The sequence below is a fragment of the Lissotriton vulgaris genome, chromosome 5 (genome assembly GCF_964263255.1).
Source record: "Lissotriton vulgaris chromosome 5, aLisVul1.2, whole genome shotgun sequence".
NCBI lineage: Eukaryota > Metazoa > Chordata > Amphibia > Caudata > Salamandridae > Lissotriton > Lissotriton vulgaris.
This window is the reverse complement of record NC_141693.1, coordinates 951,316,779-951,388,867: the sequence shown is the minus strand read 5'-3', so window position 1 is coordinate 951,388,867 and position 72,089 is coordinate 951,316,779.

Here is a 72,089-nt window from a genome sequence, read left to right as displayed (position 1 = left end):
TGTAAAAATTCCTGTGTCTTTAGGTTAGGATCAAATTCATACACTACGTTTGTTGCAGCAAGAGAATTAACCCATTGGATCCATCTTGGATGCAGAGCTTTAGCATTTGGAATGCTCGCTTTAGTTACTGCTTCTAAAGCAGGTATAGGTGTAACGATTATTATTCGTTTACCTTGTGCTAGGGCCCTTTCTTATGCTACAGCAGTCTGAACCGCAGTTAGAATTTTTTCCGTTGAACTGAATTTTATTTCAGCTTTTGTGTACAAGTGAGATTTGTAAGCTATTGGTACCGTTTCTCCCTCATTAGAGGTCAGGTACGTGAATCCGCATTTTCCTGGGATGACTCGGATTACAAGGTTGCGTGTATTGTCACGTGTTTCTAATTTTGTTTTTGCTAACATGTCTGTTTGCAATGATCTCAACATTTCTGTGTGTTTTTGAGTCCAAGTGATTGGTTTAAAATCAGGTTTAATTAGTTCGTAGAGAGGTTTAACCCTCTCTGCATAATTTAGGATGTAAGTTCTTCCGAAGTTCTTCAGCGTTTTTGGTGCTTGGAGTACAGCGCACTTCTCTAAGAAGCTGTCCGCTAGGCTTTTCCCTTCACTTGATAATTCGTATCCTAAAAATAATACTGTCAGATGGGCAATTCGGGACTTTTTAAAGTTGAATTTGTAACCCTCTGCTGCGAACCCAAGTATTATGGTGTTCACTCTTTTCAAGTGAGTCTCCAAGTCGTCGTCTGTGAGATAGATATCATCTACATAAGATAATGCCTCATCATCATATATTTGTAGTAACTCTGTTACTCTGGCTGAAAATAGTCCTGGGCTATTCTTGAATCCCTGTGGGAGCCTACAGACATTTTTCTGTGACCCCATTACTGAGAAAGTGGTCAAGTATCTGATTTTGTGGTGCAATATTTTGACAAAAGAAACCATTTGATATGTCTAATGTTGTTTTATATTTTTTCCTAACTATGTTATTCATTAGTGCAGCACTAAGCAAATTCTGTACTGCAAATGTTTTGCAACATGCGTTAAGGTGTCTGTAATCCAAAACTAGACGATATGAATTGTCTGGTTTGGAGACAGGAAACAAAGGATTGTTCATTTGAGAGGTGCATGTTTCAATCACCCCCTGGTATTCAAGTTGATCTAAAATCTCCCTGACTTGTTTTTTAGCTTCTTGCTTAATGGGATACTGCCTTTGTGCAGTCAGTTGACTTTTTAACTGGATTTTGTGAGGAGGAGAGTCCTCATCCCATCCTACATGATTTTTATATAATGCTGGTGCCTGGGCCACTGCCCATTTCCTTGCATATGTATATTTAGTGTGAATCGGAATGTGATTCGAGAAGGCAGGCATAATCATTTCTTCGCCACGAGGGCACTCCCTGACAAACTCCGGGGGCCAATCCTTTTCAGCTAACAGAATGTCATAGCCTTTTGAGAGTTTATCCCAAAATAGACCCCTTATTTTCCTAGTCTTATCACCCTCTATATGCAGTGTTATTTCGTATATCTTATGGGGCTCGCTAACTCTGGTGTCGGCAGTTTCTACTTGAATGTATTCATTCGTGTCCACTGTCTCCAGATGACTCATCACGATCTTGTGAGCTATGGTGATTTCTGCTGCACTGTCTAGCATTGTCTGTGCCCACTCCCCGTTTTTCAACTGTGTCCTCAGTATTCTCAGCATGTTCAATTACTCTAATACTGGCTACCTTCTTTCTTGGAAATTGAGATTTTTTACTCTGAGCAGGTTCCTTGTCTTTGGACTTGGTGTGCTCTCCTGGGTCTGCCCCTCCTCTTCTTTCCGATTTCTGCGAAAAAGATCGAGAGGGACGTGTTTCAATACTTTGATATCTATCAGGCTTCTTCAAATTATCCCTATTTCTAAAGGTATATCTTTTCTCAGAGGGCTCCCTCGGGGGAGACTGATGTTCTCGAGTCAGAGTTCTTTCCCTCCGTCGAGGAGACCTTCCTCTGGACTGGAAAACTTTTTCTTTGGGAGTGGATTGTTTATTTCCATCCCAGGTCTTTTTAGGAGTGTTTGAATTATTTTTAATAAATAATTTTTCAGGATTTTCGAGCAGTTGGGGCTTTACTGGTTTTCCACCCAAGCTGTCTCTACCTAGTTCTTCATAACATGTTTCGATAATTCTGGCATCCTCAATTGGTTGATCTATTATATCTGTTTCCTTCAACTTCTGGCGGATCACTACAGATGCTGCTTCTCCTTTTATGTTGGCTAGTAATATAGCCGAGACCTGCTTGAAGTCTTTCAGTAATTTCATACCAAGAGTTAAAGCAGGTTCTGGACCGTATTCATTCTGAATCTTTTTTAGCACTTCTGGTATTACCGCCATTGACGGAACACCATGTGTTTTCGTTTAAAATGGAAGCAAAGACTGTACCCCAAGTGTCACAGTCCTCCACGTGTGGTGCGACCCCCATTGGAAGGCAGATAGTCAGAATCCGGTGTTTCTCAATAGGGGTAGTATTCAGAAATACTGCCTCTATTTGAGTAATTTTCTGCGCTAACCAGAAAGGAATTTGTTCCCGTTTTATGGGTGTTTTACCAAGACATGATTGTATGTTCTGTGGTGTAATTTTATTGGTGTTCCCCTGATGAGGGGTCAGCTGTGGTATATTAACAGCTGTTTGGACTGTAGCAGTCCACATTACATATTGGAATAATTGTCTATGTATTTTAATTAATGTTTTTAGCTGTGCTAAAAGTTCTTCTCTAGACATTTTTGCAATGTCCGGATGTGGTGTGTAGCTGGCTAGAACCGGCCACGTTGCTCCTGGTCTACCTAGTGGACCGAGCCTGGTAATATGATCATTGTGTTTTAGGGCGCCTTAAACCAGAGCAGATGCTCTTGGAATTTTAATGGGATTTCAATCTCCTTGAAAGGAGCGTACTCTTCCGGTGGATCCCCTATTTTGTAATAGTGGAACTCGTGTGTTGCGGTGTTTGCCGCTGGAAATTTTATCCAAGAATAGAATACCTCTGTCTGCCGATATTCGTGTGCCTCTATCACGAAGACGACTGTGCCACCTTGTGTGGTCAGTCCATTGTCTATAAGTTTTAACGTTATAGATTTTCTTAAATGTACCGGAATTATTATTGCACCCGGTTCATTAATTTCATCGGGACCCTGCTGAGTCGCATTTACTGCACCCCCATTGGTTCCGTTCTCAGTGTCTGACATTTTATTGTCAGAAATGTTTTTGCAGAGCAGGTCTCCAAGGAGACAAAGATTAGGTGCACAATATTTTGGAACACTGTATCCTTCAACGTTAAATAAACCAGAGCTTTACATAGGAATCTCTTCCTACTAAGTTCGGGCGGATTTTAACCTTTCACCCACTCCAGACGTCTATTGGAGTATTTACGGTAGAAAGGTGTCTGTGTGAAAAATGCACGACTAAGTTACTCTAACGTCTTGCGTTAGTTTTATCGCCTTACCAAATGTTGGGCGCCATGTAGTGTAGTTCCTATTTTCCCAATAGGCCCTGCGCGTTGGAATAACATAAACAGCAGCATAGACGTAGAAGTGCAGACTTCCAGGTCTCTACTGACTAACTTAATTGGGTTTGTTACCAACTAGCTCAGAGGTCACTTGAAACTTTCTTGACTGAATAGGAAGTGATCAGCTTCCCTGGTACAGACAAGAAGGGATTCAGTTTTCCAACAACCGCATAAACATGACAACGTTGCTCCTTAGAATAAGAGTCAATCTCTAGAGTCGTGTGAAAGAATAGACAGTTATTTTACTCAGTCAGTTGTGCAGATTACTTTCACCAAGATGCAGAGAAATAGAGAGACGGGCGTTTTCAATAAAAAGGTATTATTTATTGAACAGTTTTTCTTCTTGTGCAAGAGAAATGAATTGCCACAATTGCAAGACTAGTTATTATAAAAAGTGCGTACAGTAAAATGAGGATTGCGAAATAGTACTGTAAAAGCATTGATATGGTTTCTTAGCCATACAATGGTTAAAATTAATAAAATATATACATTCATATATACATTTGACTAACGTACTCAACTGGTGCTTCTAACTACGCCTACCCCAGTGTACCTGACCTAAGCCTAATACTTGGGAGGGAGTAAGTAACTAGCTTTAGTTAAGTTGGTTTTGCCAAGGTTTGCTTCTAGAATTCTCTCTAAGGGTTTAGTCAACACCATACCTCTGAAATAGAATGTTGGAGGTCTTGTATCTCCTTCCAGGACTCGATATCCCAGTCACTCGCAAGAGTAGGCTGGAAACGCCGGAGCTGGATTTTCTCGGCAGGAGAAAAGACAGCGTCTCTCTCAACGCGTCGAGGAGGAGGAGGGGCAGCGTCCGTGGGCAGCTTGCATCTGCTGGGCTCTGTAAGGGACAGCTGAGCTGTTCTGCTCCTGTATTCACCACACCATCGCTATCATCAATGTCATTGAGGCAGCCTTTGCTTAAGGCAACGTTGGTAATATTTATACCTGAAAGTTGCCTTGTTTGACGTAAGTTTTTGGACATAAGACGTCAATAAAGATGTCACTAGGAAGTGATTGTCTCTCAGTGCTCATTAGAGTTCTATTACTAATCAAAACATAGCAAGCAGGGCTTTCCCAGGTTGCTGAGTTTTTATCTTGTTGAAGAACTCGGAGTGTAATCTAGGAATCTTAGATAGTGGCTTCTGCTGTGTCATTTGCTCTAATGAGCTGCAGAGGAAGCGATTCTGAAATGTGGCTCTGATCTTGTTAGGCCAGAGACGAGTTTCTGAAATATCACTCTTGATCGTTTATGCCATTATAGGGGTACAAATGGATTATAGCTGTATAGGGGCATAAGGTCACAGTATTGATCGGTGTCCTAGATTAGAACACAACAAATTATCCTTCTTTCTTAAGTCTGTTCAGAGTTATACTTTAATGATGTCACATATTTGTTGATAGAATGGTCAGGATGTAGCTCAAAAGTAAACAGTCACATATTACCCTTGCAGGCATGTTGTACTTATCTACGTAACTAGATAATATGTAATGACTGATCTATGTGTTCAGATTGTATTTATACCATTATATGTATGCTTAATGAACTATTGAGAGGTGCCTGACCAATTAGAGGTGTGCAAAGGTAGTGACTAGGTGATTTTAAAGCTACTTGAGTAATGATTGACTGATTCCATATTGTGAAATCACCTAGTTAGTTTCCAAGCACTCATGAAATCACTCCGCCACTACCTAAACAGTTATGAAATCGCCAGGCACTACCAATACCCCATTGTGTGCGCGTGACGGCCGGGAGCCGTCAGTCGTCACCCCGCTCACCCATTAAAATCCCAGCACTGCGGCGGAATTTGCGCAGCGGTCAAGGGGATACACTCTCCCAATTAGTCAAGCACTATCCATGTAGTCATGCAGTAAACCAAGCATTTATACATTCACCATGCACTCTCCTTGAAGTAGTCTAATCATTCAGTCAGTACCCATGTACTCATGTAATGACCAAGACACTAAGACATACACTGCTACAATCCCCTGTGCACTACCCATGCAGTCCTCTGATCCCCTACACACTACTCATTCTGTCCTTAAATTCTCCAGGTAGTACCCATGCAGTCCAGAAATCACCCTGTCACTCCCCATGCACTCTTCAAATCACCCAGCCAGTTCAATGTACTTTTGTATAGTCTGTGAGCAGGTTTTTTAGTGTTCAGAAATTTGGCACTCAACTTCTCACGGTAAAGTTTCAGAGTATCATGGCTTTAAGGTAGGTGTTTCTTGGCCAGAGGAAAACCTTAACCTCTGTAAGGAAAAGAGGTTCAGGGACCTCCCTCTTATTGTGATTGAGCAGGGATCCAGAGCACACTATGCGTATCAAATGAAATTTCAATCTTCAAGTATTCATACATATGGGATAGATCAGACCAAACGTAAATTTTCAAACGTTTTATTAATCAACAGTGTTCTCCTCTCGGGAATCACTGTACCTGTCACTCTAGCCTACACGTGTTTCATCACAGCATGTGGCTGTGACTCTTCAGAGCTATAAAGGATATATAAAAAAACAAATGATAACAAAAAAATAATAAACAAAATGATAATTTAAAACCATACACGAGGTATGTGTGGAGAGAAGGGACACCAGTGATGTGGAAACCAACAAGGACAGGTGGGAGAAAGAAAAAAGTGACTTTTGCAATGTTGTTCACATAAGCGTTCTTATTTTTGTATATTCTTAAATCTAAATCTGTGCAATAGATTTGTGTTTAGTGACATACAGCGTATATGCGGTTGGATGATCCTACAGTGAGTGAACCTTTGTTCCAATCCTGAGTAACCAAACAAGTGTGTTGTGGGGTGACTTGCCATTATTAAGTATTTCACTTTAGGTAGTCCTGACTTCAAAAAACGTAATTTCATCTTGCCTGACACTCAAAGTTTAAATAACCTTATCATGCGAAGTTGGCAGTATATTAGATACCAATTAATAAGGATGGCCCAAAATAGCAAAAGTAAATAAGTTAGCGTTAAAATATAAAACCATCCTCCATTAGTTTAGTCCTTAATAAACCATAATCTCTACTTCTCATTACATTAACTTTTTCAATATGTAAATTATTCATGCATTGCGAACCAGCATAGTAACCATTGTATGTTTTAAGATCAATACCGCATATTTACTTCTTTATACACAACTTGTTCGATTAAGTCCAATAGCATAATAATAACTAGCACAGTCACTAAGCAATTGTCGGTTCAAAGCCTGAATTCACAACATTATTCTCTGCATCTCCCCTAACTTGTAAGTGAAGGATTACCGTTTTTTTCAAAGCATACGAACAGTCAATGCCGTGTCACTTAGTTATGTCAATACGGGTAACTGTAATTCAAACTTGATCGTTACAGTCTATGCAAAGATATGGTAGTAGAAGGGGCTTGGGTAGGCAGCTGCGAAAGAAAGCGTAAAAAAAAGGGGCTAGTTTACCTGATCTTAATGATCGAGGCGCGTTGTCTGGAAGTAAGAGAAATAAACTACAATCAGACAGAGAAAACGGGGATTGTTGGTACAATAAAACGAGCGTGAGCTGACATGAGAACATATCCTGATTCCATAGAAAATTGGACTCACCGGGTGACCGGTGATAATTCCGACCCGGTCCTTATCGGGTAGTTTCTGTTGAAACGAGAACGGCACTGATGGTTTTCGGTTGCCGTCAGCCAAAAAGTTGGGTGTAGGGTTTCACAGCGTAAATAATCAAATATCTGTATATTTGGGCTGGAAATTAAAAGAAAAGATTGTGTTGCAGGAGTGGGTTTCTTAAATTATCTAAGCGTGCAATAAGGGGCATTGATCTCCGCGGAGATCGTTTAGAATCTTACCCATTTGTTGCCCGTGGTCAAGCTTGGTGTAGCTTCGGTTTCCGAATGCGGGAACACACAAACAACGGATCCCGCCCATTTACAAAGCGCAGTTTACAAAAAAAACTAGACTGCTCAGTTTCTGGAATTGCTGGCAAGAAATGGAAGAGTTACTTCCACGACAACCATAACCCTGATCTTAAGCGGATTCACTGTGAAAGCCCAAAAAGGTGAAAAAATGAAATATAAGTTATAATACATCTAGAGTCAGCACAGTGATAAGTTTATCCAAAGAGACTAAAAGTTGGATTATTTGTGTTTTAGGTCAAGATTAGTCTCATTTGTATTGGATGCAAAAGAGATTGGTAAAGTAACGTCTAGTTGGAACACTCCGGGTTCCAAAAGAGAGAGATGTCAAAAGGGTTCTAATTTTTTTTTTTAAATGGTTTTATAATTGGTGGAGTCACCAGAATTGCCAAAATTTTGTTTTAGGAGACTAAGTAGAGGGGTCATATAAATAATTTATTTCGCAGCTGACTAAGGGTATGAAAAATCGGTAAGAGTGACCCATATAAGGGATTGGACTACTGTTAGAGTCCAACATGATAAAGTGAGACAGTGATTTAACTTGGTATGGATGAAAATCGGCAGAAAATTGAAGAACAACTCCCAGCTGGGAGGAAAAGAATATAGGATCCTCAAAATCTCGGATATCTAGCAAGGATGTGATTCCCTTCGGTAAGATATATCGGCATCATTTGCATAGTCATTACTTTGACATTAATTCACATATTTGACCTCCACTAGCAGTTTATACATGTCCTTTCATAAGGAAAATCAAACGAATTCGGTTCAAGAATATCAAAATATAATTTCTCATTGAAGATTCAGCTGAACATTTTTTATATACAATATAGATACTTAATGTCTGATGAGGGATCATCCTAGTTGTCTGATCCCAAGAAGAAATGCAGTTCATCATCAGTGTTCTGGCCTCTGTTGGTTGTATCTAGACGCATAATCCATATTGCCTCTTGTCTTCTAAGGCGTAGTTCCCTGTTCCCACCTCTTACTGAAGGTTGTACAACATCAATGCCATAGAAGGTAAATGATTTGATATTTCCTTGTGAAGGACATGAGGCCATATGTATAGCCATGGGATATCTTGGATCCTTGGTGGCATATGCTCTTGCATGTTCTCTAATGCGTTCTTTAAGTGCCCTAATCGAGCTTCCCACATATCTGCTTTTACAGGCACATTCAATGATGTACACAGTAAAGTTCGTGTCACAGTTAATGTTTGTTTTGATTGTATACAGTTTGGATCTGTGATCTGAGAATGTCTTGGTTCCATGGTTTGCCCATCTGCACATTGAGCACATACCGCATTTGAAGAAACCTTTAGATTTTTGGGTCAGCCAATCACAAGTCCTTGTAACTTTGGGCACAGTTGGGCTTAGTCTGTTCTTTAGATTCCTCCCTCTGCGAAAGGTTATTTGAGGATGATTTCCTATAGCGCTGGTTAGCGTTCTGTCTGCACTAAGGATCCCCTAATGTTTATGAAAACTTTTTCGTACCACAGGACTCAATTCATTGAAGTCTGTGATGAGTCTCACCGGTTGTTGACTGTTATCAGTTCTTGGGTGTCTGGCTGTTAATGTTGATTCCCGGCTTGTTTTTTTAATCTTTTTGTCTGCTTTAGAAATGATTTGAGGCTTATAACCTCTTTTTGAAAACCTGGACTGCATATCTTGTATGCAGGTTTAAAATTCTTTTTCCTCGCTACAGTTCCGTCTTGCTCGCATGAACTCTCCATAAGGAATTCCGTTTATTTGATGAATAGGATGACAGCTGTTACTATGAAGAATTGAATTACATGCTGTTTTTTTGCGGAATAATCTACTATGCAGAGTCCCATTCTTAATGTATAGTTCTAAGTCTAGAAAGGACACATTAGAAGTGCTGATATGTGTGGTGAATCGCATGTTCATCTCATTGTCATTCAGATATATACAGAATTCCTTGAGTGTAGTTTCAGTTCCTGACCATATTAAAAGGCAATCGTCTATGTAGCGACCCCAGTACAATATATAGTCAATCCATTTGCTGCCCTTAATGCTCCAGATCATCTCAGCTTCAAGAGCTCCCATGTAGATGTTAGCAAAAGATGGGGAAAACCTCGAGCTCATGGCTACTCCCCTTATTTGTCTGTACCATTTTTTATCAAATACAAAGAAATTTTGATTTAAAATGATGTCCATCATTGTTACCAGCATTTTGGTATGTTCAAGCAGTGTGATTGGTCTGGTGTTTAATGCTTTGGTTACAGCCGTTAATCCTAGGTCTGGTTCAATGGAGGTATAAAGCGAAACCACGTCAAGGGTCGCCATTATCAATCCAGGTTGCCATGTGTTGTCTGTTAAGATACTCAAGATGTGTTTAGAATCCTGTATATAGGATGGCAAATTCTTCACCAGTGGATTTAGGAATTTGTCAACGTATTGTGAGAGTCTCTCTGTTGGACCCCCAATCCCCGATACAATTGGTCTCCCTGGAGGAAAAGAAGCAGGTTTATGGATTTTGGGCAGGGTATATAGCCACGGATAAGATGGACGTGTGACTTTTAGGTACATGTATTCCGCATCATTTATCAGACATGCCTCCTTCCAATCTCTCAGATGGTTATTGATTAGTATTGTTAAAGGACCCATGGGATTGCTGGGAATAGCTTCATAACAAGAATTGTCAGAAAGTTGAGAGAACATTTCTGCATTGTAGTCTATTCTATTCATGACCACTATATTTCCCCCTTTATCCGCTTCACGGATGACAATGTCCTGGTTATCACTCAGAGTTTTTAATGCTATTCTCTCTTCTCTGGTTAGATTATCTTTGTTTTTGTGTCCCTGTTTAGAGACTTTATTCTCATACTTGTTAATGTCTTCCAATACTAGTTTGTAAAAAGTGTCAATAGTGTTGCCACTGGGCAAGGTGGGTGTCCATTTGGATTTGTTCTTTAGGCCACTATCTATGGTGCTATTGGTCTTCAGTTCCAAGTCGGTTAGTAAGTCGTTGAACGAATTTGGAGGATCATCAACATCCGTGATTGACAATAGTAGGTGTGATGCCAGGACTTCTTGAATACTTATAGGGTGGGTGGAAACCTCTTCTAGATCTTTAGTGGAAGTGGCACTTTCTGTTGGTGTACCCCAGAAATGCTTCTTTAATTTTAGTCCTCTAATATATTTAAACAAATCAATCTTCATCCTACATGGATCACCTTGATCCGTAGGATTGAAACTGAGACCTTTGCTCAATAAAGAAATCATATGTCTGTCCAGGTTTGCGGATGAGAGGTTAATCACCTGTACATCCTGATCAAGTGTATCTCTCACTTCTTGTTGCCGGACCTCAGTCTCTCTCTGTAATCGTCTTTGTCCTCCTCTCTGGCCTCTGCGGGTTTTGTGTAGGTTTGGTTTACTCTTGTGCGATTTGTTATTTTCATTGTCCTGATTTCCCGAGAAAAAGTATTGCTGGCTCCGGAGGTTGTTGGCATGGTTCTTGAATCCTGATTGGCGGTAGTGTTGTCTTCTGGCTCACTCTCAGTTTCAGGAACACTACTGAGAGAAGTGTTGCTCGAGGAGATATTGGACGCACCAGCTCTGGCAGTTTGTTGGTTACTAGCTGGTTTTTGGAATTGTTGGTCATATTTTTTGGCGAAGGTGAATACTCTGCCTTCACGATAATCAGCTTCATCTCTGCGTATTTGTCTTGCCTTGCGGTCCTTGATGTCATTTTGATGCTTAATCAGGATCTCTTCCAGAATCTTGTAGTTTTTTTCGGTTGCATCCTTAAGATTGAGGGCTTCTATCTCCTTCTCTAGTTCCACAATTTCTGCCTGTAATTTCGTTACTTTTCGGTCTGCGTTTTCTATTAAAATTCTCATCAAGTTGGTGGAATTAATGGTTACTGATTCCTCCCATTTGTTTAGGAGGTCGTCATCAAGGTCATCAAAGGTAGGAAAAGTCTGTGATCGAAGACCTCTCGGAATTCTTTGTACCCTTAGATTCTGTTTCAATGTTGCGCCATCCCACCAGCGTGAGTTTTCTGTTTTTTTGAGCCTTTCTAGTTTAAGAAATTTTTGTTTTAAGCTGGTTCCTTTTTGTTGATTTCCACTTGTATTGGTAGTAGTTGGATGTGTACCTTTAGAGAGATTTTCAAACATTTCAGAGGCGATCTTATCCCTATCCATTTTGAATCTGGTAGTAGGTAAATCGAAGACCGTAGTGGCTGCCTTTCTGAGTCAAGAATTTTTGTATAGTCTGTGAACAGGTTTTTTAGTGTTCAGAAATTTGGCGCTCAACTTCTCATGGTAAAGTTTCAGAGTATCGTGGCTTTAAGGTAGGTGCTTCTTGGCCAGAGGAAAACCTTAACCTCTGTAAGGAGAAGAGGTTCAGGGACCTCCCTCTTATTGTGATTGAGCAGGGATCCAGAGCACACTATGCGTATCAAATGAAATTTCAATCTTCAAGTATTCATACATATGGGATAGATCATACCAAACGTTAATTTTCAAACGTTTTATTAATCAACAGTGTTCTCCTCTCGGGAATCACTGTACCTGTCACTCTAACCTACACATGTTTCATCACAGCATGTGGCTGTGACTCTTCAGGGCTATAAAGGATATATAAAAAAAAAATGATAACAAAAAAATAATAAACAAAATGATAATTTAAAACAATACACGAGGTATGTGTGGAGAGAAGGGACACCAGTGATGTGGAAACCAACAAGGACAGGTGGGAGAAAGAAAAAAGTGACTTTTGCAATGTTGTTCACATAAGCGTTCTTATTTTTGTATATTCTTAACTCTAAATCTGTGCAATAGATTTGTGTTTAGTGACATACGGCGTATATGCGGTTGGATGATCCTACAGTGAGTGAACCTTTGTTCCAATCCTGAGTAACCAAACAAGTGTGTTGTGGGGTGACTTGCCATTATTAAGTATTTCACTTTAGGTAGTCCTGACTTCAAAAAACATAATTTCATCTTGCCTGACACTCAAAGTTTAAATAGATGAACATGCGATTCACCACACATATCAGCACTTCTAATGTGTCCTTTCTAGACTTAGAACTATACATTAAGAATGGGACTCTGCATAGTAGATTATTCCGCAAAAAAACAGCATGTAATTAAATTCTTCAGGTATTTATAGTTAGGACCCAGTTTCCATAGGAAATCCGCAAAATTCTATTTAGAATAACTTTGGCCCCGGATGACAAATCTTCGCGAAATTCTCAAAGAAGATGAGGTGCTCAGCTTCGCTCCTTCCCTGAAAGTTTTGGGGTGTTTCGTGAAGCTGGGGCTGAGAAAAAAGGGGGGTCTCAAACTGTGTTTTCCCCATGCAATTTTCCGTAGGGACCTTTATGTGAGGCTACAGCCCGAACTGCTGAGCGGAATTACCCCAAATTTGGCAAAAAGGTAGAGTTTGGTTTGTAGTTTACACTTTTTGTTAAATGTTGTAAATTCATTCAGTAGTTCCTGAGAAATCATAGATATATCTATAGACGGAATACCATAAGCTTACTGACCGAGGATAGTATGCGTAACATTTCGAGCACGAGCTGCATGCTAATTGGCTGTTGACTGTCTGTCAACACCCCCAACCACGAAGTGTTGACAGCCATCTTCTGCCTCGACCGAGGCACAAGAGAGCAGCGAAAGAAATGCAAAAAACACGCAAAGGGGGCAGGGTAGAAACACCCTGAGCCCCTAGGCCTGCTCAGGGGGTCCCCCAAGGCAAACATTTTTTTATTTTTTTTTAAAGTCGCGGTATACTCATAGGGTACGCGTATGCCATGAAAAAGAAAAAAACGAAGCCTGCTTTATTGTTAATTAGTCCCTGGGGGGGCTAAATCCCAAGAGAAATGTTTTTATTTATAATAATGAAGGGCCCAGAGGGGGCCCACTCTTCTGACCAGGCCTTCTCTGAAATCCTCTGTATTCACATAACCAGTGAAGATGCACACCGTTCTCGTACATGATGGCCAAGACCTGGAAAGAACTCCCCCTTAGTATCAGTTGAACCCCCACACTGAAAGCATTTAGGAAGTCATAACACCAGCCTTTTGGAATGACAGAAGCTGCACAAATACCCCCCACATACTCTCCCAGCACCTGGAAACTCTCACAGTTGAATAGTGAGCTCTATGCATCCCTAATTGATTAATTCATACGCCACCACAGTTTGTGTTTGAGTGTTATGAACAGGCCCTGTCATGGCTGTCTGTAACTATTAAAGGTAGTGAAATTAGTATTACTAAGGACCATATCATCAAGAAGGGGCGTTACATTATCACCACTTTTATCGGCAGGAAACTGCCTCTAAAGCGGCGATAATGGGTTTGATATTATGCCCTTGTGAATTCCCTTTGAAGCCCAGTTTCTGGTGTTAACCTGGGTTCTATGGGAATTCACAAGGGATATTATCAAGCCTATTATCGCCGCTTTAGCGGCAGTTTCCTGCCGGTAAAAGCGGCGATAATGTATAATGTATAGCTGAGCTACTAGTTGGAGACCCCTGGTATATATAGTGTGGGGAATTGTAGTCCTCAAGCATAAATGTAAAGGTCATTACACCACTACATGCATAATACATAGCACTTTGAATCACTGCATTTCCTAAAGCCTGCCTACTGCATGAGTACATGCTTACTAAGTGAATTATTACATTAATATATGGTAATAGAGAGAAATAAAAAAAGTTAAAAAAGGGAAGTTACTAGAATAAAAAGTTGAAAAAATGGGAATTAATGTTAATACTCCTATTAAAAAAGACCTATAGAAATGCTTTAATAATAAAAACGAGTTTAAATAAAGCATTTAAGAAATTATACTAAAGTTAAATAGTATGGAAAGAGGCACATTTACATAAACACGTGACACACTAAAACAGTGGAAATGAGAACACCTGTCAACTGAAAAACGTGATTTAATAGTGGGAGGAGCAATAAATTGATCCCATAGACTGTTATGTAACCAAAAAGTATATAAACAACACCCGTGGAATGATTAGTTTTGTTTCAGAGAATCAATACGGGCAAAGAAACTACGAGCAAAGGAAGGATTCGGAACTGCGGAAACATCTTCACATTATCTTAAATTTCCTCAGAGAGTACATATTGTTAATGTATATTTAAAAATACATAAAACCGTATGTACTTTCCAGAGGAGTTGGATGAATTTCTACAGAGGAAGGAAAGAATATCAAAGAGAGGTAAATTATCTGAATGGAAATATAGGTTATTTAACAAATTAGTACGTGCAAAGTATTGATTAGGAGCGATGTCATAATCTTTAATTTATCTTTCATTTCCACAGAGGGATCATATTGTTAATGTATATTTTAATTTATAGATAACTTTATGATCCTTCAACTGGATTTGGATGACTTTCAACGAAGATATTTTAATAGTATGCAAGTATTTCATTATGATTGAAAATCGTACTAAAAACAAGACTCTATCTTCTAGAGTGAAATTGGACTAAAAGTATTTATATTAAGTAGTGCTTTTTCCAATTATCACTCAAGAAGAATAGGAGGATTATCTTGGGAAGTACTTTTTTGAAAAAAAGTAATATAATTGTGGTTTAAAATTTTGTGATTGTTAAATGTAATTATGACATGAAATGTACTTAAAAAAAGAAAGATGAAGTAGTGAGGCAGTGTTTGCCGTAGCACTTCTAAAAAAAGCCCAAACATTTATAAAAAGATGATGGGGTAATATAATGTAAACATAAGGAATGAGTGCTTATGATAAAATAAAATAAATGTGGTCTAACACGTGATACCAATGAATGTAAAATAATTTTTGCATTTCACCTATATGATGAATATAAAAGACTCAATAAACATATTTTGAAAACATGAGCATTTTTCCTTCAAGGATGTTCTGAACAATTATACATTTTATAAAAGAACATAGTACTCCACGCTAAAGGAGAAAAGTCAGCTCAATTATGATAGAATAGAAAATATAATAATATTTTTAAATACTTTTACAGTCAACAAATTCGTAAGTAGAGTACACAGTTTAGGTTAAAAACACTCTACCACAACTAGTTTTTGAAACGCATAGTAAAATAAAGTGCGTCACAAACTGGGCTACAAACATGGTGAGTGTATCGTAACGTCACATACAATAAAGAAAGCCAATCAAAATTAGCATCAGGAAGGTAGACGTAAGTACACAACAGCCAATGAATTTTTTTTCAAAATCTGTGCAAGGAAAGGGATTGGTCGCTAATACGTCTTTTTACAATGCTTCACAACCAATCGAAAATAGGTGTTGAAAGTTTCTGTTTTTAACATATGAGCAAAACAGATATCTTTGAAGACCCTAAAAGACTTCTTCCAGAATAAGTACGCACTTCACTGCAAAACCCCATTTAATGATTATCCAGGCTCTGAAGCTTAAACACGTCAGAAATCATCTCTCATCTCTTTCTCTTCTTTTTTAGTGTATTTTGTTATTGCAGACTGCGTGACTCTATGCCCAGAGCCCTCGAAGGCCCTGGAGACTGCCACGCCCCAGGACCGGCTCCTGCAATGTCCCGGAGCTGCGCGGTCCCCCTCCCAACATTTAAAAGCCCCGGGGGAAGGTGGTAAATTAATTGAGACTGAATACATTAGTACAGCCCACTCTGCTTACACTACCTGGAAAAAACAACAACACTACATGGCCCAGATTTCCATTGCAGTGATTTCTTAGTTCCATGTCCAGTTGTCAGAACGGCACGCACACTCCCTCATGACTGGTATTCACTCACACCACACCCATCCAGCGCATATGTCACAACACACCTGACCCTACCAATAAAAAAGAAGGAGCGTACAATGCCCCCACGGTCCCAGCGACTCCTCGTGTCCTTCTGGAGCCTGCATTGCTTTTACACATGGGGAGATGCTAAGTTGCATGTGGAAATGCAATCTTGTTTGGATTTTGAAAGTGAGAACAGATTTCACTGCTGTGCCTTTCAAAGTTCAAACTAAGTTTGCTATGGGAGGGCGGGAGCCACAAGACTTCTGCCCTCTCATAGCATATTTCAGTGTTCCGGGGGAAGGCACCCTGGGACACTGCAGGAACCAGTTCTGGGCCTGGCGGTCTCCAGGGCTCTCGAGGGCACCAGGCGGAGGTCCACCGAGCCCCTGTCAAACAATACAGAAATCTCCGGGGGGGTAGAATGTTCCCGGGGCTTGAGGGGTGTCATTGAGGTCCACACACTTTTAATTTTGTAGGGGGGGGTCGTGGACGCAAAAGTGGAGCAAGGGGGTTAGAAATATGGTACACAGTGTTTTGATTTACTTTGCTTTCCTTTCTGTCTTGTAGAGGATCCAAGGTAAATATAATGGTTTTTGTACAGCCAGTACCTTTCAAAGCTACTCTCAAACGGCTTTCTGCCTGTTACCATAGTAACAGTTCATGGAACACTTACGTGAGCACAAAGGTTAGAAGTTTACCACAATATGTTGCTAATTGAAATAGTTACTGTGTTGGAGATTTATATTTTTTTACATAGGAACCGTTAGTCGTGGAAAAGTGTTGTTAGCGATTCCTTCCTATTCGGGAGTATTAGGGTAACGTGCTTACGAAGCGTAATGTTCATTGGCTGTGAAGTATTAAAAGTATAAGTTTTGGCAGTCATTCCTTCCTCCTGTGCGGAACAACATGGACATTTTATTGGCTAAAGTGTTCCGAGCACAAGTTTGCTCCTTATTGGGTGGAAACGGTTGACTGTTGTCAGTGATATTGTGACACACTTCCAAAGGAGTATGGGAAAAGAAAGTAGTAGAGGGCAGGTTAGGATCACTATTAACTCTGTACAGTGCCCATAAGATAGTGGAGAGGGACTATGAGGGAAAAAATTGTTTTTATATGTTTCAAGGGCCATTTATATAATTGACGTGTGGTGTATAAATCACGGCGGAAGAATGACAGTGGGCCCGATTCACAGAATGAACTTAAGACTTAATCCTAAACTTACTACTGTTTTGGTATTCACAGATTGCACTTACTACTTTTGGTATTCACAGAATGAACTTACTACTTTTGGCATTCACAGAATGCACTTACTACTTTTGGTATTCACAGAATGAACTCACTCATTTCGGTATTCACAGAAGTTAGGACTACTAACTTTAGGACGCCTAAATGCCTTCTGTGAATACCAAAAGTCTTAAAATTAGGATTTTTCTCAATTTAGTAGTAGTAAAGGTAGGAGTCCTAACTTTACTACTACTAAATTGAGAAAAATCCTAATTTTAAGACTTTCGGTATTCACAGAAGGCATTTAGGAGTCCTAAAGTTAGTAGTCCTAACTTTACTACTACTAAATTGAGAAAAATCGTAATTTTAGGACTTTCGGTATTCACAGGAGGCATTTAGGAGTCCTAAAGTTAGGAGTCCTAACTTTACTACTACTAAATTGAGAAAAATCGTAATTTTAGGACTTTCAGTATTCACAGAAGGCATTTAGGAGTCCTAAAGTTAGGAGTTCTAACTTTAATACTACTAAACTGAGAAAAATCCTAATTTTAAGAGAAAGTACTTTTAATAAAAACACAAAGGCTCCGCTGTTGGTGTGCGGCTTACTTTCTTTCTTTGTGGAAGATGTTGGGGAATATGTAACGGCGTGGTTCTGCCGTAAAGCGACGCACCTCCAGCAAAGAGCGCCATGCCTGCCCGAAGGGAACCGCAGGTGGAGTCACAGAAATGTCAAGGGCAGTGCGGTGAACGCCAAAGACCGACTTTGGTAATGGACCACAGGGAGCTTTGAAAATGGGTTCACAGTGGCACAACGGACTCTTTGTGTAAAAATTGAAACTGAAAAACATTTCCTTTCAGCCTGGGAACCATTACAGACTACAAAGACCAGGAGTCTCAGCAGCCATTGGGGGTGTGTCAAAACGGAAAAAGTATGAGAGCATGGTTTCCATCAGCTGAAAGGACAAGGACTCACAGCGCACCTTTGAAAAAGCTCGAAGGTCGAGCGAAACATGTCAGGACTGCCGGGTGAGAGAAAGTACTTTTAATAAAAACACAAAGGCTCCGCTGTTGGTGTGCGGCTTACTTTCTTTCTTTGCGGAAGAAGTTGGGGAATATGTAACGGCGTGGTTCTGCCGTAAAGCGACGCACCTCCAGCAAAGAGCGCCATGCCTGCCTGAAGGGAACCGCAGGTGGAGTCACAGAAATGTCAAGGGCAGTGCGGTGAACGCCAAAGACCGACTTTGGTAATGGACCACAGGGAGCTTTGAAAATGGGCTCACAGTGGCACAACGGACTCTTTGTGTAAAAATTGAAACTGAAAAACATTTCCTTTCAGCCTGGGAACCATTACAGACTACAAAGACCAGGAGTCTCAGCAGCCATTGGGGGCGTGTCAAAACGGAAAAAGTATGAGAGCATGGTTTCCATCAGCTGAAAGGACAAGGACTCACGGCGCACCTTTGAAAAAGCTCGAAGGTCGAGCGAAACATGTCAGGACTGCCGGGTGAGAGAAAGTACTTTTAATAAAAACACAAAGGCTCCGCTGTTGGTGTGCGGCTTACTTTCTTTCTTTGTGGAAGATGTTGGAGAATATGTAACGGCGTGGTTCTGCCGTAAAGCGACGCACCTCCAGCAAAGAGCGCCATGCCTGCCCGAAGGGAACCGCAGGTGGAGTCACAGAAATGTCAAGGGCAGTGCGGTGAACGCCAAAGACCGACTTTGGTAATGGACCACAGGGAGCTTTGAAAATGGGCTCACAGTGGCACAACGGACTCTTTGTGTAAAAATTGAAACTGAAAAACATTTCCCTTCAGCCTGGGAACCATTACAGACTACAAAGACCAGGAGTCTCAGCAGCCATTGGGGGCGTGTCAAAACGGAAAAAGTATGAGAGCATGGTTTCCATCAGCTGAAAGGACAAGGACTCACGGCGCACCTTTGAAAAAGCTCGAAGGTCGAGCGAAACATGTCAGGATTGCCGGGTGAGAGAAAGTACTTTAAATAAAAACACAAAGGCTCCGCTGTTGGTGTGCGGCTTACTTTCTTTCTTTGTGGAAGATGTTGGGGAATATGTAACGGCGTGGTTCTGCCGTAAAGCGACGCACCTCCAGAAAAGAGCGCCATCCTGCCCGAAGGGAACCGCAGGTGGAGTCACAGAAATGTCAAGGGCAGTGCGGTGAACGCCAAAGACCGACTTTGGTAATGGACCACAGGGAGCTTTGAAAATGGGCTCACAGTGGCACAACGGACTCTTTGTGTAAAAATTGAAACTGAAAAACATTTCCTTTCAGTCTGGGAACCATTACAGACTACAAAGACCAGGAGTCTCAGCAGCCATTGGGGGCGTGTCAAAACGGAAAAAGTATGAGAGCATAGTTTCCATCAGCTGAAAGGACAAGGACTCACGGCGCACCTTTGAAAAAGCTTGAAGGTCGAGCGAAACATGTCAGGACTGCCGTGTGAGAGAAAGTACTTTTAATAAAAACACAAAGGCTCCGCTGTTGGTGTGCGGCTTACTTTCTTTCTTTGTGGAAGATGTTGGGGAATATGTAACGGCGTGGTTCTGCAGTAAAGCGACGCACCTCCAGCAAAGAGCGCCATGCCTGCCCGAAGGGAACCGCAGGTGGAGTCACAGACACGTCAAGGGCAGTGCGGTGAACGCCAAAGACCGACTTTGGTAATGGACCACAGGGAGCTTTGAAAATGGGCTCACAGTGGCACAACGGACTCTTTGTGTAAAAATTGAAACTGAAAAACATTTCCTTTCAGCCTGGGAACCATTACAGACTACAAAGACCAGGAGTCTCAGCAGCCATTGGGGGCGTGTCAAAACGGAAAAAGTATGAGAGCATGGTTTCCATCAGCTGAAAGGACAAGGACTCACGGCGCTCCTTTGAAAAAGCTCGAAGGTCGAGCGAAACATGTCAGGACTGCCGGGTGAGAGAAAGTACTTTTAATAAAAACACAAAGGCTCCGCTGTTGGTGTGCGGCTTACTTTCTTTCTTTGTGGAAGATGTTGGGGAATATGTAACGGCGTGGTTCTGCCGTAAAGCGACGCACCTCCAGCAAAGAGCGCCATGCCTGCCCGAAGGGAACCGCAGGTGGAGTCACAGAAATGTCAAGGGCAGTGCGGTGAACGCCAAAGACCGACTTTGGTAATGGACCACAGGGAGCTTTGAAAATGGGCTCACAGTGGCACAACGGACTCTTTGTGTAAAAATTGAAACTGAAAAACATTTCCTTTCAGCCTGGGAACCATTACAGACTACAAAGACCAGGAGTCTCAGCAGCCATTGGGGGCGTGTCAAAACGGAAAAAGTATGAGAGCATGGTTTCCATCAGCTGAAAGGACAAGGACTCACGGCGCACCTTTGAAAAAGCTCGAAGGTCGAGCGAAACATGTCAGGACTGCCGGGTGAGAGAAAGTACTTTAAATAAAAATCACAAAGGCTCCGCTGTTGGTGTGCGGCTTACTTTCTTTCTTTGTGGAAGATGTTGGGGAATATGTAACGGCGTGGTTCTGCCGTAAAGCGACGCACCTCCAGCAAAGAGCGCCATGCCTGCCCAAAGGGAACCGCAGGTGGAGTCACAGAAATGTCAAGGGCAGTGCGGTGAACGCCAAAGACCGACTTTGGTAATGGACCACAGGGAGCTTTGAAAATGGGCTCACAGTGGCACAACGGACTCTTTGTGTAAAAATTGAAACTGAAAAACATTTCCTTTCAGCCTGGGAACCATTACAGACTACAAAGACCAGGAGTCTCAGCAGCCATTGGGGGCGTGTCAAAACGGAAAAAGTATGAGAGCATGGTTTCCATCAGCTGAAAGGACAAGGACTCACGGCGCACCTTTGAAAAAGCTCGAAGGTCGAGCGAAACATGTCAGGACTGCCGGGTGAGAGAAAGTACTTTTAATAAAAAACACAAAGGCTCCGCTGTTGGTGTGCGGCTTACTTTCTTTCTTTGTGGAAGATGTTGGGGAATATGTAACGGCGTGGTTCTGCCGTAAAGCGACGCACCTCCAGCAAAGAGCGCCATGCCTGCCCGAAGGGAACCGCAGGTGGAGTCACAGAAATGTCAAGGGCAGTGCGGTGAACGCCAAAGACCGACTTTGGTAATGGACCACAGGGAGCTTTGAAAATGGGCTCACAGTGGCACAACGGACTCTTTGTGTAAAAATTGAAACTGAAAAACATTTCCTTTCAGCCTGGGAACCATTACAAACTACAAAGACCAGGAATCTCAGCAGCCATTGGGGGCGTGTCAAAACGGAAAAAGTATGAGAGCATGGTTTCCATCAGCTGAAAGGACAAGGACTCACAGCGCACCTTTGAAAAAGCTTGAAGGTCGAGCAAAACATGTCAGGACTGCCGGGTGAGAGAAAGTACTTTTAATAAAAACACAAAGGCTCCGCTGTTGGTGTGCGGCTTACTTTCTTTCTTTGTGGAAGATGTTGGGGAATATGTAACGGTGTGGTTCTGCCGTAAAGCGACGCACCTCCAGCAAAGAGCGCCGTGCCTGCCCGAAGGGAACCGCAGGTGGAGTCACAGAAATGTCAAGGGCAGTGCGGTGAATGCCAAAGACCGACTTTGGTAATGGACCACAGGGAGCTTTGAAAATGGGCTCACAGTGGCACAACGGACTCTTTGTGTAAAAATTGAAACTGAAAAACATTTCCTTTCAGCCTGGGAACCATTACAGACTACAAAGACCAGGAGTCTCAGCAGCCATTGGGGGAGTGTCAAAACGGAAAAAGTATGAGAGCATGGTTTCCATCAGCTGAAAGGACAAGGACTCACAGCGCACCTTTGAAAAAGCTCGAAGGTCGAGCGAAACATGTCAGGACTGCCGGGTGAGAGAAAGTACTTTTAATAAAAACACAAAGGCTCCGCTGCTGGTGTGCGGCTTACTTTCTTTCTTTGTGGAAGATGTTGGGGAATATGTAACGGCGTGGTTCTGCCGTAAAGCGACGCACCTCCAGCAAAGAGCGCCATGCCTGCCCGAAGGGAACCGCAGGTGGAGTCACAGAAATGACAAGGGCAGTGCGGTGAACGCCAAAGACCGACTTTGGTAATGGACCACAGGGAGCTTTGAAAATGGGCTCACAGTGGCACAACGGACTCTTTGTGTAAAAATTGAAACTGTAAACATTTCCTTTCAGCCTGGGAACCATTACAGACTACAAAGACCAGGAGTCTCAGCAGCCATTGTGGGCGTGTCAAAACGGAAAAAGTATGAGAGCATGGTTTCCATCAGCTGAAAGGACAAGGACTCACGGCTCACCTTTGAAAAAGCTCGAAGGTCGAGCGAAACATGTCAGGACTGCCGGGTGAGAGAAAGTACTTTTAATAAAAACACAAAGGCTCCGCTGTTGGTGTGCGGCTTACTTTCTTTCTTTGTGGAAGATGTTGGGGAATATGTAACGGCGTGGTTCTGCCGTAAAGCGACGCACCTCCAGCAAAGAGTGCCATGCCTGTCCGAAGGGAACCGCAGGTGGGGTCACAGAAATGTCAAGGGCAGTGCGGTGAACGCCAAAGACCGACTTTGGTAATGGACCACAGGGAGCTTTGAAAATGGGCTCACAGTGGCACAACGGACTCTTTGTGTAAAAATTGAAACTGAAAAACATTTCCTTTCAGCCTGGGAACCATTACAGACTACAAAGACCAGGAGTCTCAGCAGCCATTGGGGGCGTGTCAAAACGGAAAAAGTATGAGAGCATGGTTTCCATCAGCTGAAAGGACAAGGACTCACGGCGCACCTTTCAAAAAGCTCGAAGGTCGAGCGAAACATGTCAGGTCTGCCGGGTGAGAGAAAGTACTTTTAATAAAAACACAAAGGCTCCGCTGTTGGTGTGCGGCTTACTTTCTTTCTTTGTGGAAGATGTTGGGGAATATGTAACGGCGTGGTTCTGCCGTAAAGCGACGCACCTCCAGCAAAGAGCGCCATGCCTGCCCGAAGGGAACCGCAGGTGGAGTCACAGAAATGTCAAGGGCAGTGCGGTGAACGCCAACGACCGACTTTGGTAATGGACCACAGGGAGCTTTGAAAATGGGCTCACAGTGGCACAACGGACTCTTTGTGTAAAAATTGAAACTGAAAAAACATTTCCTTTCAGCCTGGGAACCATTACAGACTACAAAGACCAGGAGTCTCAGCAGCCATTGGGGGCGTGTCAAAACGGAAAAAGTATGAGAGCATGGTTTCCATCAGCTGAAAGGACAAGGACTCACGGCGCACCTTTGAAAAAGCTCGAAGGTCCAGCGAAACATGTCAGGACTGCCGGGTGAGAGAAAGTACTTTTAATAATAACACAAAGGCTCCGCTGTTGGTGTGCTGCTTACTTTCTTTCTTTGTGGAAGATGTTGGGGAATATGTAACGGCGTGGTTCTGCCGTAAAGCGACGCACCTCCAGCAAAGAGCGCCATGCCTGCCCGAAGGGAACCGCAGGTGGAGTCACAGAAATGTCAAGGGCAGTGCGGTGAACGCCAAAGACCGACTTTGGTAATGGACCACAGGGAGCTTTGACAAATGGGCTCACAGTGGCACAACGGACTCTTTGGGTAAAAATTGAAACTGAAAAACATTTCCTTTCAGCCTGGGAACAATTACAGACTACAAAGACCAGGAGTCTCAGCAGCCATTGGAGGCGTGTCAAAACGGAAAATGTATGAGAGCATGGTTTCCATCAGCTGAAAGGACAAGGACTCACGGCGCACCTTTGAAAAAGCTCGAAGGTCGATCGAAACATGTCAGGACTGCCGGGTGAGAGAAAGTACTTTTAATAAAAACACAAAGGCTCCGCTGTTGGTGTGCGGCTTACTTTCTTTCTTTGTGGAAGATGTTGGGGAATATGTAACGGCGTGGTTCTGCCGTAAAGCGACGCACCTCCAGCAAAGAGCGCCATGCCTGCCCGAAGGGAACCGCAGGTGGAGTCACAGAAATGTCAAGGGCAGTGCAGTGAACGCCAAAGACCGACTTTGGTAATGGACCACAGGGAGCTTTGACAAATGGGCTCACAGTGGCACAACGGACTCTTTGGGTAAAAATTGAAACTGAAAAACATATCCTTTCAGCCTGGGAACCATTACAGACTACAAAGACCAGGAGTCTCAGCAGCCATTGGGGGCGTGTCAAAACGGAAAAAGTATGAGAGCATGGTTTCCATCAGCTGAAAGGACAAGGACTCACGGCGCACCTTTGAAAAAGCTCGAAGGTCGATCGAAACATGTCAGGACTGCCGGGTGAGAGAAAGTGCTTTTAATAAAAACACAAAGGCTCCGCTGTTGGTGTGCGGCTTACTTTCTTTCTTTGTGGAAGATGCTGGGGAATATGTAACGGCGTGGTTCTGCCGTAAAGCGACGCACCTCCAGCAAAGAGCGCCATGCCTGCCTGAAGGGAACCGCAGGTGGAGTCACAGAAATGTCAAGGGCAGTGCGGTGAACGCCAAAGACCGACTTTGGTAATGGACCACAGGGAGCTTTGAAAATGGGCTCACAGTGGCACAACGGACTCTTTGTGTAAAAATTGAAACTGAAAAACATTTCCTTTCAGCCTGGGAACCATTACAGACTACAAAGACCAGGAGTGTCAGCAGCCATTGGGGGCGTGTCAAAACGGAAAAAGTATGAGAGCATGGTTTCCATCAGCTGAAAGGACAAGGACTCACGGCTCACCTTTGAAAAAGCTCGAAGGTCGAGCGAAACATGTCAGGACTGCCGGGTGAGAGAAAGTACTTTTAATAAAAACACAAAGGCTCCGCTGTTGGTGTGCGGCTTACTTTCTTTCTTTGTGGAAGATGTTGGGGAATATGTAACGGCGTGGTTCTGCCGTAAAGCGACGCACCTCCAGCAAAGAGCGCTATGCCTGCCCGAAGGGAACCGCAGGTGGAGTCACAGAAATGTCAAGGGCAGTGCGGTGAACGCCAAAGACCGACTTTGGTAATGGACCACAGGGAGCTTTGAAAATGGGCTCACAGTGGCACAACGGACTCTTTGTGTAAAAATTGAAACTGAAAAACATTTCCTTTCAGCCTGGGAACCATTATAGACTACAAAGACCAGGAGTCTCAGCAGCCATTGGGGGCGTGTCAAAACGGAAAAAGTATGAGAGCATGGTTTCCATCAGCTGAAAGGACAAGGACCCACGGCGCACCTTTGAAAAAGCTCGAAGGTCGAGCGAAACATGTCAGGACTGCCGGGTGAGAGAAAGTACTTTTAATAAAAACACAAAGGCTCCGCTGTTGGTGTGCGGCTTACTTTCTTTCTTTGTGGAAGATGTTGGGGAATATGTAACGGCGTGGTTCTGCCGTAAAGCGACGCACCTCCAGCAAAGAGCGCCATGCCTGCCCGAAGGGAACCGCAGGTGGAGTCACAGAAATGTCAAGGGCAGTGCGGTGAACGCCAAAGACCGACTTTGGTAATGGACCACAGGGAGCTTTGAAAATGGGCTCACAGTGGCACAACGGACTCTTTGTGTAAAAATTGAAACTGAAAAAACATTTCCTTTCAGCCTGGGAACCATTACAGACTACAAAGACCAGGAGTCTCAGCAGCCATTGGGGGCGTGTCAAAACGGAAAAAGTATGAGAGCATGGTTTCCATCAGCTGAAAGGACAAGGACTCACGGCGCACCTTTGAAAAAGCTCGAAGGTCGAGCGAAACATGTCAGGACTGCCGGGTGAGAGAAAGTACTTTTAATAATAACACAAAGGCTCCGCTGTTGGTGTGCGGCTTACTTTCTTTCTTTGTGGAAGATGTTGGGGAATATGTAACGGCGTGGTTCTGCCGTAAAGCGACGCACCTCCAGCAAAGAGCGCCATGCCTGCCCGAAGGGAACCGCAGGTGGAGTCACAGAAATGTCAAGGGCAGTACGGTGAACGCCAAAGATCGACTTTGGTAATGGACCACAGGGAGCTTTGAAAATGGGCTCACAGTGGCACAACGGACTCTTTGGGTAAAAATTGAAACTGAAAAACATTTCCTTTCAGCCTGGGAACCATTACAGACTACAAAGACCAGGAGTCTCAGCAGCCATTGGGGGCGTGTCAAAACGGAAAATGTATGAGAGCATGGTTTCCATCAGCTGAAAGGACAAGGACTCACGGCGCACCTTTGAAAAAGCTCGAAGGTCGATCGAAACATGTCAGGACTGCCGGGTGAGAGAAAGTACTTTTAATAAAAACACAAAGGCTCCGCTGTTGGTGTGCGGCTTACTTTCTTTCTTTGTGGAAGATGTTGGGGAATATGTAACGGCGTGGTTCTGCCGTAAAGCGACGCACCTCCAGCAAAGAGCGCCATGCCTGCCCGAAGGGAACCGCAGGTGGAGTCACAGAAATGTCAAGGGCAGTGCGGTGAACGCCAAAGACCGACTTTGGTAATGGACCACAGGGAGCTTTGACAAATGGGCTCACAGTGGCACAACGGACTCTTTGGGTAAAAATTGAAACTGAAAAACATATCCTTTCAGCCTGGGAACCATTACAGACTACAAAGACCAGGAGTCTCAGCAGCCATTGGGGGCGTGTCAAAACGGAAAAAGTATGAGAGCATGGTTTCCATCAGCTGAAAGGACAAGGACTCACGGCGCACCTTTGAAAAAGCTCGAAGGTCGATCGAAACATGTCAGGACTGCCGGGTGAGATAAAGTACTTTTAATAAAAACACAAAGGCTCCGCTGTTGGTGTGCGGCTTACTTTCTTTCTTTGTGGAAGATGCTGGGGAATATGTAACGGCGTGGTTCTGCCGTAAAGCGACGCACCTCCAGCAAAGAGCGCCATGCCTGCCCGAAGGGAACCGCAGGTGGAGTCACAGAAATGTCAAGGGCAGTGCGGTGAACGCCAAAGACCGACTTTGGTAATGGACCACAGGGAGCTTTGAAAATGGGCTCACAGTGGCACAACGGACTCTTTGTGTAAAAATTGAAACTGAAAAACATTTCCTTTCAGCCTGGGAACCATTACAGACTACAAAGACCAGGAGTGTCAGCAGCCATTGGGGGCGTGTCAAAACGGAAAAAGTATGAGAGCATGGTTTCCATCAGCTGAAAGGACAAGGACTCACGGCTCACCTTTGAAAAAGCTCGAAGGTCGAGCGAAACATGTCAGGACTGCCGGGTGAGAGAAAGTACTTTTAATAAAAACACAAAGGCTCCGCTGTTGGTGTGCGGCTTACTTTCTTTCTTTGTGGAAGATGTTGGGGAATATGTAACGGCGTGGTTCTGCCGTAAAGCGACGCACCTCCAGCAAAGAGCGCTATGCCTGCCCGAAGGGAACCGCAGGTGGAGTCACAGAAATGTCAAGGGCAGTGCGGTGAACGCCAAAGACCGACTTTGGTAATGGACCACAGGGAGCTTTGAAAATGGACTCACAGTGGCACAACGGACTCTTTGTGTAAAAATTGAAACTGAAAAACATTTCCTTTCAGCCTGGGAACCATTATAGACTACAAAGACCAGGAGTCTCAGCAGCCATTGGGAGCGTGTCAAAACGGAAAAAGTATGAGAGCATGGTTTCCATCAGCTGAAAGGACAAGGACCCACGGCGCACCTTTGAAAAAGCTCGAAGGTCGAGCGAAACATGTCAGGACTGCCGGGTGAGAGAAAGTACTTTTAATAAAAACACAAAGGCTCCGCTGTTGGTGTGCGGCTTACTTTCTTTCTTTGTGGAAGATGTTGGGGAATATGTAACGGCGTGGTTCTGCCGTAAAGCGACGCACCTCCAGCAAAGAGCGCCATGCCTGCCCGAAGGTAACCGCAGGTGGAGTCACAGAAATGTCAAGGGCAGTGCGGTGAACGCCAAAGACCGACTTTGGTAATGGACCACAGGGAGCTTTGAAAATGGGCTCACAGTGGCACAACGGACTCTTTGGGTAAAAATTGAAACTGAAAAACATTTCCTTTCAGCCTGGGAACCATTACAGACTACAAAGACCAGGAGTCTCAGCAGCCATTGGGGGCGTGTCAAAACGGAAAAAGTATGAGAGCATGGTTTCCATCAGCTGAAAGGACAAGGACTCACGGCGCACCTTTGAAAAAGCTCGAAGGTCGAGCGAAACATGTCAGGACTGCCGGGTGAGAGAAAGTACTTTTAATAAAAACACAAAGGCTCCGCTGTTGGTGTGCGGCTTACTTTCTTTCTTTGTGGAAGATGTTGGGGAATATGTAACGGCGTGGTTCTGCCGTAAAGCGACGCACCTCCAGCAAAGAGCGCCATGCCTGCCCGAAGGGAACCGCAGGTGGAGTCACAGAAATGTCAAGGGCAGTGCGGTGAACGCCAAAGACCGACTTTGGTAATGGACCACAGGGAGCTTTGAAAATGGGCTCACAGTGGCACAACGGACTCTTTGTGTAAAAATTAAAACTGAAAAACATTTCCTTTCAGCCTGGGAACCATTACAGACTACAAAGACCAGGAGTCTCAGCAGCCATTGGGGGCGTGTCAAAACGGAAAATGTATGAGAGCATGGTTTCCATCAGCTGAAAGGACAAGGACTCACGGCGCACCTTTGAAAAAGCTCGAAGGTCGATCGAAACATGTCAGGACTGCCGGGTGAGAGAAAGTACTTTTAATAAAAACACAAAGGCTCCGCTGTTGGTGTGCGGCTTACTTTCTTTCTTTGTGGAAGATGTTGGGGAATATGTAACGGCGTGGTTCTGCCGTAAAGCGACGCACCTCCAGCAAAGAGCGCCATGCCTGCCCGAAGGGAACCGCAGGTGGAGTCACAGAAATGTCAAGGGCAGTGCGGTGAACGCCAAAGACCGACTTTGGTAATGGACCACAGGGAGCTTTGAAAATGGGCTCACAGTGGCACAACGGACTCTTTGTGTAAAAATTGAAACTGAAAAACATTTCCTTTCAGCCTGGGAACCATTACAGACTACAAAGACCAGGAGTCTCAGCAGCCATTGGGGGCGTGTCAAAACGGAAAAAGTATGAGAGCATTCTTTCCATCAGCTGAAAGGACAAGGACTCACGGCTCACCTTTGAAAAAGCTCGAAGGTCGAGCGAAACATGTCAGGACTGCCGGGTGAGAGAAAGTACTTTTAATAAAATCACAAAGGCTCCGCTGTTGGTGTGCGGCTTACTTTCTTTCTTTGTGGAAGATGTTGGGGAATATGTAACGGCGTGGTTCTGCCGTAAAGCGACGCACCTCCAGCAAAGAGCGCCATGCCTGCCCGAAGGGAACCGCAGGTGGGGTCACAGAAATGTCAAGGGCAGTGCAGTGAACGCCAAAGACCGACTTTGGTAATGGACCACAGGGAGCTTTGAAAATGGGCTCACAGTGGCACAACGGACTCTTTGTGTAAAAATTGAAACTGAAAAACATTTCCTTTCAGCCTGGGAACCATTACAGACTACAAAGACCAGGAGTCTCAGCAGCCATTGGGGGCGTGTCAAAACGGAAAATGTATGAGAGCATGGTTTCCATCAGCTGAAAGGACAAGGACTCACGGCGCACCTTTGAAAAAGCTCGAAGGTCGATCGAAACATGTCAGGACTGCCGGGTGATAGAAAGTACTTTTAATAAAAACACAAAGGCTCCGCTGTTGGTGTGCGGCTTACTTTCTTTCTTTGTGGAAGATGTTGGGGAATATGTAACGGCGTGGTTCTGCCGTAAAGCGACGCACCTCCAGCAAAGAGCGCCATGCCTGCCCGAAGGGAACCGCAGGTGGAGTCACAGAAATGTCAAGGGCAGTGCGGTGAACGCCAAAGACCGACTTTGGTAATGGACCACAGGGAGCTTTGAAAATGGGCTCACAGTGGCACAACGGACTCTTTGTGTAAAAATTGAAACTGAAAAACATTTCCTTTCAGCCTGGGAACCATTACAGACTACAAAGACCAGGAGTCTCAGCAGCCATTGGGGGCGTGTCAAAACGGAAAAAGTATGAGAGCATTCTTTCCATCAGCTGAAAGGACAAGGACTCACGGCTCACCTTTGAAAAAGCTCGAAGGTCGAGCGAAACATGTCAGGACTGCCGGGTGAGAGAAAGTACTTTTAATAAAATCACAAAGGCTCCGCTGTTGGTGTGCGGCTTACTTTCTTTCTTTGTGGAAGATGTTGGGGAATATGTAACGGCGTGGTTCTGCCGTAAAGCGACGCACCTCCAGCAAAGAGCGCCATGCCTGCCCGAAGGGAACCGCAGGTGGGGTCACAGAAATGTCAAGGGCAGTGCAGTGAACGCCAAAGACCGACTTTGGTAATGGACCACAGGGAGCTTTGAAAATGGGCTCACAGTGGCACAACGGGCTCTTTGTGTAAAAATTGAAACTGAAAAACATTTCCTTTCAGCCTGGGAACCATTACAGACTACAAAGACCAGGAGTCTCAGCAGCCATTGGGGGCGTGTCAAAACGGAAAAAGTATGAGAGCATGGTTTCCATCAGCTGAAAGGACAAGGACTCACGGCGCACCTTTGAAAAAGCTCGAAGGTCGAGCGAAACATGTCAGGACTGCCGGGTGAGAGAAAGTACTTTTAATAATAACACAAAGGCTCCGCTGTTGGTGTGCGGCTTACTTTCTTTCTTTGTGGAAGATGTTGGGGAATATGAACGGCGTGGTTCTGCCGTAAAGCGACGCACCTCCAGCAAAGAGCGCCATGCCTGCCCGAAGGGAACCGCAGGTGGAGTCACAGAAATGTCAAGGGCAGTGCGGTGAACGCCAAAGACCGACTTTGGTAATGGACCACAGGGAGCTTTGACAAATGGGCTCACAGTGGCACAACGGACTCTTTGGGTAAAAATTGAAACTGAAAAACATTTCCTTTCAGCCTGGGAACCATTACAGACTACAAAGACCAGGAGTCTCAGCAGCCATTGGGGGCGTGTCAAAACGGAAAATGTATGAGAGCATGGTTTCCATCAGCTGAAAGGACAAGGACTCACGGCGCACCTTTGAAAAAGCTCGAAGGTCGATCGAAACATGTCAGGACTGCCGGGTGAGAGAAAGTACTTTTAATAAAAACACAAAGGCTCCGCTGTTGGTGTGCGGCTTACTTTCTTTCTTTGTGGAAGATGTTGGGGAATATGTAACGGCGTGGTTCTGCCGTAAAGCGACGCACCTCCAGCAAGGAGCGCCATGCCTGCCCGAAGGTAACCGCAGGTGGAGTCACAGAAATGTCAAGGGCAGTGCGGTGAACGCCAAAGACCGACTTTGGTAATGGACCACTGGGAGCTTTGAAAATGGGCTCACAGTGGCACAACGGACTCTTTGGGTAAAAATTGAAACTGAAAAACATTTCCTTTCAGCCTGGGAACCATTACAGACTACAAAGACCAGGAGTCTTAGCAGCCATTGGGGGCGTGTCAAAACGGAAAAAGTATGAGAGCATGGTTTCCATCAGCTGAAAGGACAAGGACTCACGGCGCACCTTTGAAAAAGCTCGAAGTTCGATCGAAACATGTCAGGACTGCCGGGTGAGAGAAAGTACTTTTAATAAAAACACAAAGGCTCCACTGTTGGTGTGCGGCTTACTTTCTTTCTTTGTGGAAGATGCTGGGGAATATGTAACGGCGTGGTTCTGCCGTAAAGCGACGCACCTCCAGCAAAGAGCGCCATGCCTGCCCGAAGGGAACCGCAGGGGGAGTCACAGAAATGTCAAGGGCAGTGCGGTGAACGCCAAAGACCGACTTTGGTAATGGACCACAGGGAGCTTTGAAAATGGGCTCACAGTGGCACAACGGACTCTTTGTGTAAAAATTGAAACTGAAAAACATTTCCTTTCAGCCTGGGAACCATTACAGACTACAAAGACCAGGAGTCTCAGCAGCCATTGGGGGCGTGTCAAAACGGAAAATGTATGAGAGCATGGTTTCCATCAGCTGAAAGGACAAGGACTCACGGCGCACCTTTGAAAAAGCTCGAAGGTCGATCGAAACATGTCAGGACTGCCGGGTGAGAGAAAGTACTTTTAATAAAAACACAAAGGCTCCGCTGTTGGTGTGCGGCTTACTTTCTTTCTTTGTGGAAGATGTTGGGGAATATGTAACGGCGTGGTTCTGCCGTAAAGCGACGCACCTCCAGCAAAGAGCGCCATGCCTGCCCGAAGGGAACCGCAGGTGGAGTCACAGAAATGTCAAGGGCAGTGCGGTGAACGCCAAAGACCGACTTTGGTAATGGACCACAGGGAGCTTTGAAAATGGGCTCACAGTGGCACAACGGACTCTTTGTGTAAAAATTGAAACTGAAAAACATTTCCTTTCAGCCTGGGAACCATTACAGACTACAAAGACCAGGAGTCTCAGCAGCCATTGGGGGCGTGTCAAAACGGAAAAAGTATGAGAGCATTCTTTCCATCAGCTGAAAGGACAAGGACTCACGGCTCACCTTTGAAAAAGCTCGAAGGTCGAGCGAAACATGTCAGGACTGCCGGGTGAGAGAAAGTACTTTTAATAAAAACACAAAGGCTCCGCTGTTGGTGTGCGGCTTACTTTCTTTCTTTGTGGAAGATGTTGGGGAATATGTAACGGCGTGGTTCTGCCGTAAAGCGACGCACCTCCAGCAAAGAGCGCCATGCCTGCCCGAAGGGAACCGCAGGTGGAGTCACAGAAATGTCAAGGGCAGTGCGGTGAACGCCAAAGACCGACTTTGGTAATGGACCACAGGGAGCTTTGACAAATGGGCTCACAGTGGCACAACGGACTCTTTGGGTAAAAATTGAAACTGAAAAACATTTCCTTTCAGCCTGGGAACCATTACAGACTACAAAGACCAGGAGTCTCAGCAGCCATTGGAGGCGTGTCAAAACGGAAAATGTATGAGAGCATGGTTTCCATCAGCTGAAAGGACAAGGACTCACGGCGCACCTTTGAAAAAGCTCGAAGGTCGATCGAAACATGTCAGGACTGCCGGGTGAGAGAAAGTACTTTTAATAAAAACACAAAGGCTCCGCTGTTGGTGTGCGGCTTACTTTCTTTCTTTGTGGAAGATGTTGGGGAATATGTAACGGCGTGGTTCTGCCGTAAAGCGACGCACCTCCAGCAAAGAGCGCCATGCCTGCCCGAAGGGAACCGCAGGTGGAGTCACAGAAATGTCAAGGGCAGTGCAGTGAACGCCAAAGACCGACTTTGGTAATGGACCACAGGGAGCTTTGACAAATGGGCTCACAGTGGCACAACGGACTCTTTGGGTAAAAATTGAAACTGAAAAACATATCCTTTCAGCCTGGGAACCATTACAGACTACAAAGACCAGGAGTCTCAGCAGCCATTGGGGGCGTGTCAAAACGGAAAAAGTATGAGAGCATGGTTTCCATCAGCTGAAAGGACAAGGACTCACGGCGCACCTTTGAAAAAGCTCGAAGGTCGAGCGAAACATGTCAGGACTGCCGGGTGAGAGAAAGTACTTTAAATAAAAATCACAAAGGCTCCGCTGTTGGTGTGCGGCTTACTTTCTTTCTTTGTGGAAGATGTTGGGGAATATGTAACGGCGTGGTTCTGCCGTAAAGCGACGCACCTCCAGCAAAGAGCGCCATGCCTGCCCAAAGGGAACCGCAGGTGGAGTCACAGAAATGTCAAGGGCAGTGCGGTGAACGCCAAAGACCGACTTTGGTAATGGACCACAGGGAGCTTTGAAAATGGGCTCACAGTGGCACAACGGACTCTTTGTGTAAAAATTGAAACTGAAAAACATTTCCTTTCAGCCTGGGAACCATTACAGACTACAAAGACCAGGAGTCTCAGCAGCCATTGGGGGCGTGTCAAAACGGAAAAAGTATGAGAGCATGGTTTCCATCAGCTGAAAGGACAAGGACTCACGGCGCACCTTTGAAAAAGCTCGAAGGTCGAGCGAAACATGTCAGGACTGCCGGGTGAGAGAAAGTACTTTTAATAAAAAACACAAAGGCTCCGCTGTTGGTGTGCGGCTTACTTTCTTTCTTTGTGGAAGATGTTGGGGAATATGTAACGGCGTGGTTCTGCCGTAAAGCGACGCACCTCCAGCAAAGAGCGCCATGCCTGCCCGAAGGGAACCGCAGGTGGAGTCACAGAAATGTCAAGGGCAGTGCGGTGAACGCCAAAGACCGACTTTGGTAATGGACCACAGGGAGCTTTGAAAATGGGCTCACAGTGGCACAACGGACTCTTTGTGTAAAAATTGAAACTGAAAAACATTTCCTTTCAGCCTGGGAACCATTACAAACTACAAAGACCAGGAATCTCAGCAGCCATTGGGGGCGTGTCAAAACGGAAAAAGTATGAGAGTATGGTTTCCATCAGCTGAAAGGACAAGGACTCACAGCGCACCTTTGAAAAAGCTTGAAGGTCGAGCAAAACATGTCAGGACTGCCGGGTGAGAGAAAGTACTTTTAATAAAAACACAAAGGCTCCGCTGTTGGTGTGCGGCTTACTTTCTTTCTTTGTGGAAGATGTTGGGGAATATGTAACGGTGTGGTTCTGCCGTAAAGCGACGCACCTCCAGCAAAGAGCGCCGTGCCTGCCCGAAGGGAACCGCAGGTGGAGTCACAGAAATGTCAAGGGCAGTGCGGTGAATGCCAAAGACCGACTTTGGTAATGGACCACAGGGAGCTTTGAAAATGGGCTCACAGTGGCACAACGGACTCTTTGTGTAAAAATTGAAACTGAAAAACATTTCCTTTCAGCCTGGGAACCATTACAGACTACAAAGACCAGGAGTCTCAGCAGCCATTGGGGGAGTGTCAAAACGGAAAAAGTATGAGAGCATGGTTTCCATCAGCTGAAAGGACAAGGACTCACAGCGCACCTTTGAAAAAGCTCGAAGGTCGAGTGAAACATGTCAGGACTGCCGGGTGAGAGAAAGTACTTTTAATAAAAACACAAAGGCTCCGCTGCTGGTGTGCGGCTTACTTTCTTTCTTTGTGGAAGATGTTGGGGAATATGTAACGGCGTGGTTCTGCCGTAAAGCGACGCACCTCCAGCAAAGAGCGCCATGCCTGCCCGAAGGGAACCGCAGGTGGAGTCACAGAAATGACAAGGGCAGTGCGGTGAACGCCAAAGACCGACTTTGGTAATGGACCACAGGGAGCTTTGAAAATGGGCTCACAGTGGCACAACGGACTCTTTGTGTAAAAATTGAAACTGTAAACATTTCCTTTCAGCCTGGGAACCATTACAGACTACAAAGACCAGGAGTCTCAGCAGCCATTGTGGGCGTGTCAAAACGGAAAAAGTATGAGAGCATGGTTTCCATCAGCTGAAAGGACAAGGACTCACGGCTCACCTTTGAAAAAGCTCGAAGGTCGAGCGAAACATGTCAGGACTGCCGGGTGAGAGAAAGTACTTTTAATAAAAACACAAAGGCTCCGCTGTTGGTGTGCGGCTTACTTTCTTTCTTTGTGGAAGATGTTGGGGAATATGTAACGGCGTGGTTCTGCCGTAAAGCGACGCACCTCCAGCAAAGAGTGCCATGCCTGTCCGAAGGGAACCGCAGGTGGGGTCACAGAAATGTCAAGGGCAGTGCGGTGAACGCCAAAGACCGACTTTGGTAATGGACCACAGGGAGCTTTGAAAATGGGCTCACAGTGGCACAACGGACTCTTTGTGTAAAAATTGAAACTGAAAAACATTTCCTTTCAGCCTGGGAACCATTACAGACTACAAAGACCAGGAGTCTCAGCAGCCATTGGGGGCGTGTCAAAACGGAAAAAGTATGAGAGCATGGTTTCCATCAGCTGAAAGGACAAGGACTCACGGCGCACCTTTCAAAAAGCTCGAAGGTCGAGCGAAACATGTCAGGTCTGCCGGGTGAGAGAAAGTACTTTTAATAAAAACACAAAGGCTCCGCTGTTGGTGTGCGGCTTACTTTCTTTCTTTGTGGAAGATGTTGGGGAATATGTAACGGCGTGGTTCTGCCGTAAAGCGACGCACCTCCAGCAAAGAGCGCCATGCCTGCCCGAAGGGAACCGCAGGTGGAGTCACAGAAATGTCAAGGGCAGTGCGGTGAACGCCAACGACCGACTTTGGTAATGGACCACAGGGAGCTTTGAAAATGGGCTCACAGTGGCACAACGGACTCTTTGTGTAAAAATTGAAACTGAAAAAACATTTCCTTTCAGCCTGGGAACCATTACAGACTACAAAGACCAGGAGTCTCAGCAGCCATTGGGGGCGTGTCAAAACGGAAAAAGTATGAGAGCATGGTTTCCATCAGCTGAAAGGACAAGGACTCACGGCGCACCTTTGAAAAAGCTCGAAGGTCCAGCGAAACATGTCAGGACTGCCGGGTGAGAGAAAGTACTTTTAATAATAACACAAAGGCTCCGCTGTTGGTGTGCGGCTTACTTTCTTTCTTAATGGAAGATGTTGGGGAATATGTAACGGCGTGGTTCTGCCGTAAAGCGACGCACCTCCAGCAAAGAGCGCCATGCCTGCCCGAAGGGAACCGCAGGTGGAGTCACAGAAATGTCAAGGGCAGTGCGGTGAACGCCAAAGACCGACTTTGGTAATGGACCACAGGGAGCTTTGACAAATGGGCTCACAGTGGCACAACAGACTCTTTGGGTAAAAATTGAAACTGAAAAACATTTCCTTTCAGCCTGGGAACCATTACAGACTACAAAGACCAGGAGTCTCAGCAGCCATTGGAGGCGTGTCAAAACGGAAAATGTATGAGAGCATGGTTTCCATCAGCTGAAAGGACAAGGACTCACGGCGCACCTTTGAAAAAGCTCGAAGGTCGATCGAAACATGTCAGGACTGCCGGGTGAGAGAAAGTACTTTTAATAAAAACACAAAGGCTCCGCTGTTGGTGTGCGGCTTACTTTCTTTCTTTGTGGAAGATGTTGGGGAATATGTAACGGCGTGGTTCTGCCGTAAAGCGACGCACCTCCAGCAAAGAGCGCCATGCCTGCCCGAAGGGAACCGCAGGTGGAGTCACAGAAATGTCAAGGGCAGTGCAGTGAACGCCAAAGACCGACTTTGGTAATGGACCACAGGGAGCTTTGACAAATGGGCTCACAGTGGCACAACGGACTCTTTGGGTAAAAATTGAAACTGAAAAACATATCCTTTCAGCCTGGGAACCATTACAGACTACAAAGACCAGGAGTCTCAGCAGCCATTGGGGGCGTGTCAAAACGGAAAAAGTATGAGAGCATGGTTTCCATCAGCTGAAAGGACAAGGACTCACGGCGCACCTTTGAAAAAGCTCGAAGGTCGATCGAAACATGTCAGGACTGCCGGGTGAGAGAAAGTGCTTTTAATAAAAACACAAAGGCTCCGCTGTTGGTGTGCGGCTTACTTTCTTTCTTTGTGGAAGATGCTGGGGAATATGTAACGGCGTGGTTCTGCCGTAAAGCGACGCACCTCCAGCAAAGAGCGCCATGCCTGCCTGAAGGGAACCGCAGGTGGAGTCACAGAAATGTCAAGGGCAGTGCGGTGAACGCCAAAGACCGACTTTGGTAATGGACCACAGGGAGCTTTGAAAATGGGCTCACAGTGGCACAACGGACTCTTTGTGTAAAAATTGAAACTGAAAAACATTTCCTTTCAGCCTGGGAACCATTACAGACTACAAAGACCAGGAGTGTCAGCAGCCATTGGGGGCGTGTCAAAACGGAAAAAGTATGAGAGCATGGTTTCCATCAGCTGAAAGGACAAGGACTCACGGCTCACCTTTGAAAAAGCTCGAAGGTCGAGCGAAACATGTCAGGACTGCCGGGTGAGAGAAAGTACTTTTAATAAAAACACAAAGGCTCCGCTGTTGGTGTGCGGCTTACTTTCTTTCTTTGTGGAAGATGTTGGGGAATATGTAACGGCGTGGTTCTGCCGTAAAGCGACGCACCTCCAGCAAAGAGCGCTATGCCTGCCCGAAGGGAACCGCAGGTGGAGTCACAGAAATGTCAAGGGCAGTGCGGTGAACGCCAAAGACCGACTTTGGTAATGGACCACAGGGAGCTTTGAAAATGGGCTCACAGTGGCACAACGGACTCTTTGTGTAAAAATTGAAACTGAAAAACATTTCCTTTCAGCCTGGGAACCATTATAGACTACAAAGACCAGGAGTCTCAGCAGCCATTGGGGGCGTGTCAAAACGGAAAAAGTATGAGAGCATGGTTTCCATCAGCTGAAAGGACAAGGACCCACGGCGCACCTTTGAAAAAGCTCGAAGGTCGAGCGAAACATGTCAGGACTGCCGGGTGAGAGAAAGTACTTTTAATAAAAACACAAAGGCTCCGCTGTTGGTGTGCGGCTTACTTTCTTTCTTTGTGGAAGATGTTGGGGAATATGTAACGGCGTGGTTCTGCCGTAAAGCGACGCACCTCCAGCAAAGAGCGCCATGCCTGCCCGAAGGGAACCGCAGGTGGAGTCACAGAAATGTCAAGGGCAGTGCGGTGAACGCCAAAGACCGACTTTGGTAATGGACCACAGGGAGCTTTGAAAATGGGCTCACAGTGGCACAACGGACTCTTTGTGTAAAAATTGAAACTGAAAAAACATTTCCTTTCAGCCTGGGAACCATTACAGACTACAAAGACCAGGAGTCTCAGCAGCCATTGGGGGCGTGTCAAAACGGAAAAAGTATGAGAGCATGGTTTCCATCAGCTGAAAGGACAAGGACTCACGGCGCACCTTTGAAAAAGCTCGAAGGTCGAGCGAAACATGTCAGGACTGCCGGGTGAGAGAAAGTACTTTTAATAATAACACAAAGGCTCCGCTGTTGGTGTGCGGCTTACTTTCTTTCTTTGTGGAAGATGTTGGGGAATATGTAACGGCGTGGTTCTGCCGTAAAGCGACGCACCTCCAGCAAAGAGCGCCATGCCTGCCCGAAGGGAACCGCAGGTGGAGTCACAGAAATGTCAAGGGCAGTGCGGTGAACGCCAAAGACCGACTTTGGTAATGGACCACAGGGAGCTTTGAAAATGGGCTCACAGTGGCACAACGGACTCTTTGGGTAAAAATTGAAACTGAAAAACATTTCCTTTCAGCCTGGGAACCATTACAGACTACAAAGACCAGGAGTCTCAGCAGCCATTGGGGGCGTGTCAAAACGGAAAATGTATGAGAGCATGGTTTCCATCAGCTGAAAGGACAAGGACTCACGGCGCACCTTTGAAAAAGCTCGAAGGTCGATCGAAACATGTCAGGACTGCCGGGTGAGAGAAAGTACTTTTAATAAAAACACAAAGGCTCCGCTGTTGGTGTGCGGCTTACTTTCTTTCTTTGTGGAAGATGTTGGGGAATATGTAACGGCGTGGTTCTGCCGTAAAGCGACGCACCTCCAGCAAAGAGCGCTATGCCTGCCCGAAGGGAACCGCAGGTGGAGTCACAGAAATGTCAAGGGCAGTGCGGTGAACGCCAAAGACCGACTTTGGTAATGGACCACAGGGAGCTTTGAAAATGGGCTCACAGTGGCACAACGGACTCTTTGTGTAAAAATTGAAACTGAAAAACATTTCCTTTCAGCCTGGGAACCATTATAGACTACAAAGACCAGGAGTCTCAGCAGCCATTGGGGGCGTGTCAAAACGGAAAAAGTATGAGAGCATGGTTTCCATCAGCTGAAAGGACAAGGACCCACGGCGCACCTTTGAAAAAGCTCGAAGGTCGAGCGAAACATGTCAGGACTGCCGGGTGAGAGAAAGTACTTTTAATAAAAACACAAAGGCTCCGCTGTTGGTGTGCGGCTTACTTTCTTTCTTTGTGGAAGATGTTGGGGAATATGTAACGGCGTGGTTCTGCCGTAAAGCGACGCACCTCCAGCAAAGAGCGCCATGCCTGCCCGAAGGGAACCGCAGGTGGAGTCACAGAAATGTCAAGGGCAGTGCGGTGAACGCCAAAGACCGACTTTGGTAATGGACCACAGGGAGCTTTGAAAATGGGCTCACAGTGGCACAACGGACTCTTTGTGTAAAAATTGAAACTGAAAAAACATTTCCTTTCAGCCTGGGAACCATTACAGACTACAAAGACCAGGAGTCTCAGCAGCCATTGGGGGCGTGTCAAAACGGAAAAAGTATGAGAGCATGGTTTCCATCAGCTGAAAGGACAAGGACTCACGGCGCACCTTTGAAAAAGCTCGAAGGTCGAGCGAAACATGTCAGGACTGCCGGGTGAGAGAAAGTACTTTTAATAATAACACAAAGGCTCCGCTGTTGGTGTGCGGCTTACTTTCTTTCTTTGTGGAAGATGTTGGGGAATATGTAACGGCGTGGTTCTGCCGTAAAGCGACGCACCTCCAGCAAAGAGCGCCATGCCTGCCCGAAGGGAACCGCAGGTGGAGTCACAGAAATGTCAAGGGCAGTGCGGTGAACGCCAAAGACCGACTTTGGTAATGGACCACAGGGAGCTTTGAAAATGGGCTCACAGTGGCACAACGGACTCTTTGGGTAAAAATTGAAACTGAAAAACATTTCCTTTCAGCCTGGGAACCATTACAGACTACAAAGACCAGGAGTCTCAGCAGCCATTGGGGGCGTGTCAAAACGGAAAATGTATGAGAGCATGGTTTCCATCAGCTGAAAGGACAAGGACTCACGGCGCACCTTTGAAAAAGCTCGAAGGTCGATCGAAACATGTCAGGACTGCCGGGTGAGAGAAAGTACTTTTAATAAAAACACAAAGGCTCCGCTGTTGGTGTGCGGCTTACTTTCTTTCTTTGTGGAAGATGTTGGGGAATATGTAACGGCGTGGTTCTGCCGTAAAGCGACGCACCTCCAGCAAAGAGCGCCATGCCTGCCCGAAGGGAACCGCAGGTGGAGTCACAGAAATGTCAAGGGCAGTGCGGTGAACGCCAAAGACCGACTTTGGTAATGGACCACAGGGAGCTTTGACAAATGGGCTCACAGTGGCACAACGGACTCTTTGGGTAAAAATTGAAACTGAAAAACATATCCTTTCAGCCTGGGAACCATTACAGACTACAAAGACCAGGAGTCTCAGCAGCCATTGGGGGCGTGTCAAAACGGAAAAAGTATGAGAGCATGGTTTCCATCAGCTGAAAGGACAAGGACTCACGGCGCACCTTTGAAAAAGCTCGAAGGTCGATCGAAACATGTCAGGACTGCCGGGTGAGATAAAGTACTTTTAATAAAAACACAAAGGCTCCGCTGTTGGTGTGCGGCTTACTTTCTTTCTTTGTGGAAGATGCTGGGGAATATGTAACGGCGTGGTTCTGCCGTAAAGCGACGCACCTCCAGCAAAGAGCGCCATGCCTGCCCGAAGGGAACCGCAGGTGGAGTCACAGAAATGTCAAGGGCAGTGCGGTGAACGCCAAAGACCGACTTTGGTAATGGACCACAGGGAGCTTTGAAAATGGGCTCACAGTGGCACAACGGACTCTTTGTGTAAAAATTGAAACTGAAAAACATTTCCTTTCAGCCTGGGAACCATTACAGACTACAAAGACCAGGAGTGTCAGCAGCCATTGGGGGCGTGTCAAAACGGAAAAAGTATGAGAGCATGGTTTCCATCAGCTGAAAGGACAAGGACTCACGGCTCACCTTTGAAAAAGCTCGAAGGTCGAGCGAAACATGTCAGGACTGCCGGGTGAGAGAAAGTACTTTTAATAAAAACACAAAGGCTCCGCTGTTGGTGTGCGGCTTACTTTCTTTCTTTGTGGAAGATGTTGGGGAATATGTAACGGCGTGGTTCTGCCGTAAAGCGACGCACCTCCAGCAAAGAGCGCTATGCCTGCCCGAAGGGAACCGCAGGTGGAGTCACAGAAATGTCAAGGGCAGTGCGGTGAACGCCAAAGACCGACTTTGGTAATGGACCACAGGGAGCTTTGAAAATGGGCTCACAGTGGCACAACGGACTCTTTGTGTAAAAATTGAAACTGAAAAACATTTCCTTTCAGCCTGGGAACCATTATAGACTACAAAGACCAGGAGTCTCAGCAGCCATTGGGAGCGTGTCAAAACGGAAAAAGTATGAGAGCATGGTTTCCATCAGCTGAAAGGACAAGGACCCACGGCGCACCTTTGAAAAAGCTCGAAGGTCGAGCGAAACATGTCAGGACTGCCGGGTGAGAGAAAGTACTTTTAATAAAAACACAAAGGCTCCGCTGTTGGTGTGCGGCTTACTTTCTTTCTTTGTGGAAGATGTTGGGGAATATGTAACGGCGTGGTTCTGCCGTAAAGCGACGCACCTCCAGCAAAGAGCGCCATGCCTGCCCGAAGGTAACCGCAGGTGGAGTCACAGAAATGTCAAGGGCAGTGCGGTGAACGCCAAAGACCGACTTTGGTAATGGACCACAGGGAGCTTTGAAAATGGGCTCACAGTGGCACAACGGACTCTTTGGGTAAAAATTGAAACTGAAAAACATTTCCTTTCAGCCTGGGAACCATTACAGACTACAAAGACCAGGAGTCTCAGCAGCCATTGGGGGCGTGTCAAAACGGAAAAAGTATGAGAGCATGGTTTCCATCAGCTGAAAGGACAAGGACTCACGGCGCACCTTTGAAAAAGCTCGAAGGTCGAGCGAAACATGTCAGGACTGCCGGGTGAGAGAAAGTACTTTTAATAAAAACACAAAGGCTCCGCTGTTGGTGTGCGGCTTACTTTCTTTCTTTGTGGAAGATGTTGGGGAATATGTAACGGCGTGGTTCTGCCGTAAAGCGACGCACCTCCAGCAAAGAGCGCCATGCCTGCCCGAAGGGAACCGCAGGTGGAGTCACAGAAATGTCAAGGGCAGTGCGGTGAACGCCAAAGACCGACTTTGGTAATGGACCACAGGGAGCTTTGAAAATGGGCTCACAGTGGCACAACGGACTCTTTGTGTAAAAATTGAAACTGAAAAACATTTCCTTTCAGCCTGGGAACCATTACAGACTACAAAGACCAGGAGTCTCAGCAGCCATTGGGGGCGTGTCAAAACGGAAAATGTATGAGAGCATGGTTTCCATCAGCTGAAAGGACAAGGACTCACGGCGCACCTTTGAAAAAGCTCGAAGGTCGATCGAAACATGTCAGGACTGCCGGGTGAGAGAAAGTACTTTTAATAAAAACACAAAGGCTCCGCTGTTGGTGTGCGGCTTACTTTCTTTCTTTGTGGAAGATGTTGGGGAATATGTAACGGCGTGGTTCTGCCGTAAAGCGACGCACCTCCAGCAAAGAGCGCCATGCCTGCCCGAAGGGAACCGCAGGTGGAGTCACAGAAATGTCAAGGGCAGTGCAGTGAACGCCAAAGACCGACTTTGGTAATGGACCACAGGGAGCTTTGACAAATGGGCTCACAGTGGCACAACGGACTCTTTGGGTAAAAATTGAAACTGAAAAACATATCCTTTCAGCCTGGGAACCATTACAGACTACAAAGACCAGGAGTCTCAGCAGCCATTGGGGGCGTGTCAAAACGGAAAAAGTATGAGAGCATGGTTTCCATCAGCTGAAAGGACAAGGACTCACGGCGCACCTTTGAAAAAGCTCGAAGGTCGATCGAAACATGTCAGGACTGCCGGGTGAGAGAAAGTGCTTTTAATAAAAACACAAAGGCTCCGCTGTTGGTGTGCGGCTTACTTTCTTTCTTTGTGGAAGATGCTGGGGAATATGTAACGGCGTGGTTCTGCCGTAAAGCGACGCACCTCCAGCAAAGAGCGCCATGCCTGCCTGAAGGGAACCGCAGGTGGAGTCACAGAAATGTCAAGGGCAGTGCGGTGAACGCCAAAGACCGACTTTGGTAATGGACCACAGGGAGCTTTGAAAATGGGCTCACAGTGGCACAACGGACTCTTTGTGTAAAAATTGAAACTGAAAAACATTTCCTTTCAGCCTGGGAACCATTACAGACTACAAAGACCAGGAGTGTCAGCAGCCATTGGGGGCGTGTCAAAACGGAAAAAGTATGAGAGCATGGTTTCCATCAGCTGAAAGGACAAGGACTCACGGCTCACCTTTGAAAAAGCTCGAAGGTCGAGCGAAACATGTCAGGACTGCCGGGTGAGAGAAAGTACTTTTAATAAAAACACAAAGGCTCCGCTGTTGGTGTGCGGCTTACTTTCTTTCTTTGTGGAAGATGTTGGGGAATATGTAACGGCGTGGTTCTGCCGTAAAGCGACGCACCTCCAGCAAAGAGCGCTATGCCTGCCCGAAGGGAACCGCAGGTGGAGTCACAGAAATGTCAAGGGCAGTGCGGTGAACGCCAAAGACCGACTTTGGTAATGGACCACAGGGAGCTTTGAAAATGGGCTCACAGTGGCACAACGGACTCTTTGTGTAAAAATTGAAACTGAAAAACATTTCCTTTCAGCCTGGGAACCATTATAGACTACAAAGACCAGGAGTCTCAGCAGCCATTGGGGGCGTGTCAAAACGGAAAAAGTATGAGAGCATGGTTTCCATCAGCTGAAAGGACAAGGACCCACGGCGCACCTTTGAAAAAGCTCGAAGGTCGAGCGAAACATGTCAGGACTGCCGGGTGAGAGAAAGTACTTTTAATAAAAACACAAAGGCTCCGCTGTTGGTGTGCGGCTTACTTTCTTTCTTTGTGGAAGATGTTGGGGAATATGTAACGGCGTGGTTCTGCCGTAAAGCGACGCACCTCCAGCAAAGAGCGCCATGCCTGCCCGAAGGGAACCGCAGGTGGAGTCACAGAAATGTCAAGGGCAGTGCGGTGAACGCCAAAGACCGACTTTGGTAATGGACCACAGGGAGCTTTGAAAATGGGCTCACAGTGGCACAACGGACTCTTTGTGTAAAAATTGAAACTGAAAAAACATTTCCTTTCAGCCTGGGAACCATTACAGACTACAAAGACCAGGAGTCTCAGCAGCCATTGGGGGCGTGTCAAAACGGAAAAAGTATGAGAGCATGGTTTCCATCAGCTGAAAGGACAAGGACTCACGGCGCACCTTTGAAAAAGCTCGAAGGTCGAGCGAAACATGTCAGGACTGCCGGGTGAGAGAAAGTACTTTTAATAATAACACAAAGGCTCCGCTGTTGGTGTGCGGCTTACTTTCTTTCTTTGTGGAAGATGTTGGGGAATATGTAACGGCGTGGTTCTGCCGTAAAGCGACGCACCTCCAGCAAAGAGCGCCATGCCTGCCCGAAGGGAACCGCAGGTGGAGTCACAGAAATGTCAAGGGCAGTGCGGTGAACGCCAAAGACCGACTTTGGTAATGGACCACAGGGAGCTTTGAAAATGGGCTCACAGTGGCACAACGGACTCTTTGGGTAAAAATTGAAACTGAAAAACATTTCCTTTCAGCCTGGGAACCATTACAGACTACAAAGACCAGGAGTCTCAGCAGCCATTGGGGGCGTGTCAAAACGGAAAATGTATGAGAGCATGGTTTCCATCAGCTGAAAGGACAAGGACTCACGGCGCACCTTTGAAAAAGCTCGAAGGTCGATCGAAACATGTCAGGACTGCCGGGTGAGAGAAAGTACTTTTAATAAAAACACAAAGGCTCCGCTGTTGGTGTGCGGCTTACTTTCTTTCTTTGTGGAAGATGTTGGGGAATATGTAACGGCGTGGTTCTGCCGTAAAGCGACGCACCTCCAGCAAAGAGCGCTATGCCTGCCCGAAGGGAACCGCAGGTGGAGTCACAGAAATGTCAAGGGCAGTGCGGTGAACGCCAAAGACCGACTTTGGTAATGGACCACAGGGAGCTTTGAAAATGGGCTCACAGTGGCACAACGGACTCTTTGTGTAAAAATTGAAACTGAAAAACATTTCCTTTCAGCCTGGGAACCATTATAGACTACAAAGACCAGGAGTCTCAGCAGCCATTGGGGGCGTGTCAAAACGGAAAAAGTATGAGAGCATGGTTTCCATCAGCTGAAAGGACAAGGACCCACGGCGCACCTTTGAAAAAGCTCGAAGGTCGAGCGAAACATGTCAGGACTGCCGGGTGAGAGAAAGTACTTTTAATAAAAACACAAAGGCTCCGCTGTTGGTGTGCGGCTTACTTTCTTTCTTTGTGGAAGATGTTGGGGAATATGTAACGGCGTGGTTCTGCCGTAAAGCGACGCACCTCCAGCAAAGAGCGCCATGCCTGCCCGAAGGGAACCGCAGGTGGAGTCACAGAAATGTCAAGGGCAGTGCGGTGAACGCCAAAGACCGACTTTGGTAATGGACCACAGGGAGCTTTGAAAATGGGCTCACAGTGGCACAACGGACTCTTTGTGTAAAAATTGAAACTGAAAAAACATTTCCTTTCAGCCTGGGAACCATTACAGACTACAAAGACCAGGAGTCTCAGCAGCCATTGGGGGCGTGTCAAAACGGAAAAAGTATGAGAGCATGGTTTCCATCAGCTGAAAGGACAAGGACTCACGGCGCACCTTTGAAAAAGCTCGAAGGTCGAGCGAAACATGTCAGGACTGCCGGGTGAGAGAAAGTACTTTTAATAATAACACAAAGGCTCCGCTGTTGGTGTGCGGCTTACTTTCTTTCTTTGTGGAAGATGTTGGGGAATATGTAACGGCGTGGTTCTGCCGTAAAGCGACGCACCTCCAGCAAAGAGCGCCATGCCTGCCCGAAGGGAACCGCAGGTGGAGTCACAGAAATGTCAAGGGCAGTGCGGTGAACGCCAAAGACCGACTTTGGTAATGGACCACAGGGAGCTTTGAAAATGGGCTCACAGTGGCACAACGGACTCTTTGGGTAAAAATTGAAACTGAAAAACATTTCCTTTCAGCCTGGGAACCATTACAGACTACAAAGACCAGGAGTCTCAGCAGCCATTGGGGGCGTGTCAAAACGGAAAATGTATGAGAGCATGGTTTCCATCAGCTGAAAGGACAAGGACTCACGGCGCACCTTTGAAAAAGCTCGAAGGTCGATCGAAACATGTCAGGACTGCCGGGTGAGAGAAAGTACTTTTAATAAAAACACAAAGGCTCCGCTGTTGGTGTGCGGCTTACTTTCTTTCTTTGTGGAAGATGTTGGGGAATATGTAACGGCGTGGTTCTGCCGTAAAGCGACGCACCTCCAGCAAAGAGCGCCATGCCTGCCCGAAGGGAACCGCAGGTGGAGTCACAGAAATGTCAAGGGCAGTGCGGTGAACGCCAAAGACCGACTTTGGTAATGGACCACAGGGAGCTTTGACAAATGGGCTCACAGTGGCACAACGGACTCTTTGGGTAAAAATTGAAACTGAAAAACATATCCTTTCAGCCTGGGAACCATTACAGACTACAAAGACCAGGAGTCTCAGCAGCCATTGGGGGCGTGTCAAAACGGAAAAAGTATGAGAGCATGGTTTCCATCAGCTGAAAGGACAAGGACTCACGGCGCACCTTTGAAAAAGCTCGAAGGTCGATCGAAACATGTCAGGACTGCCGGGTGAGATAAAGTACTTTTAATAAAAACACAAAGGCTCCGCTGTTGGTGTGCGGCTTACTTTCTTTCTTTGTGGAAGATGCTGGGGAATATGTAACGGCGTGGTTCTGCCGTAAAGCGACGCACCTCCAGCAAAGAGCGCCATGCCTGCCCGAAGGGAACCGCAGGTGGAGTCACAGAAATGTCAAGGGCAGTGCGGTGAACGCCAAAGACCGACTTTGGTAATGGACCACAGGGAGCTTTGAAAATGGGCTCACAGTGGCACAACGGACTCTTTGTGTAAAAATTGAAACTGAAAAACATTTCCTTTCAGCCTGGGAACCATTACAGACTACAAAGACCAGGAGTGTCAGCAGCCATTGGGGGCGTGTCAAAACGGAAAAAGTATGAGAGCATGGTTTCCATCAGCTGAAAGGACAAGGACTCACGGCTCACCTTTGAAAAAGCTCGAAGGTCGAGCGAAACATGTCAGGACTGCCGGGTGAGAGAAAGTACTTTTAATAAAAACACAAAGGCTCCGCTGTTGGTGTGCGGCTTACTTTCTTTCTTTGTGGAAGATGTTGGGGAATATGTAACGGCGTGGTTCTGCCGTAAAGCGACGCACCTCCAGCAAAGAGCGCTATGCCTGCCCGAAGGGAACCGCAGGTGGAGTCACAGAAATGTCAAGGGCAGTGCGGTGAACGCCAAAGACCGACTTTGGTAATGGACCACAGGGAGCTTTGAAAATGGGCTCACAGTGGCACAACGGACTCTTTGTGTAAAAATTGAAACTGAAAAACATTTCCTTTCAGCCTGGGAACCATTATAGACTACAAAGACCAGGAGTCTCAGCAGCCATTGGGAGCGTGTCAAAACGGAAAAAGTATGAGAGCATGGTTTCCATCAGCTGAAAGGACAAGGACCCACGGCGCACCTTTGAAAAAGCTCGAAGGTCGAGCGAAACATGTCAGGACTGCCGGGTGAGAGAAAGTACTTTTAATAAAAACACAAAGGCTCCGCTGTTGGTGTGCGGCTTACTTTCTTTCTTTGTGGAAGATGTTGGGGAATATGTAACGGCGTGGTTCTGCCGTAAAGCGACGCACCTCCAGCAAAGAGCGCCATGCCTGCCCGAAGGTAACCGCAGGTGGAGTCACAGAAATGTCAAGGGCAGTGCGGTGAACGCCAAAGACCGACTTTGGTAATGGACCACAGGGAGCTTTGAAAATGGGCTCACAGTGGCACAACGGACTCTTTGGGTAAAAATTGAAACTGAAAAACATTTCCTTTCAGCCTGGGAACCATTACAGACTACAAAGACCAGGAGTCTCAGCAGCCATTGGGGGCGTGTCAAAACGGAAAAAGTATGAGAGCATGGTTTCCATCAGCTGAAAGGACAAGGACTCACGGCGCACCTTTGAAAAAGCTCGAAGGTCGAGCGAAACATGTCAGGACTGCCGGGTGAGAGAAAGTACTTTTAATAAAAACACAAAGGCTCCGCTGTTGGTGTGCGGCTTACTTTCTTTCTTTGTGGAAGATGTTGGGGAATATGTAACGGCGTGGTTCTGCCGTAAAGCGACGCACCTCCAGCAAAGAGCGCCATGCCTGCCCGAAGGGAACCGCAGGTGGAGTCACAGAAATGTCAAGGGCAGTGCGGTGAACGCCAAAGACCGACTTTGGTAATGGACCACAGGGAGCTTTGAAAATGGGCTCACAGTGGCACAACGGACTCTTTGTGTAAAAATTGAAACTGAAAAACATTTCCTTTCAGCCTGGGAACCATTACAGACTACAAAGACCAGGAGTCTCAGCAGCCATTGGGGGCGTGTCAAAACGGAAAATGTATGAGAGCATGGTTTCCATCAGCTGAAAGGACAAGGACTCACGGCGCACCTTTGAAAAAGCTCGAAGGTCGATCGAAACATGTCAGGACTGCCGGGTGAGAGAAAGTACTTTTAATAAAAACACAAAGGCTCCGCTGTTGGTGTGCGGCTTACTTTCTTTCTTTGGGGAAGATGTTGGGGAATATGTAACGGCGTGGTTCTGCCGTAAAGCGACGCACCTCCAGCAAAGAGCGCCATGCCTGCCCGAAGGGAACCGCAGGTGGAGTCACAGAAATGTCAAGGGCAGTGCGGTGAACGCCAAAGACCGACTTTGGTAATGGACCACAGGGAGCTTTGAAAATGGGCTCACAGTGGCACAACGGACTCTTTGTGTAAAAATTGAAACTGAAAAACATTTCCTTTCAGCCTGGGAACCATTACAGACTACAAAGACCAGGAGTCTCAGCAGCCATTGGGGGCGTGTCAAAACGGAAAAAGTATGAGAGCATTCTTTCCATCAGCTGAAAGGACAAGGACTCACGGCTCACCTTTGAAAAAGCTCGAAGGTTGAGCGAAACATGTCAGGACTGCCGGGTGAGAGAAAGTACTTTTAATAAAATCACAAAGGCTCCGCTGTTGGTGTGCGGCTTACTTTCTTTCTTTGTGGAAGATGTTGGGGAATATGTAACGGCGTGGTTCTGCCGTAAAGCGACGCACCTCCAGCAAAGAGCGCCATGCCTGCCCGAAGGGAACCGCAGGTGGGGTCACAGAAATGTCAAGGGCAGTGCAGTGAACGCCAAAGACCGACTTTGGTAATGGACCACAGGGAGCTTTGAAAATGGGCTCACAGTGGCACAACGGACTCTTTGTGTAAAAATTGAAACTGAAAAACATTTCCTTTCAGCCTGGGAACCATTACAGACTACAAAGACCAGGAGTCTCAGCAGCCATTGGGGGCGTGTCAAAACGGAAAATGTATGAGAGCATGGTTTCCATCAGCTGAAAGGACAAGGACTCACGGCGCACCTTTGAAAAAGCTCGAAGGTCGATCGAAACATGTCAGGACTGCCGGGTGATAGAAAGTACTTTTAATAAAAACACAAAGGCTCCGCTGTTGGTGTGCGGCTTACTTTCTTTCTTTGTGGAAGATGTTGGGGAATATGTAACGGCGTGGTTCTGCTGTAAAGCGACGCACCTCCAGCAAAGAGCGCCATGCCTGCCCGAAGGGAACCGCAGGTGAAGTCACAGAAATGTCAAGGGCAGTGCGGTGAACGCCAAAGACCGACTTTGGTAATGGACCACAGGGAGCTTTGAAAATGGGCTCACAGTGGCACAACGGACTCTTTGTGTAAAAATTGAAACTGAAAAACATTTCCTTTCAGCCTGGGAACCATTACAGACTACAAAGACCAGGAGTCTCAGCAGCCATTGGGGGCGTGTCAAAACGGAAAAAGTATGAGAGCATGGTTTCCATCAGCTGAAAGGACAAGGACTCACGGCGCACCTTTGAAAAAGCTCGAAGGTCGAGCGAAACATGTCAGGACTGCCGGGTGAGAGAAAGTACTTTTAATAATAACACAAAGGCTCCGCTGTTGGTGTGCGGCTTACTTTCTTTCTTTGTGGAAGATGTTGGGGAATATGTAACGGCGTGGTTCTGCCGTAAAGCGACGCACCTCCAGCAAAGAGCGCCATGCCTGCCCGAAGGGAACCGCAGGTGGAGTCACAGAAATGTCAAGGGCAGTGCGGTGAACGCCAAAGACCGACTTTGGTAATGGACCACAGGGAGCTTTGAAAATGGGCTCACAGTGGCACAACGGACTCTTTGGGTAAAAATTGAAACTGAAAAACATTTCCTTTCAGCCTGGGAACCATTACAGACTACAAAGACCAGGAGTCTCAGCAGCCATTGGGGGCGTGTCAAAACGGAAAATGTATGAGAGCATGGTTTCCATCAGCTGAAAGGACAAGGACTCACGGCGCACCTTTGAAAAAGCTCGAAGGTCGATCGAAACATGTCAGGACTGCCGGGTGAGAGAAAGTACTTTTAATAAAAACACAAAGGCTCCGCTGTTGGTGTGCGGCTTACTTTCTTTCTTTGTGGAAGATGTTGGGGAATATGTAACGGCGTGGTTCTGCCGTAAAGCGACGCACCTCCAGCAAAGAGCGCCATGCCTGCCCGAAGGGAACCGCAGGTGGAGTCACAGAAATGTCAAGGGCAGTGCGGTGAACGCCAAAGACCGACTTTGGTAATGGACCACAGGGAGCTTTGACAAATGGGCTCACAGTGGCACAACGGACTCTTTGGGTAAAAATTGAAACTGAAAAACATATCCTTTCAGCCTGGGAACCATTACAGACTACAAAGACCAGGAGTCTCAGCAGCCATTGGGGGCGTGTCAAAACGGAAAAAGTATGAGAGCATGGTTTCCATCAGCTGAAAGGACAAGGACTCACGGCGCACCTTTGAAAAAGCTCGAAGGTCGATCGAAACATGTCAGGACTGCCGGGTGAGATAAAGTACTTTTAATAAAAACACAAAGGCTCCGCTGTTGGTGTGCGGCTTACTTTCTTTCTTTGTGGAAGATGCTGGGGAATATGTAACGGCGTGGTTCTGCCGTAAAGCGACGCACCTCCAGCAAAGAGCGCCATGCCTGCCCGAAGGGAACCGCAGGTGGAGTCACAGAAATGTCAAGGGCAGTGCGGTGAACGCCAAAGACCGACTTTGGTAATGGACCACAGGGAGCTTTGAAAATGGGCTCACAGTGGCACAACGGACTCTTTGTGTAAAAATTGAAACTGAAAAACATTTCCTTTCAGCCTGGGAACCATTACAGACTACAAAGACCAGGAGTGTCAGCAGCCATTGGGGGCGTGTCAAAACGGAAAAAGTATGAGAGCATGGTTTCCATCAGCTGAAAGGACAAGGACTCACGGCTCACCTTTGAAAAAGCTCGAAGGTCGAGCGAAACATGTCAGGACTGCCGGGTGAGAGAAAGTACTTTTAATAAAAACACAAAGGCTCCGCTGTTGGTGTGCGGCTTACTTTCTTTCTTTGTGGAAGATGTTGGGGAATATGTAACGGCGTGGTTCTGCCGTAAAGCGACGCACCTCCAGCAAAGAGCGCTATGCCTGCCCGAAGGGAACCGCAGGTGGAGTCACAGAAATGTCAAGGGCAGTGCGGTGAACGCCAAAGACCGACTTTGGTAATGGACCACAGGGAGCTTTGAAAATGGGCTCACAGTGGCACAACGGACTCTTTGTGTAAAAATTGAAACTGAAAAACATTTCCTTTCAGCCTGGGAACCATTATAGACTACAAAGACCAGGAGTCTCAGCAGCCATTGGGAGCGTGTCAAAACGGAAAAAGTATGAGAGCATGGTTTCCATCAGCTGAAAGGACAAGGACCCACGGCGCACCTTTGAAAAAGCTCGAAGGTCGAGCGAAACATGTCAGGACTGCCGGGTGAGAGAAAGTACTTTTAATAAAAACACAAAGGCTCCGCTGTTGGTGTGCGGCTTACTTTCTTTCTTTGTGGAAGATGTTGGGGAATATGTAACGGCGTGGTTCTGCCGTAAAGCGACGCACCTCCAGCAAAGAGCGCCATGCCTGCCCGAAGGTAACCGCAGGTGGAGTCACAGAAATGTCAAGGGCAGTGCGGTGAACGCCAAAGACCGACTTTGGTAATGGACCACAGGGAGCTTTGAAAATGGGCTCACAGTGGCACAACGGACTCTTTGGGTAAAAATTGAAACTGAAAAACATTTCCTTTCAGCCTGGGAACCATTACAGACTACAAAGACCAGGAGTCTCAGCAGCCATTGGGGGCGTGTCAAAACGGAAAAAGTATGAGAGCATGGTTTCCATCAGCTGAAAGGACAAGGACTCACGGCGCACCTTTGAAAAAGCTCGAAGGTCGAGCGAAACATGTCAGGACTGCCGGGTGAGAGAAAGTACTTTTAATAAAAACACAAAGGCTCCGCTGTTGGTGTGCGGCTTACTTTCTTTCTTTGTGGAAGATGTTGGGGAATATGTAACGGCGTGGTTCTGCCGTAAAGCGACGCACCTCCAGCAAAGAGCGCCATGCCTGCCCGAAGGGAACCGCAGGTGGAGTCACAGAAATGTCAAGGGCAGTGCGGTGAACGCCAAAGACCGACTTTGGTAATGGACCACAGGGAGCTTTGAAAATGGGCTCACAGTGGCACAACGGACTCTTTGTGTAAAAATTGAAACTGAAAAACATTTCCTTTCAGCCTGGGAACCATTACAGACTACAAAGACCAGGAGTCTCAGCAGCCATTGGGGGCGTGTCAAAACGGAAAATGTATGAGAGCATGGTTTCCATCAGCTGAAAGGACAAGGACTCACGGCGCACCTTTGAAAAAGCTCGAAGGTCGATCGAAACATGTCAGGACTGCCGGGTGAGAGAAAGTACTTTTAATAAAAACACAAAGGCTCCGCTGTTGGTGTGCGGCTTACTTTCTTTCTTTGTGGAAGATGTTGGGGAATATGTAACGGCGTGGTTCTGCCGTAAAGCGACGCACCTCCAGCAAAGAGCGCCATGCCTGCCCGAAGGGAACCGCAGGTGGAGTCACAGAAATGTCAAGGGCAGTGCGGTGAACGCCAAAGACCGACTTTGGTAATGGACCACAGGGAGCTTTGAAAATGGGCTCACAGTGGCACAACGGACTCTTTGTGTAAAAATTGAAACTGAAAAACATTTCCTTTCAGCCTGGGAACCATTACAGACTACAAAGACCAGGAGTCTCAGCAGCCATTGGGGGCGTGTCAAAACGGAAAAAGTATGAGAGCATTCTTTCCATCAGCTGAAAGGACAAGGACTCACGGCTCACCTTTGAAAAAGCTCGAAGGTTGAGCGAAACATGTCAGGACTGCCGGGTGAGAGAAAGTACTTTTAATAAAATCACAAAGGCTCCGCTGTTGGTGTGCGGCTTACTTTCTTTCTTTGTGGAAGATGTTGGGGAATATGTAACGGCGTGGTTCTGCCGTAAAGCGACGCACCTCCAGCAAAGAGCGCCATGCCTGCCCGAAGGGAACCGCAGGTGGGGTCACAGAAATGTCAAGGGCAGTGCAGTGAACGCCAAAGACCGACTTTGGTAATGGACCACAGGGAGCTTTGAAAATGGGCTCACAGTGGCACAACGGACTCTTTGTGTAAAAATTGAAACTGAAAAACATTTCCTTTCAGCCTGGGAACCATTACAGACTACAAAGACCAGGAGTCTCAGCAGCCATTGGGGGCGTGTCAAAACGGAAAATGTATGAGAGCATGGTTTCCATCAGCTGAAAGGACAAGGACTCACGGCGCACCTTTGAAAAAGCTCGAAGGTCGATCGAAACATGTCAGGACTGCCGGGTGATAGAAAGTACTTTTAATAAAAACACAAAGGCTCCGCTGTTGGTGTGCGGCTTACTTTCTTTCTTTGTGGAAGATGTTGGGGAATATGTAACGGCGTGGTTCTGCTGTAAAGCGACGCACCTCCAGCAAAGAGCGCCATGCCTGCCCGAAGGGAACCGCAGGTGAAGTCACAGAAATGTCAAGGGCAGTGCGGTGAACGCCAAAGACCGACTTTGGTAATGGACCACAGGGAGCTTTGAAAATGGGCTCACAGTGGCACAACGGACTCTTTGTGTAAAAATTGAAACTGAAAAACATTTCCTTTCAGCCTGGGAACCATTACAGACTACAAAGACCAGGAGTCTCAGCAGCCATTGGGGGCGTGTCAAAACGGAAAAAGTATGAGAGCATTCTTTCCATCAGCTGAAAGGACAAGGACTCACGGCTCACCTTTGAAAAAGCTCGAAGGTCGAGCGAAACATGTCAGGACTGCCGGGTGAGAGAAAGTACTTTTAATAAAATCACAAAGGCTCCGCTGTTGGTGTGCGGCTTACTTTCTTTCTTTGTGGAAGATGTTGGGGAATATGTAACGGCGTGGTTCTGCCGTAAAGCGACGCACCTCCAGCAAAGAGCGCCATGCCTGCCCGAAGGGAACCGCAGGTGGGGTCACAGAAATGTCAAGGGCAGTGCAGTGAACGCCAAAGACCGACTTTGGTAATGGACCACAGGGAGCTTTGAAAATGGGCTCACAGTGGCACAACGGGCTCTTTGTGTAAAAATTGAAACTGAAAAACATTTCCTTTCAGCCTGGGAACCATTACAGACTACAAAGACCAGGAGTCTCAGCAGCCATTGGGGGCGTGTCAAAACGGAAAATGTATGAGAGCATGGTTTCCATCAGCTGAAAGGACAAGGACTCACGGCGCACCTTTGAAAAAGCTCGAAGGTCGATCGAAACATGTCAGGACTGCCGGGTGAGAGAAAGTACTTTTAATAAAAACACAAAGGCCCTGCTGTTGGTGTGCGGCTTACTTTCTTTCTTTGTGGAAGATGTTGGGGAATATGTAACGGCGTGGTTCTGCCGTAAAGCGACGCACCTCCAGCAAAGAGCGCCATGCCTGCCCGAAGGGAACCGCAGGTGGAGTCACAGAAATGTCAAGGGCAGTGCGGTGAACGCCAAAGACCGACTTTGGTAATGGACCACAGGGAGCTTTGAAAATGGGCTCACAGTGGCACAACGGACTCTTTGTGTAAAAATTGAAACTGAAAAACATTCCCTTTCAGCCTGGGAACCATTACAGACTACAAAGACCAGGAGTCTCAGCAGCCATTGGGGGCGTGTCAAAACGGAAAAATTATGAGAGCATTCTTTCCATCAGCTGAAAGGACAAGGACTCACGGCTCACCTTTGAAAAAGCTCGAAGGTCGAGCGAAACATGTCAGGACTGCCGGGTGAGAGAAAGTACTTTTAATAAAAACACAAAGGCTCCGCTGTTGGTGTGCGGCTTACTTTCTTTCTTTGTGGAAGATGTTGGGGAATATGTAACGGCCTGGTTCTGCCATAAAGCGACGCACCTCCAGCAAAGAGCGCCATGCCTGCCCGAAGGGAACCGCAGGTGGGGTCACAGAAATGTCAAGGGCAGCGCGGTGAACGCCAAAGACCGACTTTGGTAATGGACCACAGGGAGCTTTGAAAATGGGCTCACAGTGGCATAACGGACTCTTTGTGTAAAAATTGAAACTGAAAAACATTTCCTTTCAGCCTGGGAACCATTACAGACTACAAAGACCTGGAGTCTCAGCAGCCATTGGGGGCGTGTCAAAACGGAAAAAGTATGAGAGCATGGTTTCCATCAGCTGAAAGGACAAGGACTCACGGCGCACCTTTGAAAAAGCTCGAAGGTCGAGCGAAACATGTCAGGACTGCCGGGTGAGAGAAAGTACTTTTAATAAAAACACAAAGGCTCCGCTGTTGGTGTGCGGCTTACTTTCTTTCTTTGTGGAAGATGTTGGGGAATATGTAACGGCGTGGTTCTGCCGTAAAGCGACGCACCTCCAGCAAGGAGCGCCATGCCTGCCCGAAGGTAACCGCAGGTGGAGTCACAGAAATGTCAAGGGCAGTGCGGTGAACGCCAAAGACCGACTTTGGTAATGGACCACTGGGAGCTTTGAAAATGGGCTCACAGTGGCACAACGGACTCTTTGGGTAAAAATTGAAACTGAAAAACATTTCCTTTCAGCCTGGGAACCATTACAGACTACAAAGACCAGGAGTCTTAGCAGCCATTGGGGGCGTGTCAAAACGGAAAAAGTATGAGAGCATGGTTTCCATCAGCTGAAAGGACAAGGACTCACGGCGCACCTTTGAAAAAGCTCGAAGTTCGATCGAAACATGTCAGGACTGCCGGGTGAGAGAAAGTACTTTTAATAAAAACACAAAGGCTCCACTGTTGGTGTGCGGCTTACTTTCTTTCTTTGTGGAAGATGCTGGGGAATATGTAACGGCGTGGTTCTGCCGTAAAGCGACGCACCTCCAGCAAAGAGCGCCATGCCTGCCCGAAGGGAACCGCAGGTGGAGTCACAGAAATGTCAAGGGCAGTGCGGTGAACGCCAAAGACCGACTTTGGTAATGGACCACAGGGAGCTTTGAAAATGGGCTCACAGTGGCACAACGGACTCTTTGTGTAAAAATTGAAACTGAAAAACATTTCCTTTCAGCCTGGGAACCATTACAGACTACAAAGACCAGGAGTCTCAGCAGCCATTGGGGGCGTGTCAAAACGGAAAATGTATGAGAGCATGGTTTCCATCAGCTGAAAGGACAAGGACTCACGGCGCACCTTTGAAAAAGCTCGAAGGTCGATCGAAACATGTCAGGACTGCCGGGTGAGAGAAAGTACTTTTAATAAAAACACAAAGGCTCCGCTGTTGGTGTGCGGCTTACTTTCTTTCTTTGTGGAAGATGTTGGGGAATATGTAACGGCGTGGTTCTGCCGTAAAGCGACGCACCTCCAGCAAAGAGCGCCATGCCTGCCCGAAGGGAACCGCAGGTGGAGTCACAGAAATGTCAAGGGCAGTGCGGTGAACGCCAAAGACCGACTTTGGTAATGGACCACAGGGAGCTTTGAAAATGGGCTCACAGTGGCACAACGGACTCTTTGTGTAAAAATTGAAACTGAAAAACATTTCCTTTCAGCCTGGGAACCATTACAGACTACAAAGACCAGGAGTCTCAGCAGCCATTGGGGGCGTGTCAAAACGGAAAAAGTATGAGAGCATTCTTTCCATCAGCTGAAAGGACAAGGACTCACGGCTCACCTTTGAAAAAGCTCGAAGGTCGAGCGAAACATGTCAGGACTGCCGGGTGAGAGAAAGTACTTTTAATAAAAACACAAAGGCTCCGCTGTTGGTGTGCGGCTTACTTTCTTTCTTTGTGGAAGATGTTGGGGAATATGTAACGGCGTGGTTCTGCCGTAAAGCGACGCACCTCCAGCAAAGAGCGCCATGCCTGCCCGAAGGGAACCGCAGGTGGGGTCACAGAAATGTCAAGGGCAGTGCAGTGAACGCCAAAGACCGACTTTGGTAATGGACCACAGGGAGCTTTGAAAATGGGCTCACAGTGGCACAACGGACTCTTTGTGTAAAAATTGAAACTGAAAAACATTTCCTTTCAGCCTGGGAACCATTACAGACTACAAAGACCAGGAGTCTCAGCAGCCATTGGGGGCGTGTCAAAACGGAAAAAGTATGAGAGCATGGTTTCCATCAGCTGAAAGGACAAGGACTCACGGCGCACCTTTCAAAAAGCTCGAAGGTCGAGCGAAACATGTCAGGTCTGCCGGGTGAGAGAAAGTACTTTTAATAAAAACACAAAGGCTCCGCTGTTGGTGTGCGGCTTACTTTCTTTCTTTGTGGAAGATGTTGTGGAATATGTAACGGCGTGGTTCTGCCGTAAAGCGACGCACCTCCAGCAAAGAGCGCCATGCCTGCCCGAAGGGAACCGCAGGTGGAGTCACAGAAATGTCAAGGGCAGTGCGGTGAACGCCAAAGACCGACTTTGGTAATGGACCACAGGGAGCTTTGAAAATGGGCTCACAGTGGCACAACGGACTCTTTGTGTAAAAATTGAAACTGAAAAACATTTCCTTTCAGCCTGGGAACCATTACAGACTACAAAGACCAGGAGTCTCAGCAGCCATTGGGGGCGTGTCAAAACGGAAAAAGTATGAGAGCATGGTTTCCATCAGCTGAAAGGACAAGGACTCACGGCGCACCTTTGAAAAAGCTCGAAGGTCGAGCGAAACATGTCAGGACTGCCGGGTGAGAGAAAGTACTTTTAATAATAACACAAAGGCTCCGCTGTTGGTGTGCGGCTTACTTTCTTTCTTTGTGGAAGATGTTGGGGAATATGTAACGGCGTGGTTCTGCCGTAAAGCGACGCACCTCCAGCAAAGAGCGCCATGCCTGCCCGAAGGGTGAGGAAATATAAATTTTTGGTCATGTTATGTTCCCTAGCGCGTACCCCACCGACTCCATGTACCAGCTTAAAGTGCATGTAACTTCCCTCCTGTGCCAGCTATGAAGACGCAAATACATTTGCGTCCAACGTTAACTTGTCCTCTTTCAGACCCACCATGAATGGATTATATAGTCCGTTCCTAAGTATGCTATGCCACCGTCTTTTTGTAGTACACTTTACATGTTTTCCTGCTCTGACCGAGTAGGCCCTGAATTTCTGCCATCGAACCTTTTTTTTTGGCTCCTTACTCTGACAGCCTCTGCCCAGGCTACCTCTGTACCCGTGAACTCTGACTTACTTCTAGCGCGGCCCCTCGCGCTCAGCTCAGCCTGCTTTCTGCCAAGACTGACTATAACCTTCGAGTTATCTGTTCCGCTCCTCGAGAATGCATTCCTGCCTACTAGCTCCAGTAAACATCCTCTCCAGCTGCAGAGCCAAAGGGCCGACCTGTCTCAATGCAAGTAATTCATAGCCTCTGTTACCATGCTTCCATGGAAGGCCTCGTGCCCCCACGCTTCTCATGCAGACATTTAGGCGCTTATACACGCATCCACAGTTAGCATAGAATAGCTTCTGCCCTAGAAACCTTTCTGCCCAGATAGTACGGTTCCTAAACATCAGATATCAGATATGATAGAAGTACAAGTTGATCTGACATGCCAGACTTCTGTCTCTTTCCGTCAGTGTAAATGTCAAGTCCCCTGCACCCCTCCAATCACACGTCATGCAGCTGCGCGCGCATCCAAGCTTCCGATTTCTGCTGACATTGCAACAATTCTGTTAGCACCACCCCTTGGTGCCACCCACTTGCGTCACCTATCAGTGACGTTTCTAGCACACACCTCTGGTACACGCCTAGTTCACGCCTCTTGATTACGTACTAGTACCACGTGTATACTGTTATCTTGTCTTCTCTCAGCTGTTACGCCTCTTGCACTATTACTTATGATGTGAATTAAGTATATAAGCTATGTAATATCAATAAAGTTTGCTCTATCCCTTCTGACACCCCTGTGGTGGTCAGAACATGATATCCTGGTCACGACCATTCCTTTTTAAGGAATAAAACCCCTAAGAAACTCTAGCACCACGGACTCTGTCTTTTTTCATTCCAATTGAGTTATTATTGATTAAGTACTTACCTGCATAGAAATTAAGAGAGTAAATTAATTATTTACGTCATTTTGGCGCCCGAACAGGGACCCCTCCCCCACCTCACGCGCCGGTTGGCGCATTGCAAGCTCTGTCCCCTGCCGTCAGTTAGACGGAACCTACGCGTACCGGCAGGATTTCCTGCATCTCCCTCTGACCCAAGGAGGTGACGAAGACTGCGATCAGTGCCCAGACGAGGCGGTGAGGAGTGCGGAGGATCCCGACCAGAGCCTAGTCGAAAGAAGCAAGGTCCGAGGTGTCAAGAGGCCCACCAGGTTTCCGAAGTTTTCCGAAGTTTTCCGAGGTTTTCCGAGGTTTTCCGAAGTTTTCCGAAGTACCGAGTCGAGTCCAGTCGAGTTTTCCGAGGCCTTCTGTTTCCGTGCTTCCCGGTGAGTACCATTGCTGGGTCGTATCTAGACGGGTTTGGGTACGCAAGTCCGGTCTGCACTGTTTTTAGGCAGTGTATCTGTACTGTTTAGCAGTATATCTAGTATTCCGAATTTCTGCACTGTTACACCAGTGTATCTGTACTGTTGAGCAGTACATCCAGTATAAGGGGGGTAGTCATCTATGTCTTAAATGTTCTTATGTGATTAATGTCGTGGTATGAATGTGACTGTTTAAATGTGTATTATTGTGTTTCTCGTATAAACTAGCTGTCAAGAGTATTAAGGAATAAGGATTGAGCATTCAGTAATAAGTAAGCAAAATGCCGTTTTTCAACAAGTTAAAGCAGATAGGAACTAGGAAAGGGATACTGGAGGAAGAAATTCCTATTCCCCCTAGGGACACTCCAGGTAACTTTATGTACCACAAACATGGCATAGATGCCATATTATATCTAGATTTATGGGCCGATTACACCAAGCACCTAGACGAAAGACACAGATGGCCTGTTACTGGAACATGGGATGCCGAGTGCATCATGAAGGTAGAAGAAGCATTATGGAAAAAGAAAGCTAGACAATCTCAGAAAGACGCCATAGAATTCTGGCGTAAGGAATCCCATAAGCGTGCTGAGAAAGCACTCCGTAGAGAGGACAGACTTAAAGAATCAGAAAAAGCCCAAGAAAGTGAATTAGTTATTGAAGGGATCCGAGTAAAAACAGAACAAATAGACCGTGCCCGAAACAATCTTGTAAACGGAATGTATCTCGCGGCCGAAGGTACACCTGAGGCCCTATCAGAAATACCGAAAAACTTACCGCCACCATTAGTTCCAACTAAAGTAATGCATAAAACTACTAAAGACATATTCCTAAATTCATATTTAGAGGATGTAGCACCAGCTTACGCCAATCTGCCTGTTCGTGCCCTGCCCACTGACAGGGACGGGGGTGGCACTACGCCCCCAGATCATGTTCCGCCAGTACCGCGACAGACCTCCCCTGTTCCGCCAGCTCCGCCACTTCCCGCACCCAAGATTGACCTACCGAAACAAGTCCTACCTGATCCTACTAAACGACAAATTCAAGTTCAGATCCAGACTCCGCAGGGAGATAATGCCCAAGCGTCCGCCTCAGGAGGTGCGACTGCGGGTCCTCGGACCCCGCCATTAACACGCAGATTCAATTTTAGGGACACGCAGAGTCCTTTCACGTTCCAGTCCCCCTGCCTTGACGCATTAAAGGAAAACATGTCAGTTTGCAGATATGATCCAGTACCCGGGAAAAACGATCTAATGATATTGGCATCACTACGGTTAAGATCTGCCACTGATATCTTGCTATGCTATGTAGGAATGAAGGAACGGCTAGATAGAATATATGAGTTTGTTCAGACAGGGAAAGACCCTGACAGTATCAAGGATGCCATGGATAAACAGAAAGTTGACATTCAAGCACAGATATTACGATTTTTCATAAATTGTCTAATAAGAGAACGAGACAGGCCTGAGACAGATCAAAGTGAATTAGATGCACTAACCAAGTGGGGTCAAAATATAGCCGAAGGAAAACATGACAGGGGGGCTTGCATAGCCAGTATGTACCAGAAAATTAGAAGGGCAGTGATAACGGCACACCAGAAAGGGAATGACAAAGCTTCCTCCGAGGAGGAAGAAGAACTTGCAGAACAAGAAAGGACTACAGATACTATAGCATATGTAGGTAAGGGAAACTACCTTAGGAAAGGCATCCGTCCGGAAAACAAGAGAGTTTTTCTCTCTGCTTTAACAAACCCGAATTCTTCTGAACATCAGTTCCAGGAAACTGATAAAAGGCTTCGAGACCGAATGGGGTACCATGTACTCAATTCTATGGATGAACAGGAACTAGCCCGGTCAGCCGTGTTATGGGCCGAAAACCCAGACATATATCATGATGATACGTTAGCACAGACATTCTTGAACCTTTCCCCAGACGAGCAGAAAATAGCAGGTGTATACATGATTCAGCACCTCCTCATCAAGTACAGAAACCACCATTCCGACCCAGGTCCCTTACACGAAACATTAGAAGCACTACTCATGGATAGATGGAGAGGTTTCAGCACCAAGTTAATACAAATAATTCTAGAACAACGACATAAATATAACACCTTCATAAGCTCTGAATATGTTCCCCCCCCGCCTCCAGAAAGAAAAACGTACCACATGCAATGCGGTAGTGGCATTGAAAGTCAGAACCCCTTACGAGAAGTACACCCAGTTATGGGTGCGGATCAAGTCTTGAAGCGTGTGTATGTTCACACACCACTGACTAAGTTAGAACTGTTAGAAATGAAGAAATTAGTCCTGTGTCACGATAAAGACCCTGCAGGTTTTCACAGAGAGCTCAAAGACATGTTACTCATGGGGGATTACACGTATGATGATATTATGAAAATGTTAAAGGTACTGCTGCCCACGGGCATTTACGAGAAATTAAAGGAAAAAGATTGGGAGGTGGGGGAGGCAAAGATAGCATGGGCAGAAATAGAAGACGAAGAAAACAAACGAATCCCAGGGTTAGGCCTTGGGGATAGGACTAAAGCATTACCCGGATTAATAGTACAGGTTTTGCCAAGATTATTGACAACTAGAAAGGAAGATTGGGACGCAATCTCGTCCTGTAAACAGAAACAAGATGAAGATACTAGTGACTTCTATTCAAGATTTGAGAAATGTTTCATTATAAATAGTGGCCTACAACCTAGCAGCGAGTCATATCCACACCTTTTCGTATCAAAATTAGTCGAGAATTCCCTACCATTAGTTAAAAATAGAGTGTACAAAGTTGAAAGTACTTGGCAGGCAAATACGCCATCCCAGATGTTACAAATGTTACAATATCATCAGAACAGAATTAGAGAAGAACAAGATCAGGAACAGAAACGTATGAAGGACACGAAAATGAAAATGTTAGTAGCTCAGACGGTCCCAGCCAACGGTCAAAGAAAAGGTGGGGCCCAGACAAATCACACTACAGCTCCCGTTAAAGGGACATGTAATTACTGCAAACAGCCAGGTCACTATGTACATGAATGCCCAGTCCTGAAACATAACATTTCAACAGGTAAAACTAAAGAAAGACCGCATCCGCCTAGACACGATCAGGTCCAGCAACAGACCTCACAAAATGTACAGCCAATGCAGAACACACAGCCTATGCATGCTCCATCCCACACAGCGCAGACAGTAGCAGTACCGCAGCCACAGCCCATTGCCGCGACTCAGCAAGTTTCACAACAGATGTACCAGTATGCCCAATCTGCATATCCAGATTACCCCCGATATACATGAAACAGCCTAGAGAGGGAAGATGGTTTGCCTCTTATTGAAATTCCTGTAGATCAAGAAGGTCCTTATGTACACAGTCACGTATTGGGAAAAGACAGAAAGTTTTTAATTGACACAGGGGCAAGTCGCACTACAATCAGTCACAATGAAGTCCCAGGGGCACCCCTCTCAGGCTCACAGAATGTTTCCCTTGGTTTTTCAGGACAGCCTATTGTAAATGAAGTATCGGAACCAGTACCGTTGGCTGAGGGTCCATTATCCCGAGTTACAGATTTGTTACTTACGAAATCATGTCCAGAAAATCTGTTAGGAATTAAAACACTGAAGGCTCTAGGAGCTATAATATGCTGTTCCCCGGAGGGAGTTAGACTCTTTCTACGGGATTTCAAGGGTCATTATGTTTTACGTGAATTTGATGTCAGATTGAAAAATGTACCAGATCACCTATGGGCAAAAGGCCCAGCTGATGTAGGTTGTATGCATATCACTCCATATCGTGTTACACTCAAGACAGGAGTTGTTCTACCCAGAATCAGACAATACAAGTTACCACCTGATGCTGTAGTGGCTTTACTGAAAATCATTGAAGAGCTTATTGCCCAGGGAGTGGTCGTAGAGACCGACTCCAATATCTGTAATTCACCTATCATTCCAATTCTTAAACGTACAGACCCCAATGCACCGCCAGTATATCGGCTGGTGATTGATCTTCGAGAGCTGAACAAATGCATTGTACCACAGTACCCTGTGGTCCCCGATATCTCCTCCCTATTGACTGCTATTGATTCAGAAGCAACGTTCTTTACTGTAATTGACCTCAAGAACGCTTTCTTCAGTGTACCTATTGATCCGGAGAGCCAATATCTCTTCGGATTCAGTTTAAATGGACGAAGTTTCAAATTTTCCCGCGCACCTCAAGGATTCACAGAAAGCCCCAGCATCTATAGTCAAGCACTGAAAAGACAACTAGATTGTATTCAAATGCCAGTTAACACCGCTTTACTGCAATACGTCGATGATCTACTGATCACCGCACGAAGTGAGCCCGAATGTGAACAAGCATCATTGACAGTTTTACATTTTTTGGCAGACAAGGGACACAAGGTGTCTCCTTCGAAGCTACAATTCTGTGTTCAGCAAGTTGTGTACTTGGGTCACTTGCTGTCCAAAGTGGGGAGACAGCTCACTCCCGATCGCATTCAGTTAATTGTAAATATGCCACGACCCCAGACGCAAAAGGAAGTGCGGGCCTTTATAGGCCTCACCTCGTACTGCAGACAATGGATTCCTCAATATGCATTTCTAGCTAAACCACTTATCCAGTTAACAACGCAGGAGGCAGCAACGTCGATTGCCCTCCCTTGGACTCAGGAACATACACAAGCCTTTGAGGAATTAAAGAAAGCATTATGCCAAGCACCAGTTTTAGCGACACCATGTTACAGTAAACCGTTCACACTTTTTGTTACAGAACGTGACGGTACAGCATTGTCTGTCCTCACTCAAGACCAAGCAGGTTCACATAAGCCTTGCGCTTATTTTTCAAGTACATTGGATTCAGTAGCCCAAGCACTCCCTGCGTGCTTAAAGTCAGTAGCAGCAACAGCGCTAGCAATCAGACAGAGCGACTCAATTGTTCTAGGCCACCAGTTAACAGTACAAGTTCCACATTCCGTAGAGGTTCTTTTAAACAGAACCCAGACTCAACACTTGACTATAGCACGACTGACAGGTTACGAATTGACACTATTCCAGCCACACATAGAAATAAGACGCTGCAGTATCTTGAACCCAGCAACACTGTTACCTACAATTATGACAGATCCAGCTCCGCATGATTGCATAGAGATCATTAATGCAGTAACAAAGCCCCGACGAGATTTAACAGATGTTCCATTGACAAATCCAGACCTGACACTTTATGTGGATGGTTCATGTATGAGAACAAGTACAGGAGAATTAGTGGCCGCGTATGCCGTGACCACTGAAACTGAAGTTAAAGAAACACATCGTATTGATACACTGTCTGCTCAAGCGGCAGAGCTCATCGCTCTGACCCGAGCCTGTATTCTAGCCAAAAACAGAAATGTCAACATATACACTGATTCCCGTTATGCGTTCGGAGTTGTACACGACTTCGGCATGCTATGGCAAGAACGAGGTTTTCTGACCTCTCATGGTGCCAAGATCCAACATGGTCCCCTCATTCAAGCACTGTTAGAAGCAATACATCTGCCTTCAGCCATATCCGTCATGAAGTGTAAAGCACATACTAAAGTCACAGATTCTGTTTCCCAGGGTAACGACCTGGCAGATCAGACAGCAAAACATACAGCACTGACTCACACTCAGACAACTGATACGACAAAGACAACAGAACAGACAAACTGTATGACAGTCAGGGATCCCACACTAGATGTTATCGACATTCAGACACATGCTACTCCAGAAGAAATAAAGAAATGGATTGAACTAGGAGGGATCCAGACAGATCAAGGTTGGATGACGAAGGGAAAATCTACATGGTTTCTCCCTGACTCTATGGTTCAAGTCATGATAAATACAGCACATAGCCCAGCACACCTAGGAGAGAAAGCGATGTTAGACAGTTTACAAAATCTCTGGAACAACAAACACTTACGAGCAGCCGCAAAACAGAAAGTGCGCACTTGCATGATCTGTTGTCAGTTCAATCCAGGAAAAAGCGTCCCTGTAGAGCAAGGTGGATTTCATCCTCCCGATCACCCTTTTGAAGTCCTCCAGATGGATTATATCCAGATGGACCATTGTCGAGGATTTAAATATGTTCTCGTAGTTGTCTGTGCTCTGTCCCGCTGGACCGAAGCATACCCAGTCCCAGATTACACTGCTCCGACCACTGCCAAGCAGCTGGTTCGTGAATTCTTCCCACGATACGGCTTGCCTCGTGTCGTGTACTCAGATAACGGTCAGCCATTCTCATCTGCATTAATGAAAGAAGTTTCTTTATTACTGGGATACCAGTGGAAGTTCCATTGTGTCCGACATCCCGAAGCCGCAGGCCTTGTAGAAAGGCATAACCAGACACTAAAGATCCGCCTTGCCAAAATATGTCAGGAGAAAGGGGTCGACTGGATAGTCGCCCTGCCAGTGGCACTATTCTACATGAGAATGGTCGCCCATTCGAGATCAGGGCTATCCCCGTACGAGGTGGTCTTTGGCAGACCACCGAATATGTGGGGGACGCCCATTCCGAAAAAGATTACTGATGTTGATTGTAATATGTTGACAGATTACCTTGCCTCCTTGATGTCTGCACTCCAATCATGTCGTTCACAGGTTGCCGCAGCCTTCCCTGACAACACTGATGTAAAGCCACACGACGTCCGTCCTGGCGACATTGTGCTTGTTCGCAACTTCGACAGAAAAAGTCCGCTGGAGCCCCGCTGGAAGTCCCCGAAGACCGTTCTTCTCACCACAAGGACGGCCGTGAAAATCGAAGGAAGAAAGGGGTGGGTTCACACGAGTCATGTGAAAAAATTCTCTGGACTGAAACCTGATCGAGACTCGTCCACCCCCACCAAAGACTGTGTCGAACAAAAAGACTTTACAGAATCTGAACGAGAAAAAACTCCTCAAGAAAGTTATCGTATGAAATTACGATCTAGCAAGTAAGACAGTTTCATTGTTTAAGTCCTCCCCTAGGTGAATCGGTTAAATAGTTTCTGACATGTATCCCCTAGATCGAGATAGAGAGAGAGAGAGAGAAGCAAAGAAACGTACATATTGTAAATCACTTCGTAGTCACTGTATAGTGACACTATTAATCATGTTTATTCTGAGTATTTTAATTATTGTTGTCAGCATCGTTTTGCCTATCTATTACCCTATTTTCAAGCGTGAACAATCTGCCTACAATGTATCTGCTGAACACACTTTTAGTGAGTTACCTCCACATGAGCTTTCCTACAGACTTGCGCTGCGCAACAATACATTCATTAGTATGCTACATCATTCTCATCAAACTAACAATGCTACAAATTGCTGGATATGTGGCCGACTCCCTCCCTACCAGAATTACAAGGGAGCTCTGCCCCTCTTTCCGTACCCATTCACTCACAATGGCTCCTGCGGAGCATGGTTTAAAATAATTAACTCCTTAGATCCTGACATTGCTGTTTTCGATGGGGGCTGGGTTTGGGGAAATCTGAACTTAGTCCTGCTAGACGTCTGTTACCCAGATAAGGAGGGACTCCCCACTAGAATAGGAACTGATCTAGAAAATGAAGTGTATGGATTAGGTAATTATACAATTAGCCTCATGATTCTCACTGTTGAGTCCGAAGCTGCACCAGTTCTACCCATTATGTCAGTATTGCCAGTCACTGGTGAACTATGTATCAAGAAGAAAGGTTCAGTACACTTAGGTCATAGTAAATGCACTACTGTGGTCGAATTCAGTGATCATGGAAAATCGTCCTTTAAAGCTATTAGTCATTCTTACTTTGTTTGCGGTCATACCGCATACATACGTCTACCTCCAGATTGGGATGGTACCTGTTACATTGCATTCCTTCTGCCACCTGTTTTCCTAGCTCCACCTGACTACCATAGAAACACCAATATAGTAAAGAATAGACCCAGAAGAGATATCCCACTTGTCGACTACACAGAAACGGCATGGGAACAGTACACCGACTTTAATAAAGGATTCTTTTTCTTTTTAGGACCTGTTCAGAATAGTAAATTAATACGCAGATTAACTAGAACACTTGAAGCAGTAGTGAATGAAACTGCCTCCGCCTTAGGTAACTTAACAGAAGAGCAGTCCGCCATGCGGGTTGTTGTCCTTCAGAATCGTCTTGTTATTGACGTCATCTTGGCAGATAGAGGTGGAGCCTGTAAGGTCATCGGGTCAAGTTGCTGTGTTTTCATACCACAAAACACACCATCTGTATATCAAGCTATCACCCGTCTACATAAAATTGCAAATCAGATACATCAGAATCCAGGCACCTGGACTTGGTCCGGTTGGTTCTGGACAACGTTAACAGCTTGGGGATGGAAGATCCTATCCTTCCTAGGCATTGGCCTAGTCCTAGTATTCAGTTGCTGCCTGTGCCTGCAGTGTGGGCCAGCGATTTGTGGACTGTGTGCCACGTCATGTATTGAACACTCCAGTTTTCTCTCAAAACGTAAACGAAAGAAAGAAGAACAAATGATGTTACAAGAACAAACTGATCGATTCATGAGGATCGATATATCATGAAGGGTCCGTAGGGAACAAGGAGGGAATGAGGAAATATAATTTTTTGGTCATGTTATGTTCCCTAGCGCGTACCCCACCGACTCCATGTACCAGCTTAAAGTGCATGTAACTTCCCTCCTGTGCCAGCTATGAAGACGCAAATACATTTGCGTCCAACGTTAACTTGTCCTCTTTCAGATCCACCATGAATGGATTATATAGTCCGTTCCTAAGTATGCTATGCCACCGTCTTTTTGTAGTACACTTTACATGTTTTCCTGCTCTGACCGAGTAGGCCCTGAATTTCTGCCATCGAACCTTTTTTTTTGGCTCCTGACTCTGACAGCCTCTGCCCAGGCTACCTCTGTACCCGTGAACTCTGACTTACTTCTAGCGCGGCCCCTCGCGCTCAGCTCAGCCTGCTTTCTGCCAAGACTGACTATAACCTTCGAGTTATCTGTTCCGCTCCTCGAGAATGCATTCCTGCCTACTAGCTCCAGTAAACATCCTCTCCAGCTGCAGAGCCAAAGGGCCGACCTGTCTCAATGCAAGTAATTCATAGCCTCTGTTACCATGCTTCCATGGAAGGCCTCGTGCCCCCACGCTTCTCATGCAGACATTTAGGCGCTTATACACGCATCCACAGTTAGCATAGAATAGCTTCTGCCCTAGAAACCTTTCTGCCCAGATAGTACGGTTCCTAAACATCAGATATCAGATATGATAGAAGTACAAGTTGATCTGACATGCCAGACTTCTGTCTCTTTCCGTCAGTGTAAATGTCAAGTCCCCTGCACCCCTCCAATCACACGTCATGCAGCTGCGCGCGCATCCAAGCTTCCGATTTCTGCTGACATTGCAACAATTCTGTTAGCACCACCCCTTGGTGCCACCCACTTGCGTCACCTATCAGTGACGTTTCTAGCACACACCTCTGGTACACGCCTAGTTCACGCCTCTTGATTACGTACTAGTACCACGTGTATACTGTTATCTTGTCTTCTCTCAGCTGTTACGCCTCTTGCACTATTGCTTATGATGTGAATTAAGTATATAAGCTATGTAATATCAATAAAGTTTGCTCTATCCCTTCTGACACCCCTGTGGTGGTCAGAACATGATATCCTGGTCACGACCATTCCTTTTTAAGGAATAAAACCCCTAAGAAACTCTAGCACCACGGACTCTGTCTTTTTTCATTCCGATTGAGTTATTATTGATTAAGTACTTACCTGCATAGAAATTAAGAGAGTAAATTAATTATTTACGTCAAGGGAACCGCAGGTGGAGTCACAGAAATGTCAAGGGCAGTGCGGTGAACGCCAAAGACCGACTTTGGTAATGGACCACAGGGAGCTTTGACAAATGGGCTCACAGTGGCACAACGGACTCTTTGGGTAAAAATTGAAACTGAAAAACATTTCCTTTCAGCCTGGGAACCATTACAGACTACAAAGACCAGGAGTCTCAGCAGCCATTGGGGGCGTGTCAAAACGGAAAAATTATGAGAGCATTCTTTCCATCAGCTGAAAGGACAAGGACTCACGGCTCACCTTTGAAAAAGCTCGAAGGTCGAGCGAAACATGTCAGGACTGCCGGGTGAGAGAAAGTACTTTTAATAAAAACACAAAGGCTCCGCTGTTGGTGTGCGGCTTACTTTCTTTCTTTGTGGAAGATGTTGGGGAATATGTAACGGCCTGGTTCTGCCATAAAGCGACGCACCTCCAGCAAAGAGCGCCATGCCTGCCCGAAGGGAACCGCAGGTGGGGTCACAGAAATGTCAAGGGCAGTGCGGTGAACGCCAAAGACCGACTTTGGTAATGGACCACAGGGAGCTTTGAAAATGGGCTCACAGTGGCATAACGGACTCTTTGTGTAAAAATTGAAACTGAAAAACATTTCCTTTCAGCCTGGGAACCATTACAGACTACAAAGACCTGGAGTCTCAGCAGCCATTGGGGGCGTGTCAAAACGGAAAAAGTATGAGAGCATGGTTTCCATCAGCTGAAAGGACAAGGACTCACGGCGCACCTTTGAAAAAGCTCGAAGGTCGAGCGAAACATGTCAGGACTGCCGGGTGAGAGAAAGTACTTTTAATAAAAACACAAAGGCTCCGCTGTTGGTGTGCGGCTTACTTTCTTTCTTTGTGGAAGATGTTGGGGAATATGTAACGGCGTGGTTCTGCCGTAAAGCGACGCACCTCCAGCAAAGAGCGCCATGCCTGCCCGAAGGTAACCGCAGGTGGAGTCACAGAAATGTCAAGGGCAGTGCGGTGAACGCCAAAGACCGACTTTGGTAATGGACCACTGGGAGCTTTGAAAATGGGCTCACAGTGGCACAACGGACTCTTTGGGTAAAAATTGAAACTGAAAAACATTTCCTTTCAGCCTGGGAACCATTACAGACTACAAAGACCAGGAGTCTTAGCAGCCATTGGGGGCGTGTCAAAACGGAAAATGTATGAGAGCATGGTTTCCATCAGCTGAAAGGACAAGGACTCACGGCGCACCTTTGAAAAAGTTTGAAGTTCAAACGAAACATGTCAGGACTGCCGGGTGAGAGAAAGTACTTTTAATAAAAACACAAAGGCTCCACTGTTGGTGTGCGGCTTACTTTCTTTCTTTGTGGAAGATGCTGGGGAATATGTAACGGCGTGGTTCTGCCGTAAAGCGACCCACCTCCAGCAAAGAGCGCCATGCCTGCCCGAAGGGA